General features: G+C 38.0%; 5 protein-coding genes and 1 long non-coding RNA gene across 9 annotated transcripts; 5 read left to right on the top strand and 1 right to left on the bottom strand.

The window, feature by feature from the left end:
• The first annotated feature begins 24,609 nt into the window (after positions 1-24,609).
• LOC141655279 (uncharacterized) lies at positions 24,610-25,650 on the top strand. The gene has a single exon (XM_074462366.1). It carries the CDS (start codon positions 24,610-24,612, stop codon positions 25,648-25,650), a length of 1,041 nt encoding a protein of 346 aa, XP_074318467.1.
• Positions 25,651-26,018: 368 nt separating this feature from the next.
• LOC141655278 (ATP-dependent DNA helicase PIF1-like) lies at positions 26,019-27,476 on the top strand. Its single transcript, XM_074462365.1, has 2 exons — positions 26,019-26,196; positions 26,569-27,476. The coding sequence occupies exons 1-2, from the start codon at positions 26,019-26,021 to the stop codon at positions 27,474-27,476; spliced, it is 1,086 nt and encodes a 361-aa protein (XP_074318466.1).
• A 4,865-nt stretch (positions 27,477-32,341) lies between these two features.
• On the top strand, positions 32,342-36,554 carry LOC141657332 (uncharacterized). Of its 2 annotated transcripts, XM_074464517.1 has the most exons (8): positions 32,342-32,483; positions 32,581-32,696; positions 33,616-33,735; positions 33,821-33,996; positions 34,077-34,178; positions 34,268-34,640; positions 34,734-35,288; positions 36,359-36,554. In XM_074464517.1, exons 3-7 carry the CDS (start codon positions 33,648-33,650, stop codon positions 35,270-35,272), a joined length of 1,278 nt encoding a protein of 425 aa, XP_074320618.1. In that variant the 5' UTR covers positions 32,342-32,483; positions 32,581-32,696; positions 33,616-33,647; the 3' UTR covers positions 35,273-35,288; positions 36,359-36,554. The 2 variants fall into 2 exon arrangements, with proteins under 2 accessions (XP_074320618.1, XP_074320617.1); XM_074464516.1 differs by having other exon boundaries at positions 34,268-35,288.
• A 1,457-nt stretch (positions 36,555-38,011) lies between these two features.
• On the bottom strand, positions 38,012-44,953 carry LOC141657331 (uncharacterized). 3 transcript variants are annotated; one of them, XM_074464513.1, is made up of 16 exons: positions 44,744-44,953; positions 43,861-43,965; positions 43,617-43,721; positions 43,467-43,535; positions 43,229-43,318; positions 43,048-43,131; positions 42,415-42,579; positions 41,978-42,165; positions 41,703-41,775; positions 40,651-40,704; positions 40,289-40,546; positions 39,599-39,805; positions 39,411-39,514; positions 38,893-39,037; positions 38,681-38,815; positions 38,012-38,586 (listed from the first exon to the last, which is right to left on the bottom strand). In XM_074464513.1, exons 2-16 carry the CDS (start codon positions 43,945-43,947, stop codon positions 38,410-38,412), a joined length of 1,941 nt encoding a protein of 646 aa, XP_074320614.1. In that variant the 5' UTR covers positions 43,948-43,965; positions 44,744-44,953; the 3' UTR covers positions 38,012-38,409. The 3 variants fall into 3 exon arrangements, with proteins under 3 accessions (XP_074320614.1, XP_074320615.1, XP_074320616.1); XM_074464514.1 differs by having other exon boundaries at positions 43,861-43,968; positions 44,744-44,936; XM_074464515.1 differs by lacking the exon at positions 44,744-44,953 and adding an exon at positions 44,322-44,390.
• Positions 44,954-46,177: 1,224 nt separating this feature from the next.
• Positions 46,178-50,239, top strand: LOC141655277 (uncharacterized). The gene is made up of 3 exons (XM_074462364.1): positions 46,178-46,468; positions 46,633-48,315; positions 48,578-50,239. Exons 1-3 carry the CDS (start codon positions 46,178-46,180, stop codon positions 50,237-50,239), a joined length of 3,636 nt encoding a protein of 1,211 aa, XP_074318465.1.
• Positions 50,240-50,882: 643 nt separating this feature from the next.
• On the top strand, positions 50,883-51,500 carry LOC141656084 (uncharacterized). The gene is made up of 2 exons (XR_012548330.1): positions 50,883-51,137; positions 51,293-51,500. It is a non-coding gene; the product is annotated as an uncharacterized LOC141656084 (long non-coding RNA).
• Positions 51,501-72,089: the final 20,589 nt, after the last annotated feature.

The following is a 72,089-nucleotide window of genomic DNA, read 5'->3' as shown; positions in this document are numbered from 1 at the left end:
CCTCGAGACTCTGAAATTAATGGCATCTGGAGAGATGATGCTGAGGATGTCTATATCATCCCAGGGAAAGAGAAACGGGCGAAATAGATCGGTCACCTCACCCGGTCCGGATGCCCCTATCAGAACCCGAACAATCCAACGGTCGTTCCAACAACGAATGACCAAGTCGTCCCGTAAGTAGACACTCAACCAAAGGCTCCTGAGAATTCAATTCTCAAATAGCTTCAGAAGGCAAAAGCCGAGATCTCAATCTGGCAACTGATCGTAACGTCCTTTGAGCATTGACAGGCTTTGCTACAGGCCTTGGGAAAATTAACCGTGCCCTCCACCTCTTCCCCTGAAGAAATAGTGGCACATATAACGAGGGACGCCCCTGATTTGAACAACCCAGTCGTCTTTTCTGACGAAGATATCCCTCCCTTCGAAGCCAATCATAACATTACCCTGTACATTACCGTACAATGTCTCAAGAAGAATGTGCCCATGGTCCTCGTAGATGACGGATCCGCGGTGAATGTCATCCCTCTCAAGACTGCTCACAAGCTGGGTATTAAGGAAGATGATTTGGTCCCGACAAACCAAGGAGTACGCGCCTATGACGGCACTCGTCACAAGGTCGCAGGGCTTATCACTTTGACTGTCTTAACCGGATCACTGGAAAGGCAAACCAGTTTTCAAGTGGTCGACATCGACGCCTCTTTCAATATGTTCCTGGGACGTCCCTGGATTCACGCCGTCAAAGCAGTTACCTCAACTCTTCACCAGAAAATCAGGGTCCCCTTCAACGGGAAAACAATCACAATTCCTGCTTCCCCGATCAAAGCTGTCATGAGAAAGGGAATATCCTCCCAAGCCATTGAGGAGGATGACAACTAAATGTGGGGTTTCCAAGCCGTGAATACCATAACTGATGAATCAACACCTTTTGATTGTGACCCATTTGCTAACCTCACACTCAACCGTATCATGATGCGCCAGGGTTACTTCCCGGGCTTACCCCTCAATATGCTGAAGGACCCATTGCCTCCCTTGAAATAGGCTAAGGTCCCCAACATCTCTTTGGTCTGGGATATGAACCTACCAATGAAGATATCCAGGAGATGAACCTCCTAATTCGAAAACGCAAGAAGCACGGAGTTATCCTCCGTCCCTACCATCTGACTCTCAATGGATACTTTGTCCCCGAGGGAGAGTCCGAGCTCTACCATGGCTTTCCGGAGCCGATCTATGACTCTGTGGCCAAGGCTAGGTACCCGGGTGTGGAAGTCTTCCAGGACTGCTACTTCATCCCCGACAACATCGAAGCTGCATCAACTGAGTCTAAGTCGTCGTCATGCCTCGATGGACAAGCTGTCACACTCCTCTTTGGGGAAGATAACATCAAGCACCTCGACTACGAGGACATCATCAACATCGCCCTGAAGAACAATCAATTCGACCCAACCGCCTTGATCTCCGACACTGACCCGGAGAAAGCTACACAAGGCTGGAGGAAGACCGTCAAGTGGACCGATCGCCAAGGCCGCATTCTCAAAATCACAACTCGAGAAGGCCCTATGTTCAAGGAGAGAAGTGAAGAAGAATCTGAATCTGAGTCTGAGTCGGAGTCAGAGTCTGTCATAGCTCCTAACACTCCTGATGTCCCAGTCAAGGTCCCCTTCCCACTATTTTATCACAAAGTCATGGCTGATTCAGAGGCTGAGTCTGCTAGGGTCACCCCCACTCCCATGAAAGGTGACAATCTGGAGCCTGTTCCAGGGGCCACCTCCTCTGCTGTGTCGCCTCTTACTGACCATGAGATGGCTGTCCTCTCCGAGCTTTTCGCTCGTGTCAACTTAATGAACGCTAAGTTTGCTTATGACTCGTCTCAATTTAACTGCAATGCAATTCTGAATGACTACGACGAATTTGACTTGAGTGACTACCCACCTCACCTAGCCAAAGAAATTTACAAACGGGAAACCAGAACCCCCATCATTGAGGAGACCGAACCTATTAACGTAGGAACCGACAACACACCTCAAGAACTTAGGATAGGGACAACCCTGGACCTCTCGGAAAGACAACAGTTCATTGATCTCCTACACGAATACAAGGACGTGTTCGCCTGGTCCTACAGAGATATGCCTGGGATTGACAGAGAAATTGCAGAGCACGGGATACCCATTAAGCCCGGAGCTAAACCTGTGAAACAGAAGCTACGCCGGATGCGTCCTGAATAGGCCCTGAAAATCAAGGAAGAAGTAGACAAACAGTTCAAGGCTGGGTTCATCAAAGTGTCTGAATACTCTGATTGGGTGACCAACATTGTGCCCGTACCAAACAAAGACGGAAGAATTCGAGTTTGCGTCGACTTCAGGGATCTGAACAAGGCGAGTCCAAAGGACGACTTCCCTTTGCCACATGTTGACATTCTGGTGGACAATACTGCCGAACATGCTCTCCTATCATTCATGGACGGGTATGTTGGGTACAACCAGATTAAAATGGTTGAGGAAGACATGCACAAAACTGCGTTCACTACACAGTGGGGTACATATTGCTACACGGTCATGCCCTTCGGTCTTATCAATGCCGAGGCTACTTATCAAAGAACCGCTACTACTCTCCTACATGATATGATGCATAACGAGGTAGAGGTGTTTGTCGATGACATGATTGTCAAATACAGAGAACGGGACGGCCACATCAACGCCCTCCGGAAATTCTTCGCTCGTCTGCGGAAATATAACATGAGACTAAATCCTCAGAAGTGTGCATTCGAGGTCACCTCCGGAAAACTCTTGGGACATGTCGTCAGCAAAAGAGTCATTGAGATTGATCCAACCAAAATGAAAGCCCTCCAACAAATGCCTCGGCCTAGGAACGAGAAGGAGATTCGAGGATTTCTCGGTCAGGTCCAATACATCAGCCGCTTCATTGCCAAGCTCACTATGATTTGTGAACCAATATTCAAGAAACTGCGTGCATCCGATCACACCGATTGGGACGACGACTGTCAAAAGGCCTTCGACAGGATAAAGGAAATCCTATCCAAGCCTCCTGTCCTCATGCCACCTCAACCAGGGATTCCTCTATCCCTATACCTGACTGTCACAAACACAGCCATAGGAGCAATGTTAGCACAAACAGTCGGCACCGAAGAACGAGCCATCTACTACAGCAGCAAAAAGTTCATTGAGTACGAGACGAGGTATACCCAACTGGAGAAGACATGCCTTGCCCTAGTTTGGTCAACAAAGAAGCTGCGGCATTACATGCTCAGCTACACTGTCCACATCTACTCCAAGATGGACCCGGTCAAATACATCTTCGAAAAACTCGTACTAAACGGAAGGCTGTCTAGGTGGACGCTTATGCTGTCCAAATTTGATCTCAAGTTTGTACCCCTCAAGGTTATCAAGGGAAGAGCAGTTGCCGATTTCCTGGCAGAGAATCCTGTCAACGAGGACCCAACGACCGACACATGGTCACTTCCTGACGAAGACATCCTTTGTGCCAATTCTGACGCATGGGACCTATACTTCAATGGTGCGTCTAATCTGAGAGGCTTCGGGGTAGGAATCCTTCTAATATCACCAGAGGGAGAACATGTTTCGATCTCGGTCAAGCTAGACTTTGCCGTCACCAACAATGCCGCTGAATATGAAGTATGCCTCATCGGCTTACAAGCAGCCATCACACTTGGCATCAAGAGATTGAGGGTCCACGGTGATTCCTCGATCATCATCAATCAGGTGTCCGGATCATGGAAAATCCGAAGCGACAGCTTAACTCCCTACCGAGCAAAGATCAATCAAGAGGCCGAGCTCTTCGTCCAAGTCAACTACTTCCACTTGCCGCGAGAGGAAAATCAATTTGCTAATGCCCTGGCAAAACTTGTCGCGCTCGTCATCATACCTGACGATATGACATCGATGCCCCTATGTGTCGAGAGAATGAGCGAGCCTGCCCACATTTGTGCCATCATCGACGATGAGGAAACCTATGATGAACCTTGGTACCAAGCCATCCTCAATTACAAAACCAAAAATGAATACCCTCCCAACTCTAATCAAAGAGGACAAAGAGCCATCCGCTTACTTACATCACAATTCGTGATAAACCAAAATCAACTATACAAAAGAACACCCCAAGGAAGTCTCCTCCTTTGCATTGACCATCGCAAAGCCAAAAAAGTCATGGGAGAGGTCCACGACGGAGAATGTGGCCCTCACATGAGCGCAATGATGCTTACCCGGAAAATCACACGGGTAGGTTACTACTGGACCACCATGGAAGTCGATTGCCGTAACTACGTCAAACATTGCCACAACTGCCAAATCTTCGCCAACATACAACACATATCACCATTCCTTTTATACACCATGACGTCACCCTGGCCTTTCTCAACCTGGGGCATCGACATCATCGGGAAAGGCAACCCGGTAGGCACCAAGGGACATTGTTTCGTCCTCGTCGCCATCGACTACTTCACCAAATGGGTGGAAGCACAGTCATATGCAGTCTTGATGGCCAAATAAGTGGCCAAGTTTATTCAAAACAACATCATCTGTCGATAGGGGTACCCCATGAAATCATCAGCGATCAAGGCTCATTTCCGGGCGGAAACTCAAGCTTTGCTGGACAAATACAAGATCAAACGACATCGATCATCCCCCTACCGTCCCCAAACCAACGGAGCGGTGGAGGCAGCGAACAAAACTCTTGTCACCATTATCAAGAAAATGCAAGACAATTACCGCGATTGGCCGAGCAAACTCCCATTCGCACTCTGGGGATACCGAACCTCCATTCGAACACTGAAAGGCGCCACACCCTTCTACCTAGCATACGGTATGGAGGCGGTTCAACCGGTAGAGTTAGAGGTCCCTTCTCTACGCATCCTACTGGAGAGTCAAGTCCCCGAGGCGGAATGGACCCGTCAAAGGTACGAACAACTCACTCTTCTAGGCGAACGGTGACTCAACGCCTTGCACAACGTCCAGAAATACCAACGACGTATACAACGGGCATTCAACAAGAAGGTTAAACCCAGGAACGTCAAGGAGGGCGACTTGGTCCTCAAGTCGGTCCGAGCACCATTGCCCATCGATCCGAGGGGAAAATTCAAACCCAACTGGGCCGGCCCATACCTGGTCAAGAAAATACTTTCGGGGGGCGCAGTGAGACTGAGTGACCTAGATGGGGAGGATTTTACAAACCCGACCAACCTAGACCAACTCAAGAAATACTACCCTTGAACCATAGCAACCAACAACCTAGCCTAGTTTTACAACTAGCAACCGCATCAACCCCTTTTCAAGTCAAGTTCCTCAACCTGTTCTAATTTGAAATTGCATGTTTCATCGAGTCTAAGCTGTGGCATCTTGCCCGTTTCAAAGGTCCTTTGATCTATCAAAGGCAACATCCATTTGCACTAAAACAAAAACCCCTGAACTACGAGCATGGTTTGATTTCACCTCTTTAGGTGGATACGTAGGCAGTCCCTCTTACACCTGAGGGATACAACCACAAAACCCAATCAAATCCACAAAACATTTCGAACTACAATCATGGTTTGATTTTGTTGGAATATATGTCCTCCGACAATAATGCGATCACAATTGTCGATCATGATGATCACATATTTAAATCTCATTTTAAGAATACATGTGGGATGTAATATTTTACAGTCAACTGGTCCACACATATCGGTAATGATTGGCTGACTAGAGTTTGACATTACTTTGTCGTGCGGACGGTGGTGATCGAGTTGATCCCCTTAGGTCATACCTATAGGGAAATACTCTTAATTGATTATTTAATTAATCGTATACCGATACGAGTTAATTAAATTGCTTAAAATTGACGGATGATTTTGTGAGTATAATTAACGTATCTTATTGTAATATGATTAAATGAGACACGGTCTAAGTAATCGAATTGTTTTATTACTTAGATGAAATTATTGTTTACAGAAACAATTGAAACGGAATGAATAAATTATTATAAATACAGAATGTTGTAGTTTATAATTTGGAGACACTTTTGGTACGAGTAATTACGAATTACTAGTCGATTTTGTAAATGACATATTTTATGAGTATGTTGATTTTTAATATGATAAAAATACATTGCATTGTAACATGTCATGTAACATGTGACACATGACAAAATTGACAAATGACAAAGATAATGTGGACTACCATTTTACATGGTAACCGAAAATAAGAAGGGCATTAAGGGTTTGTGTTGTTTAATTTATTTTATTCAAAAACACAATGATAACCCTAGAGTTGCATGCCTAGCCTCGTGTGAAGAGCAAAAATGAAATGCATTGGGCATGCTACCCAAGGCATTTTCGGCCATCCCACAAGAAAAGAGAAGAGAGTTTTTCTCTTCCATCACATTATTCATTTTTCTTTTCACCTAATATTTTTCCTAGTGTAAGAAAGAGATACTCTCTACAATATGTGATTTTTCTAGAGAAATAAACTCACAAATACACTACCTCTTGAACCGAAATTTCAAGAGCCAAATTAATATTTTGTGTCAATTTTTAAGTAGACTAATCTTAATACTAGATCATATTATATTAGTCTTTAAGATGTATTCCTTGGGTATATGCTTTTGGGAGGGATTCTATACTTGAATCTTGTTCATCCATAAGGAAAGCTCAAGAACTAAGTAAGGTGACCCTACTAGTGCCCAAATATCCGAAACATGCAATGTAAGGAACCGATTTCTTCTCTTAACTATTGATGTTTGCATGCATAAGATCTAGAATTTATTTTATGACTAAATAAATTTGAAACATATAAGAATATGTTAAGTAATGAGATATAGATTTCAAACAAGCGGTATCAAGAGCCTTGGTTGTTTGCATGCAAATCGGTTATAGTTTTTCCGAGTTATACGATTAACATATAAAACTTGTAAATTTGTGTTATTATGATATATCACGAAAATAATTTATGCATGTTAAAGTTTATGATCCTAAAATGTATTTAGGATATTTTGGTTAATTTATGGATTTTATTGTTCATTTTATATAATATTGGCATTAAAATGTGATTTTTATGATAAAAATGTCATTTTTGGACGAAAATTAGCTAAACTTCGAATTTTCCAGTGGTTTTTGGATATGTTTTCAAATATATTATTTTTAGTTGATCTGGAAATTTTCATAATTTTTGGAGTTATTATGCTCGAAAAATGGATTTTTCATGATAAAAATCGAATTTAAATGAAAATAGGTTAATATGAGAAATATTTCGAATCTGGTTATATAAATTTAGTATGTTGTCACATGCAATTTTACAAGATGTGTGTAAAATAATAGGCTATAATGAAGTCTTCATGCATGATTTATGGATTTTTGATGAAAAATAGCATAAATAGTGACTTAATTAGTGAATAATTGCTAAAACATACTTCATGACTAAAGAAAAACGTCACATATTGCATTTTATTATCTTTTTCAGATCTAAAATTGAAAAGTTGATGAATATATTTTTTCTCATGTTTTTATGATTATAATTGATAAATACGATAAACCGCAACATTGTTTTTCCCGATAAATTTCGAAATTTTTAACCTAAGTTTTTGAACATTATGAGTGTCATGGTATTTTTCCAGAATGTTCATGAGTTTAAATTTCAAATTTTGAATTTATTTGAAATTTTTGTGATTTATTTGGAGTTTATAGCATTTTATTATAATTTTGAGTCCATTAATGAACAATTTTAAGTAATATAAGTTAATTATAGTCAAATAGTTAGTGGAGACTAATTTTGAGTCCTAAGTTGGTTAGTGTAATTAACTTGTGCATAAATATGAATTTATGTAATTATTGTGATTTTAAAAGGTTGAATCACGCGTAAAAAAAAACCGATTAATATACGATATTGGCTCCTTAAAGGCGATTTAGCATAAAATTGGGCATGTTCATACATATTATAATGCTGCATTTTATTTATGATTGTCATAATTTTATTTTATGTAATTTTTGAATTATGTAATTTTACTTAGTATGGCCTTAGTTTTTTAATTGGTATTACCCGAAATGTATGGGAATATCGATTCGGTTGTAATTTATTGTGATCTCGTATCACCGTTTTGTAATTTAATAGATTTATTTTATTTTAATTACAAATGTATAATAGGAAATTATGTAATTTGTTATGTAATTTTATTTTACCGGAGTTCCATAAAGACGGATTTCTTCAAGAAGGCGATACATAAAGGCGGTGTTACCTCGAGATGCGTGCCATAACCGAAGATCAAGGGACCAATGGAGTTGGTTTCCGAATATGTAATAGTTAATTATATTTTCTATTTTAGGAAGGCCATACTAGGATTTATTTTTATGCTTTGCATTTTATTTATATGTCACATGCATCGCTAAATCGCCATAACTAAAACATGCATCATCTTCAATCGAGTTTATCGACCGTGTCAATCAAAATTATCGTAGTTCACCACTTTAGTTCACTTAAAACGTGATAGATAATAAATTGACATGACCTCTCGCTAAAACAATCAATTGAGACATAGCCTTACCAAAGAGTAGAAACCATGAAAACCTATTTCGTGAGGGAGTGCACTCGACCACACCGGGGTACAAACCTTGTTACGTAGGGGAAGTGGGTGATAAATGTCTATCCACCGAATTCATGTTGATGAGGGTTTTATCGGCCACACCGTGCCCAAGTTAATGTGGGTTTGGATCATGGACACATTTATTCGAAATTTGGATTGAACTCAACAAAAGTTTTTCGATAAGGGTTTTATCGGCCACACCGTGCCCTTGTTGAATGTGTTTTGGGCTAAAGATAAATGTTAATGTAATATTATCGACCAAGAGTTCTAAAAGTAGAATCGATTAAAGAGTTAATCCACCGAGTTATATTGATAAGGGTTTTATTGGCCACACCGTGCCCAAGTTAATATGAATTTGGGTCTTGGAATCATTTATAATAGTTGGGTAGAGGTCACTATATAAATGCTCATATCTTGTTAATCTTTTTACAAGTATTAATAAAACGATAAATGTTAAGTTTTCCACTATTCCGTTATCATATTGTTCTATTTCTTTACCACAATTCATATACGATATCATTTCGATTTTTGGTTCAAATCTCCATTAAAACATCGTAACTAAAGACAAATATGAATTTGCTTCTAAAACCTCAAATGAACCATTGCTAAGGATCTCTTGTAAAGAGTATAGATTAAAGTTATTCATTATCAAACAGGTTTTTGATTCTTGACTAACATATCTACTTACAATGAATTGTTTCTCATATGCTTAATTAAATTAAGTACCTTGAAGCGATAAATTGTTTTGGTGATTAGATTTGTCAGAATTCGTAATTGACCAAAATAACGCAACCACTTCAATGAAAGTTTTAAGACTAAAACAATTGAATTGAAGAGCAGTCTTCATAGGATTCAACTTTGCTTCTCTAAGTAAAGATTATTTGAAATGAGTGGGAGCATTCTCTTAAACCGTTAAGAAAAGGACGAGGTTCAAGAAGTAAAATTAGAATGGAATTGATACAAGGTAATGTTAAAAGTAACGTTATTGAGAATGACGATGCTAAACCTATCAATCCCGACCGATAAAGTTTCCACTGTCTTAAATGTTGGACACTAGAAAGGAAACTACCCCAAATTATTGAAGAATCAACAAGTTAGTTGTGGGACATCTAATGGGACCTTCTTCTTTAAATGTTTATTTGACTAAACATAAATTTTGCTAGTACTACTTCGTCAATATTAGAAACCGGTGGTGGTTTTCATCATTATGTTTGATACATAGGATGATTAGAATATGACGACTAGAAACAATGAAGTCGAGAGATAGAGTCATTGTGTACTAAATCTAGTTTTCGGGTTTGGAGTTGTACTTAATTGTGACTATTAAGTACATATACTCTAAATAAGAATACAAACTTGTTAAGATACAAAAGAGGTTTCACTTTTGTGACCCTATACACCACGATTTGATGTATGGCTAGCCCATTATCAAGGTGATTATATTCTAAACCAAACTAGAATGATATATCATGAAGATGATGCAAGACTCAAATTGGTAACCCAAGATTAAACCTTAAATTCTGGAATGATTAACGCAAAGAGTTATCGAGTACTCTTGAAACCATTAGATCGTATGGTATATGCGTATCTTGTATTCAAAGCAAGATGTCTCGTGCCTTTTGGTTAAAAAGGAGATCGAGGTTGTAAATCATTGATTCAAAAGAGGTTGATCATTTTCTTTTACCAAAGATTTAGGTTGACACTAATGTGTTAACTTAATAATGTAAATAGAGAAATCTTTGAAGAAATTCAAAGAGTTCAAGGGATCACGATTTAATCATGATGGGATTATCAAAGTAAAGACTTTGATATAAGCCAAAGGAAATGTGATATAGTATCACAAGTTAATCTCTCTTAACACACATTATGGGATAATGTGTGGTTGGATAAGAAATCAAACGCTATTCGATATGGTTTGGACTTAAATCAAGTTACTTTGAGTTACTTGATCCTTTTGGGGATTTTATCATTTTGTCTAAATTATTTTTCCACTAAATCTAAAGCAAATCATATGAGATATGAAATGGTAAGGTACCATGTTTATAAGTTTTCACAAGAAACAAATGCTCATTTTTCCCTTGCAATTATCACGAGTACGACGGGTTTGCGGCTCGTGAAGCTGTCTTTCTAAAATACAAGTTTATTTCTAGAAGACAGAGTGGGAGAAAATTATTCAAGAGCCACAAAGAATGTTATGTCGCAAGAAACTGGTCTTTCTTGGCTACGTGAGACGTTTTGTGTAAGACATTGTTTCTTCAAAACCTAGGAGGTTAAAGCCATCTCTTGTTAAAGATGATGAATTCATGTTACTTTTAAGAAAGTAAAGAGCTTACAACTTACAAAGAAATTGTTTGATTCAAGTTGATTACTTCTGGAAAGTAATCAACAAATGACTTACATAAGAGTGTTTAAGTCACAACTCAATACAAGGCTTAGAGCCATGAAAATCCGAAATGAAAGGCTTGATTAGTGTCAAAGGGTTTTGCACTAATAAAGACAGTTTTCAAGGCTTGATTGGTTGCAAAGGGTTTTGCACCAATTGAAATGCTCAAGTCTATTTGGATCTTCTTAGGGATTGTGTTTCATTATTATGAAATACATAGCGAGTGAATCTAAAACCCACTTCTTCAATTAGAAGGAATGTATTCAATACATGTCTCGAGTTTAGTAGATTCTTGCAATCCTAAGATAATGTGAAACTTAAGAGAGAATCTTAAGTAGGACATCAATGAGTTGGAATCAATGTTTTAATCATGTTATAAAACTTTTCTCGATAAGTCGAGAAGTTGTGTTTATACATGGAGTTTAGTGGGAGTTACGGAAATTTTAATAGTCTTATATGTGGATGACATTTTGATCATTGCGAATGATTTAAGACTTTGGAGAAATATAATACATCTTTAATATCCGGATTTATGAAGATAAATCCACATGATATTAGCGTCAATAAGAAGTCTTATGTTAATAAGATTCATGACTAGTTCAATTAAATTGAACATATTTGATTGATTTCATTTGCTTCCGCTGCCAGATCAATTAAATAGGAAATGATGTATAACACTTCACATACTTTGAGTATGATGAATTGTTTTCAAAATCGAATTTAAGTAATCTTTACCAAGTAAGCCATAAAGATTACCCTTAAGTGCTTGCAGAAGCATTAAGGAAGTAAAACAAAGTGTTTATGATGCAATTTTGTGTAAGGATGTTACACAAGTGACAATTGACAATTGAGATTGTGCATGGTTTCCGACAAAACCATAATCAAAACACATTAGGATGGTTAAGATATAGATTTTCTAGAATCGTTCTAGGCAATAAAGAACAATGAGAGATATTTATAACGGAAATTGAGTACACTTGCAATCATGAGATGTGCAAGAAGGATGAGTCCCGCACACTGTGGAAACAGTGGGAGCTATTCTAAGGCTAGAGGGCCTATGTCTTGATTGGATCTCGACACGTACTCAGAAAGTTTTGTAATGCAAATATATACATTACAAAGGAAAACGAGTACGTAGTAAGGTTGAGTAAGGTACAAGAAGTTGATAAAACCTACTAACCAAAGCCTTCTCATAGGCTTAACATGATGAGTCATGTCATTTCAATTAAATTGAGATGAATAACTACATAAAAGATCAAATTAGATTATGGAATATGAAATAGTAATCAAGCATTGACTATTCATATGTGATAATCGCATTTGTCGTTTGAGTTTTACTCTAAAACTCTTCTTTTATACTTTGTTATATCCAAACGGGTTGTAGAGACAACATTGAACCCCGTTAAAGTGAACACGGATTAGCATTGTATTCGCCCATAGTTACTTACATGAGGTGACGTCTCGAAGTGACTAGAGTGTGATGCGATTGATGACAAGTTCAAGTGCCATAGAGTCATGTGAGATGACTAGTCGATCACATAGGCAGATTGTTAGGAACACCTTGTCGGGCCTTATGACCGCTTATAGAGTTCTGGCAAATTTATATAGCCTGGTCGTGGCGAGAGCTGCTATAGTATTCTAATGAGTCGAATCTTTTGACTAAAGACTGTTCGCCTAAGATGGCACAGTTTCAGATTAACTTTGATTTGTGTTACTACGACCTTCGTAAATGGGGTCAAATGGGCATATTTTGGGTTATGATGGCTGTGGCTAGTCGAAGGGAATAAGTGCGATAGGAATTGTCCACCCCTTTGTCAGGGTTAAAACAATATCTCAGGGCCATTCGAGGAGCAATGAACTGGAAATGCGTGGCCACGCTCGGAAGGTATCTATGATAGATAAATCCGGTCAATCAGTTATTCTCCAGATCGAGGAAACCACTCTCGATATGATCACTTGCAAGTACGACCCGAAAGACACCTTGCATTGAGTGGGAGATAGTAATAGGACAAGAGAATTGGTGACGCACACTTGTCGAGGACAAGTGGGAGATTGTTGGAATATATGTCCTCCGACAATAATGCGATCACAATTGTCGATCATGATGATCACATATTTAAATCTCATTTTAAGAATACATGTGGGATGTAATATTTTACAGATCAATCGGTCCACACATATCGGTAATGATTGGCCGACTAGAGTTTGACATTCTCGTCGTGCGACGGTGGTGATCGGTTGATCCCCTTAGGTCATACCTATAGGGAAATACTCTTAATTGATTATTTAATTAATCGTATACCGATACGAGTTAATTAAATTGCTTAAAATTGACGGATGATTTTGTGAGTATAATTAACGTATCTTATTGTAATATGATTAAATGAGACACGGTCTAAGTAATCGAATTGTTTTATTACTTAGATGAAATTATTGTTTACAGAAACAATTGAAACGGAATGAATAAATTATTATAAATACAGAATGTTGTAGTTTATAATTTGGAGACACTTTTGGTACGAGTAATTACGAATTACTAGTCGATTTTGTAAATGACATATTTTATGAGTATGTTGATTTTTAATATGATAAAAATACATTGCATTATAACATGTCATGTAACATGTGACACATGACAAAATTGACAAATGACAAAGATAATGTGGACTACCATTTTACATGGTAACCGAAAATAAGAAGGGCATTAAGGGTTTGTGTTGTTTAATTTATTTTATTCAAAAACACAATGATAACCCTAGAGTTGCATGCCTAGCCTCTTGTGAAGAGCAAAAATGAAATGCATTGGGCATGCTACCCAAGGCATTTTTTCGGCCATCCCACAAGAAAAGAGAAAAGAGTTTTTCTCTTCCATCACATTATTCATTTTTCTTTTCACCTAATATTTTTCCTAGTGTAAGAAAGAGATACTCTCTACAATATGTGATTTTTCTAGAGAAATAAACTCACAAATACACTACCTCTTGAACCGAAATTTCAAGAGCCAAATTAATATTTTGTGTCAATTTTTAAGTAGACTAATCTTAATACTAGATCATATTATATTAGTCTTTAAGATGTATTCCTTGGGTATATGCTTTTGGGAGGGATTCTATACTTGAATCTTGTTCATCCATAAGGAAAGCTCAAGAACTAAGTAAGGTAGGTGACCTTACTAGTGCCCAAATATCCGAAACATGCAATGTAAGGAACCGATTTCTTCTCTTAACTATTGATGTTTGCATGCATAATATCTAGAATTTATTTTATGACTAAATAAATTTGAAACATATAAGAATATGTTAAGTAATGAGATATAGATTTCTAACAGATTTCACCTCTTCAGGTGAATACGTAGGCAGTCCTTTCTTACACAAGAAGGATACAACCATTCCCCTAATAAAAAAACAACCATCCCCATAATCAAAAAAAATTTTGCCCACATACAAAAAACATCCCCATCAAAAAAGAAAGGGAAAACCATTCCCTTTCCCACAAAAGTACGAAAATAAGCCTTTCTCCCTTCCCGCAAAATCCCACTTTCCCAAGTGCAAATGTTTAGGACAATTCAAATCGAATTGCCTTCACCAAATGGATGGAAGAAACAAGCGTTCATAATTTTCGACACGGGCAATCCTCTTATTTAATTAATAATGGGAGGGATTACAATTACAACAAATAAAGCTCGACTACTCTACAACTTGTCAAAGCTAAGGTGTCAACTAAAACACCTCACATAATAGAACTAGCACAAAACACAGAATAACTAGCTAGTACAACATATTAAAAAACTCACAACAATAATACAACATAATAATAAAGTGGGTAATGGAGGTCTTCACTCTTCCATCCTACCCTTGCCTTTTCCCTCGGGGTACATCTTCCCCTTGTTCTTCTTGTTGGCCCGCCTAGCATGGATTTCCTCCTCGGAACGGATCCTCAACGGATCTAAGACGACGACGGCCTCCGGTCAAGCACAAGACCCCATGTTCGACCCAAAAAGAGCCAATGCACGGCCCACCATATTCTTGGGGCCGGAACTCCTCCTCTTCGGTGGTCTCATCACATCGGGGGTAGCTCCATCAACATACTCCTCAAAGAAGGCACGGTTGGCCTTGTCAACCTCTTACAACCTCGTCCTTACGGAATTTGGACCTCTCTTCCAAAGACGGAGCTCGTGACCATTTGACATAAGCGGGAGTCACCCATGTCGTGGCAACGGGGTTTGGCACCTCCCAAGGCGGCCAAATGGCCCACCATCTTTCGAAGACCTCCACAAGCTCGGAGTTCCGGAAAACATTCTCTTGGACAAGAGTATCTTGAGCGGGTACCTTTTGTTGACACCCCATTTGCCTCATGAGCCTTTCGGGATATATGAAGAAAACAACCTTCAAACCCACCACCATCAAAGAACGAGGACTAGCACCCGAAGCGGGCAACCCCGTGAAGGACCTCAAGTGCCACCACGGCACCACCCAACGGATGTGAGGACCACCCTCCTCCGCCAATCTCGCGGCCCAATAAGCCTCGGTAGAAGCAAAACTATCCGGGTACAACTTCTTCCTCATGGTAAGGTGACGGAAGGAATAAGAAGAAGGATTGGCCGGAGGCTCTACATTCCTTAGCCTCTCCAATAGCCACACTTGAAGGATCCTTGGAGACCCGAATGAAGGAGCTTCTCCACAAGAGCCTTCCTTGTCCAAAGCTTGGATGATCTCCCCAAGCACCAACCACGACGGATCTCTACCATGATCCATTTGCTCAATCACATGTATAAGGGTCATGCTACCATAACATTTTGGCCCCTCCATCTTCAAAACATCAACAAAGAGGTACACATGGACAAGGCAAAATGCAAGAGCCCTTCTCCTAGCCACCTCTGAGACATTGATATCTAATCGGTTTGAAAAGATGTTGATAAGAGCCAACATATCCACACCATGTGGAGCAAGAAGAAAGTTGACTTGACTTGTCGACAAACCTAACATGGAACGGAATTTCTCCTTGTAGCACAACCGAGTCAGAGGAAGCACCGGAACATAACCCGGCCACCCACCAATGGCTCCAACTTCTTCGGCAAGAGGGCAAATTTCGCCTTTCGGGAAAACGAAAACATGGTGTTTCGAATCCCAAAACCGAGAACATGCTTCAAGAAATGAAGGTTGCACCTTGACTTGACGGAGCACCAACAATTGACCAACTCCCATGCAAACGAGTTGATAATTTTCGGGAGGCGACAAATCCCGGCACCATTGTCACAATGCATTCTCAAAAGCATCCATGAAATATTTTTGTGGAAGAAGAAGAAGAAGTTTTGTCGAGATGTTTTTTTGTGTTTGGGATGATGAAACAACGAAGCACAAACATCACTATTTATACAAACTGATCAGCGCGTTTTTCAGAAAAAGGGGAGAGTCGGCTTCTATCGCCAGGCTGCTCGCGCCTCTTTGGGCCTTCCCCAGGATTCCCACTGTTGACTTGTCTCTTTCAACTTGTGTTTTCTCCTGACACCTCAAACCTCCCGCCAGGACGCTCGCGCCTCTTCGGGATGATCCAGAACGTTTTTGTGTTTCCTCACACTCACATTTCCTTGTTTTCACGTTTTACGAAATCCGACACGGTTTCCATGACGCAGCTATAAACATACGGATTTTTCAATCTTTTTTTAAGGGGGGAAGGGCTAGTCGCCCCGATCCGCGACGGATCGTTTCCATGTCGGTCGAAATTCCGAACTTTTTTCGCTTTTTCGCAATAAAATCGAAAATTGATAACACGACGTCAATTTCCCTCAAATTTCAAGCGCTCACAAATTCGAGTCTTGACCTCAAAAATCAAAAATCAAATATACTCGCAAACATCCTTTTTCTAAAAATTCTTCCTTGACGGTTTGAGTTTAAATTTTTTGAGTCACAAATCAATTTCAATAATTTCGACGCAATTTAATTCACGACACGAGTTGATTGCTCAAATTTTCAAATCAATTCCTTTTGAATTCCGAACGTGACGACTTGTCGCGGAATTTTCAAATATCAATTTTAACTTCAAATCATCTTGGTTAATTTTGTTTTCAATCAAATGCTTTTACGTGTTTACATTTATGCATATGTGCTACCTGTTGCCTGTTTTTCTATACTAACGATGCAGGAACTGATGCAAAGCAAAAGGAGAATCAACAGTCGACAGCGCTCCTCCGAAACACAACACAAAAAAGCCAAAAGTCACAAAATGAACCACAACCCAAAAACACATTATACAAAACGCCTCACGCAAAATGTAAATATGTACAGACAAGAGTCCAAGACACGGACAAACTACAACAACTACTCAGCATCTCCCGTCGGACCAGTCCTGGTCTCACAGGGAGTCGCCGCCAACGCAGACACCACCACCTGCTCAGGCTCCCTCTCCGGAGAACTCTCCTGCTCTATTACGACGCGAAGCTTCTCCGCCGCAGCCAGCTGAGCCTTGAGAGAGGCAATCTCCGCGTCTCGGCTCCGCAGCTCGTCCTCACGACGCCTCAAATCCTGATCTTGACGGATGATCCCCAACTCCTGGGCCTCGATCGTCGACCTAGCTGCCTCCAACTCAGCATGGATCCGAGCAAGCTCCGCCGGATCCGCGGTACCCTGCAAAACACAACACGGATCATCAATATCTAAAAACGTGAAATGCAACACAAAATACACAAAAAAATAGCACAAAAAGTACTTGAGAAAGCCGAGCCACCCTCGTAGCCAGGTCACCAGCAAGCGCCCTCCAGCGGTTAGCCATCCGCCACAAATCCTGATGACTAACAGTCGTCACCTGCAAATAAAAAATGTCCTTCAATAGAATGTAAGGCAAAGTGTAACCGAGGAAAGTGTTTGAATTAAGAACTCACCCTCAGAACGATCAACCTCCACTCCATGTCAGCCTTGGTCACCTCGGCTACCGCAGGCTCCGGTAAGCGCAGCTAAAGCTCCTCGCCTCCCGGCCCCTGAAAGGTGGTCTCCGTCGGGAAAGCTGGGGGGTGAGTCCTCATCAGCAAGTTGACTCCCTACCATTTGAATCCATATCAAAGATGACAAATCCTCTTATCAAAAGGGGGCAATTAAAACAAGAAAAACAGAGGAAAACATACCTCGATCGGGTACCAGGCAACCCTCGACAACCGGAAGGTGTCGTAGTCGGCGTCCCGTAACAGCAGCTCCTCACCCCCCTGGCCGTGAAGATGCTCCTCAACCTCACCAGGGGTCGACTCCTGGGAAACCACCCTAGGCGGGTCGACCGGCACGACGAAAGTCTCGGTGAAGCACTGGTGAGTCAAATGCTCGCCCAAGTACCAAACCGGCTCAATCGCCGTCTCCAAGTACAAATGCAGGGAGCTACGAGGCCGCAAACGCTCCCTGATGGCAGCCGGTACACCCGTGTAGTGCTCCTGAAGCCGCCCAACAAACTGTATTCAAAACAAAGCTACTCAGCCAACTGGGGGCTTCATAAGCTACCTAGTCATCCTACCTCTATCTATTTCTATAAAGGAGAGGGGGAAGAGAACAAGAGCTTACGTCAGCAATCCAAAGCTTGTTCACGCGACGCCTGCAGTCCTTGTAAGTCGACTTAATCGACTTCTTCCGAGCCACCGTCCAACCCTTCACAGCAGGGTAGGTCGAGGGAACACCGCCTGTAGTCCCCGGACGCAGAGGAGTGAAGTAAGCATACAACCAATCCTGTAATCAAACACAACAAACACAAATCAGCCAATTTTTCAAAAATTGCCAAAATCAAAATCAAACTAAAAAAAACCACAAAAATGCTCGTACCTCAAAGATGAGGTCGGGACCAACTAAAGCAGGGGCACTACCGTCTCTCACTGACTCCGGACGCACCGCCGCGTGCAACGGTAAAACTCGCGAGCTGGGCCAGAACCCTGATCAAACGGACCCAAAGTGTCGAGGTCAGTAAGGAGAGGAAGCACTTTGGTCGACAAGCGCTCACCCTTGTCACCAAAGTACATGGCACCCAAGAAGTACCACAACCACAGCCGCGCCTCCTTCGTATCAGCCTCAACCTCTGCCTCCGGACTCTCCAACGGCGCCGGAGTAACACCTGCCACCCTCCCAGTGAAGTGGTCCTTCACGTACGAACTCGCAATCAAGTATGGGGTGACGTCGGAATGCTCCGGCAAAGCAGTACCGATCAGGTCGGTAACCGCAGGAGAGGACACTCTCTCCGGCGTCTCGGTAAACTCAACAGGCAACTCGCTACAGGGAAGGCCAGACACCATGGCAAAGTCCTCTAAGTCACGCCGACCTCCCCGAACTCCATGTGAAACGACGACGTCGTGTTCCAATACCGATCCAACATGGCGCGAATTAAACACAAGTTCGACCTAATCGAAGACCTGTGAATATCCCGCCAAGCGACCACGAACGGCCCAAAAGCCGACCTCTCTATCAACGCCCTCGTCCCGGCTCGGAGAACGTCATAAAAGCCCAGGCAGGTAGTGAAGCCCGAGAAAGTCCTCATGGTGCCGATCTCCTGAAATCAAAAACAAACAACGTCAGAATCCCTATTCAGGCCTGACATTTCAAAAGTGACAGAATTTCAATCGAGGGACACGACTCACCAAACCCTCGTGAGCACGGTAGGAGATGTGTCTGTCCGTCGGAAGCAACAAGCGGTCGCCGTCGAAACCCTCGCCCAGCAAAGGCCGCTCTCAAATGCAACCCCCGCGGAGCCGTAGCCCGTCTGGCTCTCCAACTCGCGACGTCGTCATCATACTCGACTGTCTCCGCCCTCCGTGTCTTATGGCCACGAGACTCAACATGACGGATATGACCCATCTTAACGAACCTGGTGACGTTCTGTAACGTCCGTCTGGTCGACCGGAGACAGCGCTCCCTCGTAGAAACCCTCCTCCCGGAGGTACCAGCCTCGGACCCAGTCTGAGCTCTCCCAATGACAGTAGCCCCAACAACGGGCACCTCACGCTCCTCAACGGCCCATGTGGCCCCAACAGTCTTCTCAGGAGGTCCCTCCTCCTCAGTAACGTCCTCTACTACCACGGCGGGCGCACTAGCCGGAGTACTAACTGGTCCCGCCCCGAACAACTCCTCAAGAGTCGCAGCAAGGGACCCAGCCTGTCCCGAACACTCTCCTGCAAACAAAAAAACGTCAGCCGAAGTTTCGGCATTATGACGGCGTAAAATGGAAAAACCCAAAACAACACAACCTGCAAAGCAAAAAAGGGCAATCCCGCCCAAAATCCAACCAAACAAAACCTTTCAAAAACAGAAAACACACAACAAAAAAAACGACTCGCCCCTCTTTTCAAGCAAAAGACGAGTCAAAACCACCACAAAAAAGCGTCATTTCAAGACCCCTACAAGGTCCGCCAACAAAACAAAATACATTCCCAATCCAACGGGAAATTTTTCCACGGCTCGAAAAGGCAATTCATGCGCTAATTTGAGCACAAGCCGGTCAAAATTCAAAAACGGAAGCAAAAAGGCAAGCGTGATTTTATCGCGCCCCAAGGTGACCTAAACTACCAATAAGGTCCATTTTGAGGCAAACTGACTCAATTCAAGCTCAAACAGACGCTTATTTTGTCAGACATAAGACCGTCACAAAAGGCAAAAAATCCAATTTTGCCCACAATACCCAACAAAGGTCCATAATGGCGAATAAGGTCTTTCCCGACTACAATACAACCTAGCGGGACCCACTATCCAAGCAAATAAACTTGGCATTGTAAAGCGAGACAGTTTCTCACCTCACTCACATTTTTCGAGCATAGGGAGCTGGAACGGGGACCAAAATGCAAACTAAAAGCACCCCTATGCCTAAACAGATTTCTAACCTAATGCAATCATCAATTTCACTCGAAATGGGCTCAATCAAAAACGCCCAAATCGATTTTCTAGGGTAAAATTTTGCCATAATCCAATTAAGCTAAAGATCAACAAATTTAAATGGATTCATGAGGGAATATATACCTTGAGATGACATTGTTGATGATAGCACCAATCCAAGCGAGCTAGAAGGTCCAGCAATGGCGATTTTAGCTTGTTTTGTCGAAATTTGGAGAAGACGAAGTAATGAATGACGAGCAGCCAAGCCTCGCGTCTTTTACAGAAAAATAGGGAAGCCCCCTTGGTTCACCAGGTGGCTCGCGCCTAAATCAGGCCTCCCCTGACTCTTTCAGCGAATTTTGGGCTTTAGCCCAATTTCCACATAACAAACTCCAAATTTTCACTGACGATATAAAAAATCGTCATTTTCTCAAAGACAAAAACAAATAGTAAAAATTTAAATTCGCTATTTTCGAAAATTTCAAACAAACGGCGATCAAAACCGCCAATTTCAAAAATAATGGTGAAATCGTGGAATTTATACGTTTCGGGTTCAGGGTCAAGTTTATCATTTCATTAATGACATCTTGCCGACTGAAGAACCGCCGCGATATTTTCAGCTGTATTTTTACGATACAGATAGAGAGTTATGGCACAGACTTCAAATTTTTGAAGACATTGATCAGAATGTGCTTCGTATTCTGATGCGCATTATGGAAAAAAAAACCATACACTCAATTCTTCAAATCCCTAAGAGACGTGGGTATAGACGAGGAAAGTCGTATTTTACTAAAATCAGATCCTATTCAGAATCAAAGAATGCTCAACGCTCTGACGACGTCGCAGGTAGCAGCAATTTGGGTTGACGATGAAAAACTTATCACAGCCTCCTCGGCATGATGTACTCATATATGCTAACTCTAGAACAAGTCATCGAATATTACATTATTACGGTTCCTATAACCCTTTTGTAGATACCCAGTATCTGCTGAGACTTCAACAAACACCCGATGATTATCGGACTATAACATGTTTTGGAATCGCGGCGTTTGATCGACAGTTTGTGTACAACTTCACGTCGGAAAACTTAAAACGATTTCGAAAATAAAACATTTAAAAACATTTCAAAAATACCTTGAGTGTTTAATGCACGACGACGGGGTCGCAATGACACTAACTAGAGTCAAAACCGACACCGGACCAAAAACCGATTCAAAAATTCAAATCCCGACTCCAACAACGAGTCAAACCGAGTCAACCACCAAAAACAAAACATTTCAAACCTTGTACCTTAAGTTTTCCCGGATTCATGAATTGTCAAGTACCAAACATGTGACTGCAAAACCTAAGATGGAACAAATCATGACTGCGTTTGTGTGAAAGCGACAACTCACCTCGAAGACCCGCGACGTGGCTCGTGCCTCTTTGAGCAGCCCAGGTGGCCACGTCGCTCAAAACTCACACAACCACTCATTTTCCTATAAATACCTCTCAAATGCCCCCATTTGAGAGTTACGCGAGTGTCCGCTCCCTCTTTTCTCCCTTAAAATTCTCGACTCGACTTCTTAAGTCACAATCCGACGCGTGTTTACGACCTACCGATCGTAAATACAAGCCTTACACATTTTTTGGTACCGTCATCGTGCATTAAATCACTTGACCGACCACTACACCGTCACTAATCTTAAAACACTCTTTTTACTTACCAAAACGGTTTTAAACCGAGTTTTTTCCGATCAAACGAGTTGTTACACTTACGTCGGTCACTCGCCATAACCAAACATGTAAGTATGAGGGTGTAAAAATCCTTCTTTTATCATGTTTTCATTTATTTCATGACTATAACATGCTAAAAAGTGCATAACATGAACCAAAACATAGAATAAACGAACCAAAAATGATTTTTGGCCTGAGACAGAAGCCCCTTAGGTTGCAGGCTTACCCGCGCCTAAATGGGGTGTCCAGGTCAGAGATCAACCGTGTTTGTTCTCGTCATTTCCCTTTAATTCATTTTCATATTTATAATTGGTTTTTACCATTTCAAATATTTTCAAACCCTTTTTATTCTATTTCATTTGTTTTAACCATAAAACATTTTTCACCCTTGGTTCCTCATACCATGACGGTTAAATCCGTGTTTCGGTGACAATATTTGGTTAATGACATTTAAAAGGCATTTAAACCCTTTTATTTCATTTTTGGGAGGTATTTTAAAACCTTTCATCATTTCTTTACATCTTTCAAAATAAACATATTAGTCACCAACACAAAGTCATCCTTGGTTCTACATACCATGCCGGATTTTAACCCGGGTACGATGACGAGTATCGACTAATTACATTTAAATGAACTTAAAACAATTAGTTCATAATTATTTTCAAAACTATTCATGTCAAGTTTGTCAAATCGAACCCGACACCGAATATTATCAAAATAATGATGATTATTCGAGTCTAGTTCTTCAAATCAATAAATGCGGTCTAAACGACCCTTTCAAATCAAACCGGGTTCAAACACCCATTTTTCAACACGTTTTATAACGTTTTTCAAATGGTCAGAACACGACATATAACCGTAGGCTGACCCGCGCCTCAAGCAGTCCTTTTCTTTCTCATTTTCAGAACCAAGGGAGGCCCCTTTACACCGTCGGCTGGCTCGCGCCTCATATAGTCGTCTGGTACAGGGCCTGTTCCCTTTCCAGCATTAGTCCGGGACGATCCCGACTCCGATTAGCCCGGATATAGGACGGATCAGATGACTATTCAAAATCACATTTGCAAAACGCTTTACCAAGACAAATGGATCACGTTATGCACCCTAAACCTAATACGGTAAATGGATGTTTAATTTCTGTCTTGCATGCAAATCAATCATTAATCCAACTCGACATCTTATACTTGATACTTGGATTAAATCAACCGACTTAGAAAGCTCTCACGTGTTAGGTTTAAATTATTGGATGCGCATTCATGCATTTAAACCGTTTTATCAACTTTTGCATTCAAGCAACCAAGATCGATCAGTAGAGGCCGCTACCGCGGGCGGGATTGGGTGTCTGATTAAAGGGCTTCCCAATACGTACCTTCACCTCTTACTCAGAAACTTTGGATAGTGGACGACCTTATCCAGGGCGTACGAGAGTCATTCTAGAGATAGGATGCTAAAGAGGGACGATTTCCTTATCTTTAGTACCTATGTTAAACGCTGCTTTGTGCTTCGATTTGACCGAGGTATAAAGTGGATTTCGAACGGGTTCCAAGCATCCCACAAATGCTTGATGGCGACTCTGAACATCTCTAATCGTTTCGAGACCCTTACCGAGACGAAACCGACCGATCTAAAACGATCCGGTCGAAAACATTTTTACGCCGCCGAGCGTGGCTTTCAAAAGACCGCTGCCATTGTCCACAGATCGAGTTGGGCATACGCAGGTGGGCCCACGTCGACACCTTTACAGTATCCTCTTTTGTTTCCTTTTGGTGAAACTGGATGGCATAGACGTATTTATCAAGTAAGTAGCCACCCTAGACGTCGGCATGAACCCCATACTTTTCCGATAAATGAAGTTCTTGTACAAACAACAGACGATTTACTTGAAAGCGAGGAACAAGGTTCGTGCTTTCGTATTTATTAAACTTTTTTTTAAAATAAGTAAGTAGCTTTAGCTGCTTTTTACGTACAGTTGCAGGTACTTCTGCGTCTGAGAAAAAAATATCTTGTTGAGAGTACTACTGCTACCGATTGCAGATTCGCCCAAATGATTCTTCGATTTTATTGCGAAGTGGTCGTCTTCTCCAACAATATACAGTCGATATGTATATCAAGATTGAGATAACAAGACTTGATTACATAAGGAATAATCAGAATATAATTCGTGTGGACCTATATCAAGGAATAATTGATAGTTACAACTCAGGAATGACTCGCGGTGCAAATATTGGCAGACTTTTTATACTACCTGCTAGCTTTATTGGGTGTGACCGTGATTTCAGACGCCGCTATCTTAGTTCTATGACGGTTGTACAGCGCTATGGAAAACCAGATATATTTCTAACAATTACGTGCAACCCTCGATGGCCAGAAATTGAAAGAGAATTATTGCCTTTTGAGGAAGCGCAAAATAGACCTGATCTTGTTTCTCGCGTTTTTCGAGCAAAACTTTTAGAGTTAAAGAAGGACATTTGTATTCCTCAAATATTTGGTACTGCTGCTGGTTACGTTTACGTCGTTGAATTCCAAAAGCGAGGGCTCCCACATGCACATTTTCTAATAATTCTGTATTCTGATAGCAAAATAAGAATGCCCGACCAGTATGATGATTTTGTTTGTGCGGAATTGTCTGATGCTGCTGAAAACCCTCATCTTTTCTCTGCAGTTGTTCGTCATATGATGCATGGTCCATGCGGTAGAGATAACCCTACTAATCCTTGCATACGAGACGGTAATTGTAAGAACCATTACCCTCGTGAGTTTGCGGATACAACAACAAATGGTCGTGATTCTTATCCTATTTATCGTCACAGGCGTACGGGTATTCAGGTGACTGTACGTAGATCAAGGCTTAATAATCGATGGGTTGTTTCGTACAATACATTCTTATTGGGCAAATATGACTGTCACCTAAACGTTGAGATATGTTCTACAATTAAAGCAGTTAAGTATATGTACAAGTATGTATACAAGGGGCATGACCGTATTTACTTTGCTGTTACTGATCCTAGCAGCAGTGGACATGAATCATTTGATGAGATTACCTCCTACCAATCAGCTAGGTGGATTTCCCCACCAGAGGCAGCTTGGAGAATTTTTGGATTCCATTTGAACGAGATACATCCTAACGTTGTTCCGTTATAAGTACACTTACCAAACATGCAAACAGTTAGTTTCCAACCATAGGAAAACCTTGGAAACGTTTTGGATGACGAAGCTCGCAAGAGAACAATGTTAACGGCTTTTTTCAAGCAAAACGAAACTGATGCTTTCTCTCAGACGTTATACAGTCAACTTCCCGAATATTATGTGTGGCATAATAAAAGAAATGACAAATTTTGGACTCCTAGGAAAAAGGATTTCCTTTAGACCGTATTGTATATGAAAACCCCTCAGAAGGAGAACGGTATTATTTACGCCTTCTGCTCTCAAACATTAAAGGTCTCAAGTCTTTTGACGACTTAAAATCAATAAACGGCGTAATATTTGGTTCTTTTAGAGAGTCTGCTTACATGCATGGATTGCTTGAAACAGACAACTCAATTGAACAATGCTTAGCTGAAGTAGTGCAATATCAAATGCCAGCAGCGCTTCGCAGATTATTTGCAACTTTACTCATTTACTGTCAGCCAAATAATCCAAGATTTCTGTGGGATAAATTCTACGCTTCATTGTCCGAAGACTACGCATGTGCGTTTCCTGCACAACGTCATAAAGTCTTACATATGACTCTTGCAAATATTTGTTGCATATTTGAATTAATGGGCAAGAGTTTTAGTACTGTTGACCTTGGAAATCTGAAATTGGATACCGCTTATTTGAGTCTTTCAAAAACAAAATAAATTGAGGAAGAGCTTAATATTCCAATAAGTTCAGAAGACATAAATGCTGTAAACATGTTAAATGAGGAGCAACGTCGTGCCTACGATACAATTTACAGAAGGGTTATAGAGCATAGGTCAGGTTCTTTTTTCCTAGATGGCCCGGGAGGTACATGAAAAACTTTTTTCTACAGCACACTACTTGCAAATCTGAGAGCTAGGGGACTTATTTGTCTTGCAGTTGCAAGTTCAGGTATAGCGGCATCTAATCTTGCAGGCGGAAGAACTTCAAATTCTCGGTTCAAGATCCCTCTTGACATAGAAAATAACCCAAGTTCTCAAATCTCGAAGCAAAGTTCTTTAGCAGAACTAATTCGAGCATGTAGTTTAATCATTTGGGATGAAGCTCCCATGGCAAAAAGAAATTCAATTCAGTACTTTGAAAACACTTTGCGTGACGTCTACTCAAGTACAGAATTGTTCGGCGGAAAAATAATCATTTTTTTAGGAGACTTTCGACAGGTACTGCCTGTTATACCAAAAAGTACATTACAAGAGGCAATCAATTCGAGTTTTGTTATGTCTCCGTTGTGGCCTCAACTCGAAAGAATTCATTTAACGGTTAATATGAGGGCTACGCGTGATCCTGCTTTTTGCAACTCCGTTCTAAGTGTTGGTGATGGCTCTCATCCTTATGAAAATGGGAAAGATGTAAAATTACCAAGGCCGATTGTCATATCTGCAATAGAAGAATCGATACTAATTGAACAGCTCATTGATTCAATTTATCCAGATATACAGCAAATTAGTACGAATCCGTCTGTAACAACCGAAAGAGCAATACTTACTCCAAAAAATGATGACACACAAATGATAAATTCTATATTAGTTTCTCGACAAGAAGGTGACGCGTTTATCTACAGGAGCTTTGACGAAGCTGCAGACATCGCGACAGAACAATATCCAGAGGAATTTTTTAATACACTACAGCCTAACAGTCTCCCGCCGCATCAGCTGGTCCTCAAAATAAATAGTCCTATTATTTTGCTGAGAAACTTAGATTCTACCTCCGGTCTTTGTAACGGTACAAGACTAATTTTCAAGGCATTTGACAGAAATGTTATTGACGCCGAAATTGAAGTGGAATAGCACGAAGGAAAAAGAGTTTTCATACCAAGAAGTCCACTTCAACCATCTCCTGCCGACAGATTTCAGTTTAACTTCAGGGGGAAACAATTTCCGATTCGATTAAGTTTTGCAATGACTGCTAACAAAGCCCAGGGACAAACACTCAGTAGAGTTAGAATATACTTGTCAAGACCGGTATTTTCGCATGGTCAGTTGTATGTAGCATTGTCAAGAGCAAGAAAAAGCTCTAACATAACGGTTGCTATACTTCCACATTGTATGTTATCTGACAGTTGGAGACGTACTAAGAATATTGTATGTTACGAAGTATTAAATAAGGCAAAATACAGGTAAGTGTGTATGTAAGAAAAAAAATTTATTCGTACCTCAACGTTATTCTAGAAAATTATTTCAAATAATCGTGTTACTGTTTTAGTTTTATTTTGAATACATGTTATCTATTTCATTTTTCTATTCTTGAGTGCTTCAATTTAAATTTCTATTTTGAACAAAACGCTTCTAATAACAACCTACAGAATACACCCTTATAATATAATTTCTATTGTCGCTTACTTTTTGTTTTACGTTGCTTTCCTTGAATAACTACATAATTTTTCTTCTAAAACACATAAAATTAACTGCGGTACGTTAACCTTGTTTTCTAGAACCAAATTTACAGTACTATTACAGACAATAAATGAACATTATATATTATTTGTACTAAAAATTATGTTCTTAAGATTTCATACAGTTATTTACGACATATTTGAGAGCTATTGTAGATAAAAGGTTCACCTTTAATACTAACGTTTAGAGTTCCAACAAATGATTTCCTTTTTTTAAAAAAAAAAAATTGTTAGTAGCCATCTCTCACGTTTTTTGCTATGAATTTGCAGACTATAATGGCTCCTCCAACAATACCGCTTGCCTCAGTGACGGATCCCAGTAGGAACTTTACTGTTGTTGTTATTCTTGAATCCATAAAAGCGTAAAAAAAAAAACCGTGGGGATACAAAACTTCAAAATTTACTTTTCTCTGATAAAGTGGTACTGCAATATATAACTTTTATAATTATCTACATGTTTTTATTTACTATTTTAATTTTGTTATTTTATTTGTGTAACAGGGAACAGAAATGACTGCAACAATCTTTCAAGAGGATATTCCTTCTTTTATCAATCTTTTACATGAGAACCATCAATATGAAATTGAAAATCCATATGTGAGGTTAATTCCTCCAAACTACAGATTCGTAAATCATATTTACCAGATGATATTTAAAAAAGGTTTACATATGATTGACCTTGGTTCGACTGAGAGTACTAACACATATTGGGTTCCAGTAAATTCGGTTCTAGAGAATCTTGAACGCAAGGATAGAATTGGTATGTACCTTTGCCATTAAATTCACCTACAATTTTAAAAAATGTATAGAAAATTAGATTAAAAAAAAATGACCATTTCATCTATACAGATTTAGTTGGTATCGCAATTTTTGTTCGATCCTTAAGAACAACTACAAATAGAAGTACAAGAGATGAAAATGAAGCAAGAGATAATAATCATCGATCGTCAGTAAGTGGTTTAGGACGTGCATTCTTCTCTAAAACAATATTTTTCTTGACAATTGTATATATTTTTAAGTAAACTATATATGCAGAATGAGGCTTGTCGTTGTTGCTTGGCATGCACTTGCTCTAGAGCCTACTGAAAAATTGCTAGAGCAATAGACTCCCTACCTGTTATTCAGATAACCCGTGTAAAAGCGTCCGATTATAGAGGTATGTATACATATTATAAATTAATTATATTTTTATAGAAGCTTCTAATAACCATTTGCATCAACAGGAGGATGCTGGGGTACAACTCGTTTTTCGACTCTAAGATTAGATAGTAACGCCATAGCCGCAGAAGATCTACGCATTTGGTACGTTTCAATTTTCTTTTCTTTTTTAATTTTAATTACTGTTTTCGTCCAACAACATCTAACTATTGTCTAAATATAGGTCTCACGAAAATAAAGACATGCCGAAAAATCTTAGTAGTATTTTTCAGAAGAACGTTTTTGGAGAAAGCTCGACTCAACAAACTGAACAACTGCCAATTTCTATTAGCTCTTTGCCAAACCAAGAGTTTGTCATTTGAATACATAATTCAACTGTCACTCTTGTCAACCTATATTTTTCACATATATTGAAAATCATTTTTTGTACACCTTTTCTCAGGCTGACAAACTATACTAATTGAAGGAAAAATACAAGCTATCACAAATCCTGATAATTTTGTATACAATTCGTGCAATAAGTGTAGAAAATTTACGACAAATGAAAGCAGTGCAAGTTTCAAGTGCGTTGTCGGGCAAACAGATCATTACGGCATATCGGAGACCACGTAAGTCATTCACACCGTATATTTTTACTATATTTAGGCGCTGTTTGGTAAACGGCATATTGGCCAATTTTTAGCATATTCAAGGGTTTTAGCATGTTTGACCAATCAATATGCTAATTTTAGTGTTTGGTAAATAGCATATTGAAACAGCATATTTGGGGTCAATATGCTGTTTTACTGCTGGTTACCCCAGCATATTGGTTAGCATATTGTAAAATAGGAAATTTTTCTCCATTTTACAAAGAAAACTAACAATCTACTAATCGTAATCTGTCAGTTACCAAACACTCAAATTAATTCTGCTAACTATAATATGCTAGTCAAACCTTCTGATAAAATCTGTCATTTATAATCTGCTTTTCCAATCTGCTTATGCTGAAATTATTCCGCTGTTTACCAAACAGGGCTTTAATCTATCTTTCTTTATGTAACATATTTAACATAGTTTCGAATAACATTTATAATAGATGTGAGCTAAGAATTGTTTTTACCGATAACACTGGAGATGCCCGCATCTCGCTTTTCGATTCCCTAGCAGAAAAAGTTCTGCAAAGAACCGTTAATCAACTTACAGCTTTAACATCCGAGGTAATGTTTATCATTTTTTTTTTCATATTATATATTTTTAATTATAAATTACTATTTTCTACAAACTAACATTTAAAATTTATTATGTACGAGTTTTAGGAACAGAGATCGATTGTAGATGAAACTCTTACAAGAGTCAAGGACCAGTACTTCGTAATAGAGCTCCTTTCTTACATAAAAAATGATCCAGTTCCGCAGCTACGTTTTAGACCTCAACAGATTAAAGAAAAAAATGTTTAGATGACAAAAAGACAAACCTATGCAATACTCATTTTCTTACTTAGTCCGTAAAACGTTTTTTCTTTGGGTGTTGTTTTAATAAACATTAGATATTTACTTTATACTATGTCTGTAGTAGTTTTATAAAGTCGTTATAGAATAAAGTTCTTAGAATAATAGTTGGAAAACAAATTTACTATTTAAATAAATAACATTGTGAATAATTTCTGCTTCTTTGTCATTATTATGGTATGCATGCATCGTACTAAGTAGTATAGAATTTAAGTTTGAAGTTTACTAAACATATCACAGTCGTGGCATACTTAAATAGCAATACTGCGTTTGTACTTACTTGGCTTTAAAAAAATAAAGAAAACCGATACTTATTGAAAGAAGCACATTGAAGTTATTTTATATGTGGTAAATATATACTGTTAATTTAATTTGTGCAAACTCATACAAATCCATTTGCCAATATAGTTATTTCACATCCATTAAAAGAATACAAATTTTGAGCTTCTTCGACGTCAATTTATTTGGAATATATATGTAGTATTAATTTTGTAACAGCTATCTACAAAAAAAAATTACCGATAAAATGAATGCATATCTTTCGAAAGAGTTACAATAGTGAGACACGTAATTTTATTTAAAATCTATACAACAACACGTTGCGTACAGTCGTACAGATATCAAATAGAGCAGAACATAAGTCCATGCTGCATACACGTACATCTCTCTATAAATACACGAGGTATGATTGTCATTTGACTACAGCTGCTCAGGGTAGCCGTCTTACGATGGGTATTACTTCCTCTCTATACTTTTTGAATTTTATTGTAAACGTAGTTCTTTAAATTAAACATTTTTACATACGTATTAAACTGACTTTGTTATGTAATTTGTTTCAGAGTCCTCAGAAGTACAACGATGTCCGCTTGAAGTAAACTTAAAAATTATTTTAAATGATATACTTACACAACTTGAATTACCGACTGCTGAATTTGGCATTCATGCGAAGATGAACTAAGGGGATACGTTCGAATATGCGTTAGCCGCTCCTCTTCCGATAAATTAAAAATTATCGGCAAATCTGCAAAGCTTGTAGGAGAATCTCATCAAAATTGTGCAAGAAAAGCTATAGAATTTCTAAGAAAGTTATATGGATTCGATGTCCTTGATTTCAACTACTATGGGTTACAACTAATACAGCACAAATACACCAACCTAAAAGCTGAGTACTACACAACCACAGGACATGAACCGTTTCCTGAAATTGAACATATGTCGATTTCGGATGCAGACTGAAGAAGTTAAACAAAGAACTCGGCGTTATCAAAACAATCATGTAAATAGAAAATAAGGGATACAATAATTGTATAATTTATTCCCTGTTTGTTTTTATAATGTTTAATTGTATACATAAATAAAATACAGTTTTTCTTTTTTACATTTTTTTACGTAGAATTTTAATAGTTGTCTATATCATTTAGCGAATTAAACGATCTAAACAATTGTTGTATAATGATTCACAAACTCTAACGCTGAATATGAAAACGTTGGATGCTGCGTGCGGCGGTCCAACTAGTCTCAGAAATGAGAATTTATGGTACTAAAATTGTGGCGGGAGTTGGCAATTTTCTTTAGCGCTTCCTTTTGGAATCAACTATCAAGTCATTCGGATTTCGGATTGGGTAGGTTCATGTCATAAAAACATTCCCCAAGCACAACCCACCCTCTCACTCTCACTCACCGTCGCCGACGCCGACGCTCATTTGACCTCTACCGCGCGTTGCCCTTCTCTTTTCCCCTTTGTTCGAATTCTTAGGGTTAGAGCATATTAATTAATCCTATTATTTGGGAATTTATTTATGCGATTATTGTTCATAAATTGACAGAAACTAACTTAATTCTTTGATTTTGCAGGTTACTTCACTATATTATGTGGATTTCTTTGCATTATTGTTCGTGATTAAGGCTATTTGGGATTTGTACAGCTCAAAAAATGAATGCTTGAAACTTCCCTCCAATTTTGTTTTTTGGTATTCCATCTATATTCTTCAACTTTCGTGTTCTATTACCTTAATTGTGTAACTTTGGTTATTGTCGACACTAAGCTTGGCGGAATCGGATGAAATTATCCAAATTGTATTCCACAGTAGTTTTTATGCTGTAGTTAGAATTTGGTTGTGAATTTCTTGTGTTGTGTACTTGTGTTCATTGTCATGTTGACAAGGGCAAACGCCCCGCAAGGCCGCAACTTCGACCTTGGAAACAGATATTGCAATTAGATCAGCCTGGGTCTTTGACTGGTAGTTTATATCGTGCTACACCATGGACATTCTAAACCCACCCTTTAATTTCTTACCACATATTCTCTGCATGACATTATCGGTAAGGTCACCTTTTGCAGTCGGGTTGTTAAGCATGAACTCTCCTATGCTTGTGGTTTCTCTGAAGGGGAAATACATTGGTTTCTAATGCGGTTGAATTTCAGAAGAAGTTGTATTCAGTTAATTAGAGTCAAAGTCAGTACAGACCATTTGTCGAATTGTCGCTGCCCATTGCGTTGACCAAAATTATTAGTCAATTCCTCGTGTGTGGGTATCCATAAGTATCATTGTGCAACTGTATAAGCTCTATAGTTAATTACTGCCTAGTGGGTGTGTCAAAGTATAGATTTTTGAGCTAAGAGTCACAGACTCGCAGAGTCGCAGTATTATGATGGACATGTTTTAATCACTTTGACAAACTTTAAAACTCGGCTGCCTTATAGCAGTGACAGAACCATGATTTGTAGTTAGGGGTATTGAGAAAAATATTCGAGGGGGAGAATGAGTAATATGGTAAAATATACTCAAAAAAAAAATAGGGAATTTTTAATTTTAACTTAAAAGTCTCAAATTTTCATTTTCGAGGCAAACGAGCTGCTAACTTTTTGGCTCTGCCACTTCCATATAGTTATTTTACATTTAGGGGGCGTTTAGAAACTGATGGAAGAGGAGTCAGTTTCAGTTGCATGGAATTGGGTGATAGAAGCCCTAGCAGGGTCAGACCTTGTGGATGCAGCTCTTTTATATGGTAACCAACTCTTTTTTTTTTTTGTCTCTAATTTTGGTTTCATGTGTTTCATTTAGAGGTGTTAATTTGTTGGACTACCTTGTAGAGTTGTGTCCTCGCATTTTGGGCGATACTGATTCTGGAATAGCAGCTAGGGAAGCTGCTGCTTTGACATGTTTGCAAGCTCTCTATCCTTCCCCTGAACGTGATGTTACCGACTCCCAATTTTGCCTTCATCCTGCCCAATCCTGTCAACATTTTCTTCACCGCATTTTGCTTGAGGTTACCCTTTTTATAATGTTTTATCAACACACACTTCTCATTCTCTTCCTGCTCCTGCTGCTTACTCCACTCTCTTACAGACTGGTAATCTGCAAAAAGATGCATCCAACGACCTGAAATGTAGCGTTCAAACTTTTGTCAACCACAAGAAAGCTAGCTTTCCTAACTCCACTTTGCAACTGGTACAATACAACCAACCTTTTACCTTGTTCAATTGTGGGAAAATCACATTTCGCTCTTCAGTTTCTAATTTCTGTTTATGCATGGTCAGTTGAAGGATATAATCTTACAAGGTAACCATTCTGTTTTCAACGAGATCAGTGGACTTGTATTTGGAGATCAATGTGGAGTAGATGTACCCTCGTCCAAATTTGGTCATCCAATGTACCCCCAGTCAACCAGTGTTAAAATGCCTCACCCTAGTGAAACCTTCCACCAACAAGTTATCACATGCAATCCTGCATCTGAGATTAATGACCAGCTCAAAGATGTCAGAATCTTCAACACAAGTTCAGGGCAGTCCAAAACTAGTATAAATGGCCCCTGTAGTGATAACCATATGGAGGGGGTTGATACTAGTGCATCACCTGACTTGGATAATATTGGCCCCCCAACAAAGAAGCTTAAATTGCAAAATCAGTGTGGTATGCCGCCTAACCAACAAGATTCTGTTTCTTGTAATGTTACTAAATTTCCTGATGATATAGAAGATGAATCTAACATTCCACTGAACAAAGGGAACCAAACAATTGGTGGAGAGTCATCTGAGAAAATTGTTGGCGAAACTTTTAAAGAAAATGATCATCTTCCAGGGGAGTCATCTGATAATGGTGCTGCCATGAGCAAGGCTATCTTCTCAGGCTCTCAGTGTGTCTTTAGCGAAGATTCCGTCAGACTGATCGACACAGAGGCAAACATCTGTATGAAATGTAATGAAGGTGGCCGATTGTTATCTTGCTGTGGTAGTACCTGTCCTTTACATTTTCATGAGACTTGCCTTGGCTGCTTTGTGAGCTTTGATGATTGTGGAGACTTTTACTGTCCTATCTGTGCATACAGTCGCGCTGCCGCTGACTTTGTAAAGGCAAAAGAGAGAGAGTCTCTTGCGAGGAAAGAGCTCGCCTTATTTATTGGAGGGGGATCTAATGACCAGCTAAAGCATAATCACAACAAATCCTCGGATGATGTCTTGGACCAACAAATACATGAAAATCGAGAAAATGTAGCAGCTTTACAGGATGATGCTGATGCTATACAAGTTGCTAAATCTCACTAGACCAGGAACTTAAAAGGTAAACAACGAATTCTTTCAGGCACATCTCCCTACCCTTTTATGAATGTGTATCGAATAACTTTTGTAGCTGCTACACCACAATAGTTTTGATTTAAATCAGAAAGGAGTTTGAATTATGATTGCAAGGAGGTTGTTTAGAACTAGGGAGCAAGGACAAGGTTGACATTGTTTTGATTATGCCAACATATTCAAGTGGACATTGTTTTAATGATTTCTACTACTTATTGAGGGTGGACTTTGTCTTCTTGGCTGTTGGAATAGCTTCGAAGGAAGAAAACACCATAAAATTTCTAAGTTGCATTGAGAAGCTTTTATTGATTCACTCAGTGAATGCGGTGTATTTAGAACAAGTGTAAAAGAGTGTATTTAAAATATATTATGATTCCAGTTAATATTATATTAATCCTCACATTTTTTCTTACTTTATTTTTACATTGCAATATTTTACATCTTTTAGTCAACTAAAATCAAACTAAATCGACCAAAACATGTTTTTCCTTGAACTGTGAGTTAGAGTAGATAGCAGGCTAGTTGTCGTAGCTTATTCTTACTGATCCAACGTCCGTAACCAGGGGCGAGGCCACTAATGCCTTTGGCATCGCAGCCGCTACACCAAAGGCGAAAAATTCGGTTAGAATTTTGTGATTTGCTACACCAAAATTTACCATTTTCACACTAATTATCTATACACTTTACCTTGAGTATATATGTTGATACACCGAAATCAAAATCCTGGACTCGCCACTGTCCGTAACTATCCCAGTGAGCCTACTAACCATTCCCATCAGATATTTAGCGAATTAAACCTAGCATAATACTTGGAGATTTACTAAAATAAACCCTACCCTCCCTCCTTAGTGCTATGAACCCCTTCCTTTTGCCGTAGTTTTTTCTTTCAATCCCAATTTGCTTGTCTTTCAAACTCCATAGCATTTACGTAAACTCGTCCCCTCCTCAACCTATTACTCATCCTTAGAGTAAGTGTAATACTTTTCATTAGTTTCCATAGTTCCATGCTACTTCATACACAAACTTTCACTAAATACTTGTTAATCATTACACTTGAAGGAGGGTTCGAGGAAGGAGCCAAGTTCGTCATCGAGGAAGAACCCCAAGCCGTCTCTTTCAACCTATTAGCAAGGTAACTAGGCTGCCCTACTTGTATTTTAGTCTTTAGAGCATTAGTTGTAAAATATTTTGTGATTTTGTGGGGTGGGTATTCACTCTCATCCCAAGTTGTAGTAAAGATTTATATTGGATGTAGCAGCAAATCAGATTAACCTCGGTTTTTCCGCCACAGAAGCAGGTTTAGTAATGTAATTGAGTTTGAAAATTCGGGTTGTTACAACAAGTGACTCGTACAACACCATCTCTTCCTCTCCATTTAGTCTCAAGTCAGAGAATTGCATCAAGGCTTGCTCTATGTGCTTTCGACATTGAGGTGATGTCGGCCCCCTTACCCAGCATAGTTTATAGCCTTTTAGGCACTAGGTAAAGTTAGTTTTGTTTTTATAAGCATAAAAACTTATGCAGTGACTGATGTATACTTCTAAGATATACCCCCTCGAATGAATTGTTAATCTATTTCATTTTACACGAAGACAAGGAAAGAGAGAAAAATATGTGAAATATAGACCAATTAATAAAGAATGTCGACTTACACGAAGACGAGGAAAGAAGTCTTTTTTACCTATTCATTGCAAGGTGAAATATTCGATTCCTGCACGGGTTTTATGTGGTGCTTGATGCTGAGTCTATATAGCCGTAGGCTCTCCCAGCCAGGCCAGCTGCAACAAAACCGGTTATCTATCCATTGTAAGGTACAGTCTCTATTGGGGCCTTAATGTGCGATTGTGGGGTTTATATAGTCATAGGTTCTCCCAGCCCGGCTAGCTTGAAGAGGTTCTGGGATGAGTTCTCCGATGACCTACATGAATAACATGACTACATCAGGTTCATTCAAGATCTGAAGAAATACCTCCCAGCAATGTCGGGTTGATGAGAAATAAGCCCATAGTTTGATGATTGTACAATTGAGATCGATTTCTGAACTGCTACAGACTTGCATATATTTCACAATTATCCTCTAAAACACTTGTTTTGTTCACTTATATGGTGTGCACTGTACAGTTATGGATATCTTCAGAATACTTGCCACCTTCCTACAGTATATTGCAGTGGGAGCATTACTCGTTTCTCTGCCAATTTGAACAGCAGCACGCCAGCACGTTTTAGCAAAGTCAACGTGGAAAGTCAATTTAGGAGTTGAGAAAGGCACAAATAACTCTTTATAGCCTTTAGTATCAACTATCAAGTATCAACCTATATTACTCAGACTTTTGATTGAGTGATGTAACGTCTGTGTTCAGGAATATTCAAATGAAATTTATATGGCAAACAAATGTAGTTAGCCAGCAAACGGGGTTTCATTTAATTGTACGGCTCCGTTAAATTTCTCGAAAATTACAAGTTCTCGTCTAAAATGAAGTGTCAAAGTGCCATGTAAGTAGTTGGACCATTCAAATGACCTATACGCAACATATGCCCAAAGTAAGTGTCGGAGAAACATACAGAGTAGCTATCAACTAAACCATTAGTACAACTGTATAACTCTTTCACTAAAAAAAGGATTTTAAATTTTGTGCATGCTCATGGTTTTGTTTAGGGGAATTTCAGTTTTTTCAAGGAAAAATAAAGATTAGAAATAAATGCAACAACAGAGCCTTAAACCCAAATATTATAAATAAAAATTCATATAATATTTTTATTCTTCAAGCACATATCCAGAATTTAGGCAGCTAATAGCAATAGCAATAGCAATAGCAATAGCAAATAGCAAATCTGAATAAGACTAGTAGTAGCAGGATGACGAAGCGACCTCGGTTGAATCAAGCAGAAGCAGGAGTCCGGAGATGGAGATTTCTCAAGATATTATCACCATGGACTATAAGAAAAACATACTCCGCAGTATACTCTCCGTAATAGCTAGCCACAACGAGACCACGTTTCATTGTCTTATGATTAGGCGGCTTCTTACTTTGTAAGTAGCTTCCGTAACTTTCTTAACTCCACACTTTTAATGATCTTGAAATTACCATAAGCCTAAGTAGAATTCATTTTCATTGAGTCCCATACTCGGAAGCACTCAGATATTCACCATGCTCTTCAAAATATTCAACTAGCCGCTTCAAGAATTGGTCACTACTCACAGTTTCCGTGTCACAAACCAGGCAGCATTGTCTCCTTGCTCGAGTAACTGCCACATTCATTCTTCTGTGATCACTCAGAAAGCCCACCTGGACAAGTACAGGGGAAACATTTATCAAATTAATTACCGAATACAGAGTACTGAAGTAAAGCGACTCGGCCTTTTACAAGAATCATATATACCTCTTTCTTTGCGTTTGACCTAACCATTGATATTATAATAGCCTCCTTTTCCCGACCTTGAAAGCCGTCAACTGTTGATATCTCCATATCCTTTAGCTTGTCAACATGGCTCCTCAACATCTTCAGCGCAACAACCTATGGAAAGAGCAACATTATTTTAAGGGGAACCGATTATTTATTGAGGGTAGGTAGCTACAGGTATCGTATCATACCTGTGCACTGTACGGGGTGATAATTCCAATATCACACGCCCGGACTCCACTTTCTATCAGTCTTCTCGCATGAGCAATAGCCACCTCAGCTTCGCCCTCATTCAGAGTGCTTTCTTCTTCATCCTTTTTTTCTTCCATGTCACAGCTGAAAAGTATAGCATAATGCAAAAACTTTAACACAGCAAGAAAGTTATAAAAAGGTTTATAGGAGTTTCAGGAACATAGACAAAGTTGTCGAACACATTCCTCGACAAGTATAAAGGTAATATGCATGCAGACTAGTTAAATCTAGCTGAGTTATTAAGGGTGCTTAATATTTTCATAAATTCTGAGATCTAGAAGATGGTTCATATGCAGAGACAATATCACCGCTGGCTTAAAATTAAATATGCATATTTACGTATAAATCTTCTGAACTTCTATAATGTAAACACCAAATTAGAGTAACATGACATGATGTCACAACTTGCGCAATGAAGAGTAGCAACACAATAAAAGAGCACACATTCAACATGTACCCTGCGGTGTCAATGAGCAGAATCGTTGCTTCAGTTGCAGGTGTCTCCTTCACACCCTCCAGATGATAAAGCATATGGGCAGCAACACTCGAATGTGCTTCGATCTGAAATAAACATCACCTCAATAAAAGACATCGACCAATTTTTCCTATAGCATTGCTTCAGGATTAAAGGTTACGAATTGCCACCTTACTGTTGTAAAGCTCTTTGGACGACCAATCCATGATAAGTTCATGCATGCGGTACTGAACAGTAAGCATGGACATGATGTCACCCCCATACAAGTCTGCAAGACGCTCAAACAAAGTTCTTCCTAAGCCTTTTTTTTCAGCTTCAACACTCTGGATTGTCGGGGGAAGCTGAAGATGATCTCCCGCAAGAATACATCTCGATCCCTGAAATAATACAACATCACTATAAAAACCTAAAAGGCTCCAGCCTGTCACAAAGTAGGGAGTCAGATGTATGATGGCACTTCTGCATTTGTAGTGCTCAGTGTTTCAAATGCTCAGTGTCTCAAATGCAATAGTACTCAAAACCTAAGAGCAATAGCAGTCAGTGACTCAAATGCTTCCGCCTATCGCACCGGCAAGGGGAGGTCATATGTAAGCAGACTTATGCTTGTGTTGCCAGAGATTAATTTTAGATTACTCATAATGAAAATAACATCGAGATTTGTGTGAACCAACTGCTCAGATACTAAATTCAGACAAATTAGTAAGTCATTTTGCTCTATCCCATCATATTCTAAGGCCATAAAATATTAGTTTATTCAACTAGAAACACTTCACAATATAGGCAGTGCATTTTTGTACCAGCAGCAAGAGACGAAGAGTATACAAAATCCTTACTGCATGACTACCACCATGCAAACTTACCTTCAGAAGAGCTATCCAGCATGCAATTTCAAGTGCCTGTGCAGCTTCATCAATAATTACAAGGTCAAAAGTAATATGGTCCAACTTTCTAGTCAGCGCTCCAGTTAAGGTTGTCAATATCACTTCTGCATTTTTGGTTACATCAGCCACAGCTAGCTGTTGTCGCTTACGCTCTTCCTTAGAAAGAATACGAAGCTCCTTCGTGATCTCCCTCTTGGTACTTTTATCTTTAGCCTTCAGCAGCTTCCCAGTTAGTGCCTAAATTTCACATCTGATTTTTAAATAGAAAGGATATAACAATTCCTCACAAGTTAAGATCTTTGAAATCAAGTAGAAAGTACAGTAAATAATCAACATTTTACCTTTATTTCCTTACGAATGTCATTGGCCAGAGCATTGTTGTCACCCCTTAGAACCTAATTATATTGGATGAAACTTTGATCATCAGTATGCTCTAGTATTTAGAAGGATACGAGGTTGCATAAAATGCATCAAGTATACTTAAAAGTGAATGTTGCAAAAGAAACTTGGAGTGCAATAAACATCAACCACGAGTCTGAAGTGAATTGCCAAATAACTGTAGATAGGCAAATTGTAATCTTATTTTCAAGAAAGAAAAACACTTTATCATTAATTTAGTTTAGTTTTAGGTGAGGATGGTCCAATAGAATTTCGGAGGAAGTGATGCAAGTGCAAGTCAAACTTCCACAAGATCACTAAGCTCGATGAGTTTTATACACACACACACACACACACACACATATTCACTAATTCAGAATTCTGAGACATGAAGAAAAGCCCTGAACACACAGAATGCATGACCATGAAAAATACGCACTATATATTTGTTAGAGAATGTATATGACACTGACACTGACACTGACACTGTTCTTGGAATTTCACACTCCCTCCATCCCATTTTCATTGTCCAACTTTTTATTTTGGGATGTTTTAAGGAAAGGTAAAATAGCCATTTTTTACCACTTGACTTCAAGCAATTATTTGATGAGTTAGTTGTGATGGAGGGAGTAGTTGTCAATTAACCAAGGCAATATTGGAGGCTCTCAATACTAAAGTTAGAAAGGGGACAATTAATTTGCGAAATTAAGTGGGATAGAAGGAGAACAAATTAGCCTCACTTTAATTATTCATCATGAACATCAGAAAAATTGTACATTATTATTCTATCTTGTCATGCTTGCCTGCTTGAGTAAATCAAACATGCACAGTTCTTATGACAAAGCAACAAATGAGGTCTTGATACAGTTTGCCATCAATAAGACCTTGATACGACTCGGTTATTATATTTAAGGAAGCATCTACAAGAAGCTGCATATTAATAATTGTATATAATAATCAAAACAAGACAAAAAAAAGGCTTATGAAGCTTGAGACATTCTTATTTATAAAGTACCTGTGAATCCAGGGCACTTTCTAAAACTTGAGGCAGTAAACGTGCAGGATGGCCAACTCTTACAAGCTTCACTCTAAAGAGAAGGAATGGAAACAAGTTTGAGTAAAATAATTTTGCGAAATGCAGATTTCAAATGGATGATATAGACATCAAGTAATCCATTCATTTCATCCAGCCAACCACCATGTCTCAGCTACTTAGCATAACCTTCCCTTCATTTCAGTCTTCCGAGCATCAATTATGCTTAGGAAAGTTTGTGCTCAATTGAAGTTTACCTGTGACTAACAAGGCGCTCGACAATATTATCAACAGCAATGTTTGATGCGGCACAAGCAAGTATTTTTGACCCACGCTTTACTTCCTGTAAGATGATTTCTACAACAGTCGTGGTCTTTCCAGTTCCAGGAGGTCCATGCAGCAAAAAAACGTTGTTGGATGACAGTGCCTTAGAAATGGCAGCTTTCTACATTCAATACATAAAAAAGACATAGGCACAGCTCAGTCAAAAATGCGTTGCTTAAAAAAACGGAAATTTAGGTAAGGGCAGATGCATAAATGTGCAGGGACTTTTACAGAAATAAATAATAAATAAACAATTTATACTGGGTTACACATGCACTAAAGTTATCAATATGATCAAAAAGTACCCCAGAAGTTTTTTCCTGGCTAGACCGCTGTACTTTAATCTGAGAAAAAAAGAAGCATGAATTACCTGGGAGTGATCCAAATTTATATTAAACGGAGAGAAAGTAACATCTTTCTTCGACCTTGAGGGCTCCCTCTCTCCAAAAAGTACAGGAACTAGGTCGGCAGCAGGACCTTTCAGCACACCTTTACTCATCTGCGTCAGCGTCTCTTTCATTCTACGGTATGTGACCTAGCAAAATGATGGATTACGCCACACCATAACTTGGACGATACAATGAACGCTATGAGGTAAACTCTTCTATTTAACTAGCCTAATTTTTCTATGGGCCTGCTCGACGTTTTGTAAAGGTTCTGGAGATCACCGCTACTACATTTCACCGCGACTTAAGGAAACATTGGCTGAATGGCTGCATTTAGCGAGAATTAAGCTGCGAAAGCCAATACCATAAACAAGAGATTTAATACTATGGGTACTTATTCAAATATTAGCGGTTGGCTGTTAAGCTCAAACTCTTCACCCGTATATTATAGCAATTCTAAAAATACCACTAAGCCACACTAATAGAATGATGTTTAAATTACCTAAGTCAACGAACAAAATTTCAAATTCCAGACCATGCCTACAACAAATGCAGAAATAGAGGCTACTTGCTCCCAGTCCCATGCCTACAATAACTGCAAAATTTGAGAGGCCTACCTCATTCGCTACTTTTTCAAGTCGCAGAGAGTTATTTAGACCCTCCTCTGGGATGTCATCAAATGCCACGGTGATAGAAGAATCCTGATGATGATCATGAGCAAGTTCAAGTCCATTACAAATAAGGTGGTTCTTGGGCATATAATGCTACAAATCTACAATTGAATATCAAACGTGTTACCTTGAGACGATAAACCACACCTTGGCCCAGGGAAGGAGACCCAACATCAGCCTTGCTCAGTTTCAGAACTACCACGTCATGAGGTCCAAACTGCACCACAAGATAAAAGAAGAAAATATCTTCAGTGTAATGCTATAGCGACATAAGATGCACATGCTAGAAATGCGAAAATTCTTAATAGACAAACACATTTCATTAGGAGAAATTATCTTTTTTTGATATAATAAAAAAAACTAACTTTGTGAGGAGGGAGAACATCTCCTTTGGTGGATTGGAATTCCAGAAGATTCTTTCCCATCAGCCCTGACTGTACAAAAATAATCAAAACATGCAATACAAAGTGTAACCCCTGACACTGATTGATGATAATTGATATATCGAAAATTACTTGCATATCAACACACTTCAAGTTAAGAATGGTGGAACCCCTTCTTTGAGCAGTATCTATGCTCCTGGAAGATCCAGAAGAGATAGAAGAAGATATCTCAGCTTCCTGAAACCACCCAAAAAAAAGTAAAAACCACATAAGCGAAGGACTTTCTCAGTATCGATTAAAAACCATGAGAAAAAAAAAGGGGGACTTTCTCAATCGCGATTGAAAAGGGTAAAAAAAACAAAGGAAATGAGAGGACCTTCTCAATGTCGATTAAGGGAGCCATGGTGGATATGAATTGTTGCAGAGAAATGGGAGGAATGTTTCTTTTCTTTCCTCCGTCCATGGTTTCGGCTTGTGTTTCCTGCTATCACCAGATTGCATAGAAGAAACTTAGTTACATTGAAACTTAGTACTCCACTACTCCGTCATTGAGACGTTGTAAAATAATTTCATATGGAAGTTCAATTCAGATAAGGAAGCTTTGTATACTAAAGTTTCATTTTAAATCATGGATTTGAGATTGGAAATTGAAAATATAAGTTCTTTGATTGGGAAAACATCAAATTTGTAAATCTAGTTTTTGAAATCCAAATCCATCCTTTAGGAAAACAAATAATTTCGAATTCCAATTTTGTATCAACTGAAGAATCAGAGTCAAAAGAAAAAATGCAAAAACATTTGGTCATCAAGCAGCACAATGCGCTTCACCAACATTACTCCAATGCCTCAAGAGCTCCAGCAAGTTGCGGGGCAAAGGGAGGACGGACGCAGGCGGTCTTACCCCGTGCTAACAGCACAGAAAGGCGAAAAACGAGCTCGCCAATAGAGGTAAGGGATTGCTTGTACACGATTAGAACAGTATAGGTAAACCCTAACTCAATTAAAATCTTAACAAAATTACGAGCACCAAACCATGATTTTTGTTAAAACTATAAAATGAATTTCATCCTAATTTCTACTGTACATAGTTAAGAAACACAAGTTAATATCAGCAGTTAAGGTTTTACATGAACAATTAAGTACAACAGACAGTTAATCAATTCTACGAGTATTTCAACTACAAGGGATTATCAGCTTCGAACTGAACAATTGTCTGGGTAAATTACGATAAATTAAAGGGAGAATGATGAGCGAATTACCTGTAATTAAGGGTTGAATTAGGTAGGATTTTGTTTAGTCCTACTTCAATTCACAATCCTTGATTTCAACGTTCTAAAGCCCAATGTATACGTCGGGCACAAGCACAACTCCAATTCACAATTTAACTAGTGCAGATTCCGCATGAAAGCGCGGTTTTTTAGATAGTATTTTTATAGAGAACTTATCAATTAAATTGAGTGTAAACAGAACTTGATTCTTTAAAAAAAAAAATTTCTCCTAGAGTTTCCTAGGGTTTCGTCTATCCCTTCTTAGCTTTTCTCCTTCTTGCTCGAGGCTAATCTCGTGATTCTAATCACGAGATTGTGGTTACTTTGTTGTCTTTGTTTGTTGTTTGTTTTTCTATGCAGGGCCAGAGAGAAAGTTCGATGCGAGGTATAATCCGAGATGGGAAGAGGCCGGTTGAGGAGGACGGAGAGGGGGACGATAGGGTTTTTGAATGGGAAGAAGGGGTCGATGACGGGGTTGATAAGAATAAACTGATGCTCGTGGGCAAAATCTGGGCGAACAAATCTGTTAATGCGAAGGCTGCGATCGATTCAATGATTCGGTTGTGGAACCCTACGAAGCCAATGATTGGGAATGTTATTGATGTGAAGGAGAAACTTTTTGTGTTTCGATTCGGGTCTGAACGTGATAAAGCTAGGGTTTTGGAGGGGCAACCGTGGCATTTCGACAAATTTCTATGGTGCTTCAACGAACCAAATTGCGAAGGTAAACTCACTGACGTTCCCCTGTTCTTATTCCCAATATGGACTAGAATTTATGATTTACCTATCACTGGGCGCTCGTTGGAGACGAATGTTCGCATAATTGGGGAATCGTTGGGGTCATATATTGCGATGGATGTAGGGCCAAACAGTGACCTTGATCGAGCTATTCGAATTCGTGTATTGCATGATGTTAGGATGCCCCTTAAAACGACGGTGTCAATTAAAATGAAAGGAGGGCGAGTTGTCAAGTTCGATGTTAAGTATGAACGGTTACCACTGTACTGCTACGGGTGCGGAAAGATAGGACATGGGGAGAAGGTCTGCGATGACGGGCCATACGAAGACGGGGAATTGTGCTTTGGAGAATGGCTTAGGGCATCTCCCATGAAAGTTATTAAAACACCAACTGAGGGTCTAGGGCGTGCTCGACGTGACCTGAACACGATCTTTGACACGAAGAAAGGTCGAGCTGATGATGTAGATATTGCGAAGATGATTGATAAGTTACAAGCGATTGCTCTTGACTTGAAAACGAAGAAATCAGTGTCACCTCTGGGCACGGGAACGGATACGCGAACAGAGGTAGCCATGGGGGGAATAGGAGTTGAGCAGGTGGAGAGGGAAGGGGAAAAGGATGGGAATGTCTATGAGGGTGCTAGCGGGAGGAAAGGGCAGTGAGACAGGGAGGAGGAAAGGGGCCTGATGACGGTTAGGACAGAGGAAAGGGGGGTGATAGGCTGTGAGGAGAGGGGTGGGGATGTGGTGAATGAGCTGGGGGAGCAAGTTGTGGCACCGGGCTTGGCTCCTGGGGTGTTGACGGTGGCAAAGGGTCCACTGACATGGACGAGGCTGGCAAGGGAGGTGATTGAGAGGAGTCGTGATGGGTCGAGCTGTGAGGTTGGAAAAAGGAGCCGTGGCAATGATGATGGGAAGGAGGGCAGCAAGAAACTTAAACATACGACAGACGGGGACGTCTTAATATCTGAGGCGGAGGTTGAGGACGCTCAACCCCGCTGGGCCCAATGAATCTCCTAAGTCTCAATTGTCGGGGATTGGGCAACCCCGACACTGTAAATAATTTACGTGCTTTGGTGCGTAAGGAAGCCCCGGCCATGCTCTTTTTATGTGAAACCAAATTGTGTGGTCGTGAAATGCAGAAAGTGCGAGAGAAGCTGGAGGGATATTTCGGTGTTGAGGTTGATTGCATGGGGAGAGCTGGCGGTCTAGCTTTTATGTGGAAGAAGGAGCTTGATTGTACTCTTATGACGGCATCGGTTCATCACATCGACCTGATGGTGAAAGAGGGAGGAAGGGAATGGCGTGTTACGGGTTTCTACGGGTGGCCGGTGGTCTCGGATAGGCATTTATCTTGGGAGTTACTACGACTCCTTAGTGGGCAATCAGATTTGCCGTGGCTTTGTATGGGAGACTTTAATGAGGTCCTTTTTTCGACTGAGATGAAAGGGAGAAGTAGACCGCAGTGGCAAATGAACAATTTCCGAACAGCTGTAGATTATTGTGGCCTGACAGACATTGGGTGGGAGGGGTACCAGTTCACTTGGGATAATGGGCAAGCTGGAGAAGCTAACAGACAGAGTATGATTGATAGAGCTATGTGCACTAGCTCGTGGTTGGACATGTTCCCGTTTGCTAAACTCATCCATTTAACTCGGGAATGGTCGGATCACGCGCCGATCAAGCTGCTCCTGGATAGGCGGGTCACGAAGATGGAAATGAAACGTGGCTTTAAATTTGAACAAATGTGGATTGGTGAGGAGGGGTGCGAGGAGGCGATCAGACGAGGGGTTAGTAAGGGGCGTGGCGAATTGGGAATGGCGCTTGATGAGTGTGCTAGGGAGTTACAGGCATGGAAGAAATCGAGTATTCGAAAGATTGGATACATGGTGGAGCGAAAATGTAAACAGCTGGAGCGGCTAACTGATGGGAGTAGGACCGAGGAAAACGTTAGAAAACGGAAGAAACTGGTTTCTGAAATTGCTAATCTCCGACGACAAGAAGAGCAATATTGGAGGCAACGTTCTAGGGCTTTGTGGCTTCAGGATGGTGACCGTAATACCAAGTTTTTCCATACTAGAGCGGGAGAGCGAAAAAGAAAGAACTACATTGGTATGCTAATTGATGATAATGGGGTTGAGAGGATGGGTCAGGAGGCGATTGCGGGGGTCGCTTCAAACTATTTTCAGGACCTCTTTGCTTCGTCACAGCCACGGGACTTCGATGATGTGCTTATGGGTTTGGAGGGGAGAGTCTTGAACAGAATGAACGAGCACTTACGGCTCGAGTACCGAGAAGAGGAAATTGTGGAGGCCTTGAACCAGATGCATCCGCTTAAAGCGCCTGGGCCAGACGGTATGAATGCTCTTTTCTTCCAATATTTTTGGCATATTATAGGGCCGGAGGTTATAGTGACGGTCTTGGGCATTTTACGAGGGGAGCTGGACCCGAATGAGTTTAATAAAACTAATATTGTGTTGATACCGAAGAAGAAAGCGCCGGATAAAATCAGAGATTTCAGACCGATAAGCCTTTGTAATGTGGTGTATAAACTGGTTTCTAAGGTCCTTGCAAATAGGCTGAAGTTGTTCCTCGGAGAGATTGTGTCTGAAAACCAGAGTGCCTTTACTCCGGGCCGTTTGATTACTGATAATGTACTTATTGCTTTCGAAATGTTTCATCACATGAAGTGCTCGAGCAACACGGAGGGTGGTATGGCTATTAAGTTGGATATGGCTAAAGCATATGATAGGGTGGAGTGGGTTTTTCTGAAGCGAGTCCTAGAGGTGATGGGTTTTGATAGGGGTTGGGTCTCGCGTGTTATGGTTTGTGTTTCGTCTGTTTCATTTTCAATCCTTATTAATGGTGCCCCGACGGACTGTTTTCGACCCCAAAGAGGCTTTCGCCAGGGAGACCCTTTATCTCCGTATTTATTTATACTTTGTGCTGAGGCGCTATCCAACCTTATTCGAAGAGCTGTGGAACGGGGGGGCTCTTAATGGGTTACGTGTTTCGAACAATGCGCCAGCCATCTCTCATTTATTTTTAGCGGATGACAGCATCTTTTTTGTGAGAGCAAACGAGCAGGAAGCAGATGTGGTGAATAATATTTTGCGACGGTATGAAGCAGCTTCAGGTCAATTAGTAAGCTTGGACAAAACCACAGTTTCGTTTAGCAAGGGGGTCCGGAGGGGTGTGCGGGAGCGTGTAGCTGCGAGATTTGGGGTGAGGGAGGTGGATGTCCAGGAGAGATACTTGGGCTTACCGACGGTTGTGGGGCACTCTAAAAAAGTTCTCATGGACATTCTACGGGATAAGCTGAGTAAGAGGTTACAAGGTTGGCGGGGGAAATTATTGTCTAGGGCTGGTAGGGAGGTTCTTATAAAGGCTGTGGCCAATTCACTTCCTACCTATGTGATGAGTGTTTTCAAAATCCCGGCGAACTTTTATAATGTTCTCAAATCGATGGTGGCGCGGTTTTGGTGGGGACATGAGGAGGTCAAGAGAGGTATATCCTGGGTTTCGTGGAAGCGTTTATGTCGACCCAAGAGCGATGGTGGGATTGGCTTCCGAGATTTTGAGCTTTTTAATAATGCACTTCTCGGTAAACAGGCTTGGCGCCTTGTGACGGCACCTGAGTGTTTATGGGCTCGGGTCATGAAGGCTCGTTACTTCAGAACGAGTGATTTCATGTCTGCGGAGGTGGGATATAGACCGAGCTACACGTGGAGAAGCATCCTTGGTGCCCGTGCGGTGTTGGAGCGAGGCTTGAGACGGAGGATAGGTGATGGTCGAAGTACTAGGGTGTGGGGGCAGGCGTGGGTTGAAGGGAATGAGAGGGGTATGGTGATTTCGCCGTGTGGTCCAGGGAACGAGGTTATGACCGTGGCTGACCTTCTAAAGCCGCAAGGGAGGGGATGGAATAAGGAGCTGGTGGAGCGTATGTTCTTGCCTTTTGGAGCGACCCGTATCCTAAACATTCGAACTAGCCCGAACCTACCGAATGATGACTGGTACTGGAGTCTTCACAGAGATGGGGAGTATACTGTCAAATCGGCATATGCTTGCCTGGTGGGGGATTTAGATGACACGGGGGGTCCGTCGAACTGGGAGAAGGAAAGATGGTTATGGAATCGGCTTTGGAAAACTCGTGTTTGGCCTCACATCAAGCTTTTCTTCTGGCAGCTGTGTAGCGGAGCTTTGGCAACCTTGGACAACATTGCAGCTCGAGTAAGAGGTGAGTCTTCTTCTTGTTATTTCTGTACTTCTTCTTCCGAATCATCCTTACATTTATTTAGAGATTGCAATGTAGCAAAATGGGTGTGGAGCTCTCTCAATTTGGAGGGGGCCGAGGAGGGGAAAATGGTTGAGGGGGTGGATGCGGTTCGTGACTGGGTGGAGGGAATTTGGCGAGCTGGAGATGCGCGGGATATGGAGAAGTATATGGTAGGATGTTGGGCAATATGGGAACGTAGGAACAAGGTTGCTTTTGACGGGGCTATGATAGAACCGGATGGAATTGTGAGCCGTGTCAGGGACATTCTGTCGGAGTTGGAAACCGGGGGGGAGGGGAGACAAGGCTGTCAGAGGAATAGGAAAGGGAGGACGGAAGAGAGAGGGAATGACGGGTGGAAGGCAGCAATGAATGGTTTTGTCAAGATTAATGTGGATGCGGGAATTAAGGAAGGAGAAGGGGTTAGCTCGGGAGTGGTTTGTCGAGATGATAGAGGGGGGTGTTATGGGGCATGACGGTAGCACGGAACGCGGAGTGGGATCCTCGTTTTGCTGAAGCGGCTGCAGTCTATGATGGTTTGCTGGAAGCACAGCTACGTGGTCATCGAGATGTCGTGGTGGAGAGTGACTGCATTCAGGTGATTGAGGCGCTGCAAGCACATCGTAATGGGAGGAGTTTGTTTTTATTACTCATTGAAGATATTTTATTGCTTTCCAATAGTTTTAATTCTGTAATTTGGTCGCATACGGGTCGTATTAACAACTCGGTAGCTCATGCATTAGCTCATATTTTTCCTAGGGTAGTTGGTAAAACGGTATGGTCGATTGTGTTACCTCCTGTTGCGAACTCTGCGGCGGCGTATGATTTATCTTTAATATAGTAATACCCTTCGGGGTGTTTTCCTCAAAAAAAAAAAATTAAATTGAGTGTAAAAATAAATTTTAATAATCAATGTATATATATAAAAGAGGCTTTTTTCAGGCAATTCTAGAGACTCCAACTTTTTCATAACATTGGAAAAAAAAATTAAAGTATGAACTTGATAAGATAGAAATTTAAAAAGAAAAAACATTAAAATATATAGTTGATAAGATACAAAATTTGTGTATGTAGCAAACTCTAACCTAATTACTACAGAGTAGAATTTAACATCATTTAGTAATGTATTTATATATGTATTCATCCTCTTTATAAGATAACCCAAAAAAATTCTTTCCTCCTTCCTTTTTCATATGCCGTGATTTTTTTTTAATTCACATGTTCAATAGCCATGTTTTTAATAATTGTACGATTTAGTTTATTAAATATCTCTACTTTATTATTTTGATTGCAGGTACCTAACTCTTTCGTATTTACTCTTATAAACAAAGGCTCCAATACGGGTATTAGAGAGAGACAAAACTATTTTACGATGTAAGACCATCAAACTTTTGTTTTTGTATTATATTATTGTCAACTCTGTATTTCATATTTATACTTTCAAGGATTTGTTTTCCATGTAAATTAACGTTATAATATGGTTTGTAAATATAAATATTGTTTTTGTTTTTGTTTATTTTTGTATGCAGGAACTTCTGGACAATTTTTATTCAAGGTGATTACAATATGATGTGAAAATATTGTTGTTGGTTTTTTAGATGGTATATAATAGGACTTCTAATGCATTACAAATTCTACCAATGAATCAATGATTACAAAAGAGATATGACATGCGTAATTCTTATCATCTGTTTTAGATCTATGAATATTAACAAGATATAACATATGGTTTATTAACTTCCGATATCCCGTTTAAATGCACTTGAATTTGATATTTATTCATACCAACACTTGAAACCTTCCTCAATCAGACGATTGATTAGTGTGTAGGATTTTCAACTCAGATTAGTGTGTCAGCAACCTTGACGATTACTGTTGATTTGAGGAGTGTCCTGCTGGTCTTGAAGCTTTCACATGGAATTGCAGTAGAACTTGATTGAATGGAACTGTAGATAAGCATTACGTTGTACGGAGTATAATTTTACAATAGGTCTTGGTATAGACGGGTGGGGCGAACAGACGCAGGAAAGCACTCTAATAAAATGGGTAGGGGACAAGGTGGGGTAAGACCCTCCATGTGCTTCCCACTGATGGAAATGGATATTTTATGAGGAAAAGTGGTATCCGTCTATACGTATAGACGGATAGTGTCCGTCTATAATGAGAATTTGTGATAATTTTAAGAGAATAGAGAACACGCAGTTACAGATACAAGAAAGAAATTTTTATGTTCTTAGGTAGTGCAGATTCGCATTATATACGTAGCATCTAATGTTAGAATTTTTCTATGCTTCTCATTATAACAAAAGGTACCCGAGGAGTTTATAAGAAACCGAGTCTTGGTTCGATGAATATATCACAGAAAATAAATAGACCCTACTTTACTTGACAAGAACCTGACAAACTGTTTTAAGATACGACTACATAAAAAGTGAACATAAGGAAGTTTTCAATTTTTTTAAAATACTAAAAAAAATATTGAAATGTTTAGTTAATCGTGAAATCTTATTTTATTATGATTCGTAAATATAATATAATTTGGTTGTTGGTAGACAACTTTTCTTTTTCTCTTGCACTGATATTTTTACATAAAGACATGAAGTACTAAAATTCTATATCCTAATTCAATGAAACCTATCAAAACACAATGACATATATAGATTCCTCTTTTATATGAATGAAAATATGAGATAATAAGAGTCCCACTATAATACGAAATTTATTCTTTGTTACATAGATCTTTATAAAATGAAAGCATACAAAAAACGTGTTGAAAGTCAATTAAATGGAAAAAGACTTTACTACAAAAAAACTGGTCAAATACCGTCCGCTATAAATGGTCGGAAATAGAAATAATCGGTCGTTAAAAAGGATTACCTACCGATTTATAAGCTTTAGTGACCGAAAATTTCGGCCGGTGAATATGGTCGGTAAATAGAAATTGCCGTCGAAAGTAGTCGGTAAATTACCTACCAAAAGCGTGGTCGGTAATTAGAAATACAGTCGGTGGATAATAAGGTTAACTGGTCAATTTAAAAAGGAAATTCAGTCGGTAAATAGATACTCGGTCGCTAATTAGTGACCGAAAATCGGTTGGTAAATTGTCAATCGGTCGCTAATTAGTGACCACAAATCGGTGGGTAAATTGTCAATCAGTCACTAATTAGTGGCCCACAAATCGATGGGTAATTACTTTGGCCGATCGGTAAATTTTTTTAATCGGTAGGTGATGATTTGGCATCAATATTTTACAAGAACTCTGCGGTTGTAACTATAATGCGATCGGTAATTACAATTTTGGTCGTTATTTTGTGGTTCACATTTGCAATATATTTTCGCCTATTCTCATTCCCTTTTCCTATAATTGTTCCTGCAAAGTTTACTTCACACAAATAAACATTTTCTATAACTTCAAATACACACACTTTTGGTCCAACAAACAAATGCCTTGCCATTCAACAAAGACCAAATTAAATTGTCTCAAATACATAATAACACATTCAAAATTAAGCTAAGTCTTCTACACAACAACTAATACCAAGTCTAAACAACAACATTATGTCTCAAGTACATACATTACCTACCTTAAGTTAAACAAAGACTAAAGTTAATTGACTCGAAAACCTACACCAACTCCCCCAATCCCACTTCCGCCGGAATTATCATCGTTAGGATTATGGGGTGTGTCAAAAACATTATTATTGAATTGGTATTGGGCTTGAGATTGAAACAATTGAGTCAAGGCTTCAATTTTGAGGCTCATATCTTTTTTGTTTTTCATGATCTTTTCTTCTCTTATACGAGCATCTTCTTCTCTTTGACATGCTTCCTCCCGAAACTTCCTAATTAGTATTTGCCAATTACCATGTAATCATGTATATACACTATAAGTCATTTATCTTTACAATTTTAAGTTTTTTCTTGCATCCGCCATTTTGGAAATTCCTAATACGATGAATTTCTTATGCTTTCTTGACTCAATTAAATAGAAAAAGACTTTAGTATTTACCTATTACCATGTATAGACTATAAGTCATTCATTTATACAATTTTAAGTTTTTTCTTAAATCCGCCATTTTGAAAATTCCTAATACGATGAATTTCCTATGCTTTCTTGACAACCAGTCAATTAATTTAGCTTAATAATAAGATAGATATTATTTTAAAACCGTGCAACGCACGGGAATGAAATCTAGTGTGTAATAATAAGAGGTAGAAGAGGTAAAATTTGACATTTTTACCATGAATGAAATTGATGGTTGAACTAAAATTTTTTAATGAAAAAGATATTTATTATAATTAAGATTGTCAACTTAACATAAATAACACATGATTTTTTTTTATCCATATAAAATATTTCAGTGAAGTGTATAAATATTATTGTAATTTTTGTTAAAACATATGAATAGCAAATATAAAGGAAAAATGTAAAAAGTATACTCTAATAATTTAATAATATGAGTAAAATTTATGTATAATCTATAAAATGGGCTAGTTAAAAAAGCATAGGTAGTGGAAGACCAATTAGTAGTCTATTACTCTCTCCGTCCCGATCAATTGTTGTCCTTTGTTTTTGGCACAAAGATCAAGGAAAAAGGAGATGACCAATAACTAAATGATAAGTGGAACAAATTGGATGAGTATGATCAAATTACTCATCATGTTTATTCTTAAAATAGAAAGGACGACAAATGACTGAGACATCCAAAAATGGAAAAGGACAACAAATGACCGGTACAGAGGAAGTATTTATTTATAGTTTAGGATTTAAAAAAGAACCCAATAAATGTGAGTAAATATTGTTTAGGCGGAAAAAAATAAGAGAATCTTTTATTCTCTTAATAGAAAGGGGGATTTGTAAAATTTGCAGATTTGTGTTGAATATTGAAGGGTTTCACATGTTTAGATAATGAAAAATATTATTTTCTTATAGGAATTATACTTATTGATAATTGATATGATATGATATTAATATTGATATGATAATGATATAATAAATGTAATTGAGTACCAAATCTTACGTTATTTTATTAATTTTATTGGAGTCAAATTTATTTATTATGGCCCAATAAATTATTATAGCCCAATAATTAGATGTGGCCCATATTCGAGTTTGTAACATTGGCGGGAAAACTACTAAGAGTTTTTATTCTCTTAGTATTAAGGGAGATTAAGGGAGATGTGAGCATTTACTTTTGATTAGGGGTTTAATATTTTTTAGTCTTAGTTTTTTTTTTTCCGGGTAAATGGTGATTGACCTCATAACTTACATAATATGTGAAATCAAACCCCTTTATCAAAATCTCACGAAAAATTCAATTTATCATATCACAAAAGTAAAAATGGTTATGTTTTTATAAAAAATACAAAATAAAAAATTACAAAAATTATCAAAATAAAAAATAGCATAAATTAAATACAAAAATTTAAAAATATTTTAGGAAAATCAAAAATTTATTATTTTTATATAAAATACAGATTTTTTAACTTTTTTTTACAAATTTTGTAAAAAAAATTATTGCAAAATATTTTGTTAGGTAGTTGTGCTAAAATCAGAAGTCGAAATAAAATATTCTCATGACAAAAAAGGTAAACAAATATAATTAAAGAGTAAAAAAAATTCAAATTTTTCTACTTTTCAACATTTCAAAAAAGTTTACACATAAAATTGTTAATTGTTTTTTTTTTTCAAAAAACCATACCAAATTATATACATATGTAAAAAAATGGTTTTAATACGTAACTAGTTTTGCAGCCCGTGAAAATCACGGGATTGTTAATAATTTATTGTTTTAATCGGCTTAAAGATTATTGAATATGAATGTTTTTCTTAACCAATAAATATTTAAGCGTTAGTTTAATTTTGCTTTATTGATTAAATGAATTAGAGTTTTTACACCTCTAATTATAGATGGGGTTTTAGGGCCGCCGCATGACAACTTCATAGTGAAAATAGTTGCATATTTGACCAAAACAAGTTGCTCAAGGTAACATTTTTAAATTTTTTAAATTATTGTGTAGGTGTTGCAGGTTCGTTCTGAATTTTCAGTACCTAACAATGGATATACTTTTATATTATAACAATTTTAGGGGTTGTTTGGTTGACACTTGAAAAATACAGGAATTGAAAAATCCCATGAATTGCAAAAACATGGGTTGTTTGGTTGCCATATTTTTTGGAAAATGGAGGAATTATAAGTTCCCAGGAACTTTCAATGCCTACATGATGTAGGAATTGACTTACCTACTCCCCCCCTTGGTCATTGGAAGTTCCCATGGAATTTAATTCTTACATGAGCAACCAAACACTTTTGCCAAATTCACCTGAATTCGATGCATGAACTTAGTTTCCATGAAATTGTAGTTCCTAGGAAAATTAAGTGCCTTGATCAACCAAACGACTCCTTATATTCCTTCAATTTCAATGGATTATATATTTTTTAAAATTCTTCGTCATATTTTAAAAATATGTAGAATGCCCTATAACACCAAATAAGTAAAAAATCAAATATTTGTGCCACAAATTATTTTCGCGTACGATTAGATTTATGGAAAACAGTAAGAGAGTAAAGTAAAAGAGTATAACTTTAGAATTTTGAACAGTTATTGGTAAAAATGAGCAAACTTAGTTATGCATCTTATGAATGACACACGTAAAAAAATATTTAGCTCTATACAATATGTTACGTAAGCAATTCCACTTTGTTCAACCAAAGATATAAATAAATAAACATTCTTATACATTGTAAATTATCAGTTACAACTCAAAAATATCTTCTTAATAAACTATATTGACAAAAATGTCTAAGCTTATTGACTTACTCGCATAATCTTTAACACACTTTGAGTTATTTGATTTGTGACTAATTGACGTCTTAACCAAAAATTAAGGAAAAAAAGGTGTTACATGCAACATTATTGCAGCAAAGATAATCTGGCTAGAATTCGCAAACTTTTGACAACAAATCTTCCAAGAATTGGCGGATGTAATGTCTTATGTCGCTTCATTGAGATTTATGCTACCATAAGTAATTCTACATACTACATAGTATAAAAGGAGTACCTGCCAAAAAACAAAAAGTCAATCAAACTATAATTATAAATTGTAAAGTGAAACAATTAATTTAATTCTCTAGACTGATCTACAATTAAATACGAATATAAAATATATTGTAGCTACATAAAGTTATTATAAAGTCAAATTCAAAATATTATTCAATTAGGATTTTATGTGAACCAAAACAATCTTGAATTGAGTGTGGAAGCTTAAAGATGAAAAATCTACAAAATAAAATCTCAAACGTGTTTAAGGTAGAGAAGTCAAAACTTTGTGGTAATGCAATAAATGATAATTGTAGACAAAATATGGAATGTGTATAGGTAGTATAAATGAGGAGGGGAAACAAAAAAAAAATCAATTAAGAAAGGAGTTAGATGTTAAATTAGTAGAGTGAATTAATTATTAATTATTAATAGCTATAATAATGAGAGGAAACTAAAAAGTTTATTGAAATGCACATTCTTTTGTACAATATAGATTTAATTTTATTTTCTTTAATTATATGCATGTGACACATTACAATTTAAGATGACTTTTAATAGGAGACGTGACTTAGTAAAATACTTAATTTTACCTTTTTATAATATTGTATAGGTTTTCCGTGAAAATCACGTGACTTTTCTAGCTCGTCGTTAATAATTATTTACTCACGTAAGATTTTTTTACTATTTTTTATATTGCCTTAACTTACATCATTCTTTATTGTTTATTTGTTATTACATCATGTTTATATTATTCTTATTTGTCATCTATAGCCGAATGATATTGTATTTACTCGACATCTAAATGATATTTTTTCTAGTTTACAACTTTATTAAAATGATGATATCATGAAAATACTAAGTAACATCAACCATAGTTATATTTTCTATGTTTGAAAATAATAATTATACTGAGAAATTAAACTATTTTCACTCATTTTCGCTTAAACGTTGTAACATTTAATCAAATAAAAACAATTTAAATGAGATGGATGTAATAGGTCGAGATAAAAAAAAAACATCGATATTACTGCAACATTCTCACTTCAAAAATTCAAAAATTAAAGATATGTTACTATTTGGTAGTCAAAGTACGAGCAAAATATATATGTAATATGTAATATGTTACTATTTAATATCAATCCAACAATTAAAGATATGTTACTATTTAATCAATACATATGTAATATGTTGTTAATATCAATCCAACAAATTCACTACAGATTACTAATTAATGAATACAATAAAAAAAATTCCAAAACATTACATTGATACTAAAAATGTATTAGACTAAAAAGTACAGTTAAGGGTACAATTTGATCAAGCTAGAGTTTCATTCACCAAAGTTGGACATTCTTTCGCCATAATGGATGGTGATATTCGATCATCGATCATCAATAATCTCAAATGTCATCATTTCAACATTTGACAACACCAAAAACGAACAATACAATACAAATGCTTGTTAATTCTTCTCTTTTTCTCTTATCTCATCATTTCTCGTTCATTTCATTCCAATTTACCACAAAAGAAAGATAAAAAAAGTTTTAAAAAATTAATCAAATGAAAACAAATAGGTAAGCTAGATTCTTATCAACTGATCTTATTTTATAGGTAAAATTTGTTGATGGTTTCATAACCATAGAATGTAAAAAGTTTGGTATTAAAGAGGGAAAAGTTGCAATTATGAAATAGTGTAATGTTTGGAAGATGAAAGTTTACATAAGATGAATGATTATAATATATTGATTACTACTTTGTCTTTTTGTATTTTGTTTTTAGTTCATTTTTTCATTAATTTTTGATCTAGCATATAATTGTAGCTACTCAATCTAGCATTTTTATGTTATTGTATAACTTGTATTACGCCACGTGTCTTTCTATTAGCTACTTAATGTAGACTTTTTATATTATTGTATAGATATTTTAATTGTCATAAATCATATAGTAGCATAGTTATGAACTTTAATAAATGCTAGTCTTACTATATCATCTATATCAATTTGTCAAAAATTCTAAATGTTATATTTTTGCATACATGAGTTAAATAATAGCCTACTACAAATCTCATTACAATATCTTATGTGTTATAAGACATATGCATTAGATAATATGACATGTACGCATAAATATTAGATAATAATTTACATTTAGCCATTATATATGTCAATAGAATTTTTTTGTCCAACTTGTTAATAAGATTGAGATCTTCGCAACTCCAATTTCATTCTATGAGAGCTATTTTTCAAAGGAAAAATGATGAATAAAAAAGAAACACATACCCAAATAAAACATACATTTGAAAGTTTCTGAAATACTAAATTTCATTTATGAACCTAAAAACAATTAGTCATTCACATTCATGTAGTCAATTTTGTAGTTAGTTTATAACATAGTATTGAGTGGAATGGAGGGAATATTTGTTTAACCAATTCTAGTATTTATCTTCTTCAAATAATCTTTTTTCACCAATGAACTATCCCTAAAAAAAAAAATCCACTGAGTGATTAATAAAAAACAAAATGGTGGAATTTGATTTTATGTAATATTAACCTTATCGTTATTAATTTAAGTTTTACCTTAGATAATGTAAGAAATAGGGTACTAAATAATAAAGATGTAAGTATATTTACCTATGAATAGCACAACTCCACAAATCTTGATAACCCCTAAATGAGAACAAAACAACATAATATGTGAAGGTTATATAAGATGTGAAGATTATTTCATAGCCAATGGAACTTAAAAATAAATAAATAAATTATTAATTTAAAACCTTAGTACACTTACCTTGATTTTGATACAATGATAAGAAAGATTATGACACATATATATAATTTTTTGGCGATGGGGGTAAAAAAATATTTGCTTGAATTCGGCTCACAAATGTTGTCTTCCATCAAACATTTATAGCCAAATGAGGATGCGTTTTATGACTTTTTTTTATTATTATTACCAAATTTAATATATACATAAATATGTATAAATGTTTTATGACTTTTGAGCATTCATTTTCATTATTAGCAAATTTAATATAGACATAAATATAGAGTAATGAGAAGGGAAATATAAAAGGTTTACTTTATTTATTTTTTTCTTTATTTTTTTACAAAATCCACATTGCATGTGAATAGTTTGGGGAATTATCTTACGAACTAAAAAATGGTAGATATTTGTGGACAAGGGGGCGCTTGGGACAAGCGTTTGCATTTGTGGAGTCGCCACCAATTTTTATGGGAAATTGGAACCGTTCGAATACCTCGTGTCATGTCAAGACACAAAGTAGTGACATGAACACTAAGAACTCGTTACCCTTAGCATTCATGTCTAGAATGACTCTCGCGGATGCCAACGAACACGGATGTTCACAGAGATCTGGAGTAAGGGGTGGGGGTACGTATTAGGAAGTCCTTTTACTGAACACTTAATCCCGCCCGCCTCGATAGTGGCCTCTACTAATGATTAGGGAAATCGTTCGTATTCGATATGTTGTCGATTATATGCATGCAATGCAACATCCAATGTTTTGATCCTAACATGTGAAAATTAACTAAGTCGGTGGACAAATAATTAGCACTTATTAATGTCAAATTAGAGTTTAGAATTGGTTACATGTGAAAAAATAAACATCCATAATAAATACAAGAAATAAATAGCGATAATTAAAATTACAATGACTTACAATGATTTAATTGATTTACGTCAAAAATATACTTAAGACGGACGATTTGAGGAAAATAAAGGAAAATAAATAAGGTTAAAAAAATAAAGGTAGCAAAATATGGTAGATTAAGAGTGATATTACGGCTAATAGTCAATTAATTACGTAATTAAAGGATTAAGTCAAAGCAAGAACGAAAATTCAGAGACAGAACTCATCCCGGAACAGGCGCAGCATTGCTGCGTCCCTTGGAAGAGGCGCAGCTATCATTGCGTCTGTTCTTGGGTTGGGTTCTGGCTGTGAAGTCAGAATTGCGGGTAGTTAATATTCGTTGGTATATTTAATGATTGATTATCGATATTTGACTCAAGTGAAGGTATTTTAACATATTAATTACATATAAAGCCGTCATAAAAGCGATAAACACGAATTAAAATGGATCAAAACTAGTCAAGGATGAATTAAAACGAGCTAAAACTAATTAAGTTTATATACGAAGGCGGAAACGATTTTGAAAGGACGTAATAAACTGGAAATAAGCAATGAAAACATGTACAAAGGTCGAATTCCAGAAACTTGATATGAACGAATTGAGCTTCTGAAATCCGGGTTTGATTTAATGACGTAAACCCGCAAATATTGATTATAAGGGATTTAGGCCGTAAATAAAACATGATTATTAAAAGGAATGTATTAAAATTTATTTATGTACAACGAAAAGAAAGAAAATAAGAAAGGTAAAACAAAAGGTACGAAACAACAGAAAAACTGAGGAAGAAGAAGAAGATAAATAAAGCAGCGGCAACCTCGGAAGAGGCGCAATAGAGATCTTGCGACTCTTTCAAGAGGCGCATGTTATTCTTTGCGTTTCTTCTCGACGTCTGGTTACTGCTAATCCGTAAAAACGGTTTAATAATAGGGTTTTAGAAGTCGGTTTTAGACATACTTTTGACGTAAATCTTACAATAATTGAATACAAAAGAAAAAATACAATAAAAGATGGGATTTACACTCTCTGACTTACATGTTTGACGAAACGAGATTAACTAAGTTAACGTTTAGTGATTGCTCGACTCTAATGTATGTAGAAAGTGCCCTCGTTAGAGGATTTAGATTAAATTGATTGATGTGTAGTGGTCAAATTGGTCAGTCATGCAACGTGACTGGAACTTAGAATGACCTGAGCTTACGTGGTCGATTGATCAAGCACGTAGGCGTCGAAAGCTTAGAGCACGGTCTTAGAATGCAAAGGGAGAAGAGAAGGGCGGACACCCGCGTGAAAAATATGTGGAACGAAGGTCCCTATTTATACTAAAAAATATGAAGAGTTTTGGAATGACTCAAACTTTGGAAAGAAATCACGAAAAAAATCTGAAAACAAGCAGAAACGAGCTGGGGAAGAGGCGCAGCAGCTGCTGTGATCCTTCCAAGAGGCGCCTCAACTGCTGCGTCATTTCTCCAGTGGTTTCCTCCTGCGGAAGAAAGATTTCCGCGTTTCTTTTATGGAATTGCGGTGGATCTCTACTTCTTTATTCCTTAAAATAAGATTTATGGGATATATTTTACCAAAATATATAAAATTAATTTATGGAATAAATATCCGGAATATTCTAGGACATTCCGACTCGGCATTTTAAACGGTTTCTTAGAAAATGAAGCGGTTTTTGACCCGGACTCCAAATGAACTCTAATTACTGTTAAAACGACCGTATCGGAGCGTAGATGACGACTAAGGGGTAGACACAAGTATTTGAGCTATCACTTGACGATAAACTTACGGACTGTTATAAATCGTTCCGCATACCAAACATGCGGCCCAATCATCACTGGGTGGTTGGCGAAAGGTGTAGAAATGAGGTATCTACAGAGCCCCCACTTTGACTGAGGCTTGGACAAGGTGAAAGTCAAAGTATAGCCATCAGGTCAATCGAAGATTACAACCTGAAGACTATGGCGACGCGAGGCGGCTCAAGGGGTCTAAGCCAAGGACCTGTCGTCGGGAACATTTTAGAGTCTGCTATCGGGGAGGGTCGTTTAAAATCCATTAGACTATGTAAGGAGGCTCGCCAGCCATAAGAAGAGATCATACCTGAGACACCCCTGGGTGAAACGAGACTGAGGCGCTTCGACAAAATTCTTTGGCCTGAAGATAACTTCATGTTTGAAGGTATTAGGGGTCACGGTGATTCTGAAGGTTAATGAAAAAACTATCTAAAGGAATAAAGGATTATCTGAAACAAATAATATTGAGAACAACAGGACGTCGGTAGAAACTGCTCGGGGGAATTTGCTTGCGTCGGTCTCAAGCTAACTCTCATCGGGGAATATGCTGATGATTCTGTCTGGATTGAATCATTTCTGGGAATCTGCTTGCTTCTGCTTCCAAACAAACTCCATCTCTCAAGAAGTGCAATCGGCTGTCATGAACTCTCGCTGGATAAAAGGTATTGATAAAAGTGTGTCTCGAAACACCGTCAAAGGGGCTTGACTGATAATGGAGCGTCCTAAGCACCGCTGGAAATCCGCTCGTTGTTGCAAGCGAAATCCTGATAAAGATCCTTGCTGGGAGATAAAAACATCGTGACGGTTTGCAGTCTGTCTTGGTTAAATACGGGTCCGGACAAAAGTAAATGTCCAAAAGAACCAAATATATGATATAAGGTGTCGGAGAAGAGGCGCACCAAATATGGGTCCACAAATAACAAACTTATAACGAACTTTTGAAAATTGAGCTGGAGGGAAGCTGGGGAACAGGCGCAGCAAGAGCTGCTGCTCTTGGAAGAGGCGCAACAGGTGCTGCATCTTTTCCCGGGTTTGTCTCTGTCTGAGTAAAAACTCGATAAACCGTGTTTTATTCACAATTAACAAAACATAAATCCTCTCTAAACTCTCTCAAATTCCAACTAATTTCCGTCAAAATTTGATCAACTCGTGCCGTTAATCATGACTAATAGAGGTATGCATCATATTCTTGCTTTTAATTCTTGTTTTTGATTGAATTAGAGCCGAAAAAATAGGGTTTTCCCTCCCCTTTATGTCGAAAATTTGGGGTTTTGCCCTTAATGGATTTGTTTGATAAAATTGACATTAGAAATGGATAACTGGTAATGTTAGTAACATAACCATGTATTCTTTTTGAATTTTCGTCAAGTATTGAGCATTTGAGCGAAGTTGAGACGGTTTCTCAGCTGTTTCGAAAATTGCTTCGAAAATGCCTTTAGGATTGTCCATTTTTGATGAAATTTGGTTTTCTAGAACCCTTTTGCAATGTGTGAACTTCCTACCATGTCGAATTTTTGATTTATGAGGACTTTTTCAGGACACTTTTCTTGGGCATAAGAGCTATTATAGCGAAATGCTGCCGAAATTTCGACTCAAACCCGCAACTATGCTTGAACTTAGAATTGACTTGACCCAATATTCCACATGAGTGGTCGGGTTTTGAAACAAATGGCCAACGATGGCGAGAAAAGGCCACTTTTAGGGCTTGAAAATACGTGAAATGACCTCATCGAGGCTCGTCGCGGCTTGACGCAACCTAATTTACTTTAATTTTGCAGGTGACGTTCCTTCTACGTCGGGGAGGGCTCCCATAGACTTGGACGTAGACTTCGACCCTTCTCTCGCTCTTGTAGGGGGAGAGAGAGAGGAGGTGGTTGAAGAGGAGGCTGAGGAGGTCCCGAGACGGGCCAACATGGGACGTGGTGGACATCTCATTTGGGCGGCAGGGAGCCACCTGTCCTACAGGACGGAGAAGAGTCTAGTAAATTTCGAACTTGTCATTTCTTATTTACCTTCCTATTTTCTTGTCATTTCATTTCTCATTTGTCTTGCGCTAAAGATAGCATTGCTTCGAATTTATACAGGAGGTCGGGAACATGAGGTCCTTTTCTGGTTACTCGACGATGATGAACGCCTTCGGGAGACTGTCGGAGGAGAATGCCATCGTCGGGTTCGGTGCCTTTGGAGCTTTGGTGGGAGCATGGAGGGCGATCAGGGAAAGGAAGATTCGGGCTAACCTTTGCCTGATTCGAGCTTTCCTTGATCGGTACTGGGACACGACCTCGACTTTCCATATGCCTTTTGGACAGGTCGGGGTCACCCTGGAGGACTACTGCATGATCTCGGGTCTGCCGTGTGGAGAGGAGGCTTTGGTGTGGCCATCGACGGCCATGAGAGTGGACTCAGCCGAGGTGAGGAGGCTAATTGGCTGGAACCTGGCAGAGGGTGCTGCCAGCGTTCCTGGGTTGGTGCCGAGTTCTTTCGTTATGGACTACTTTGTGGGTAGGACCCCGACAACGGTGGTGATGGATGGGAGGAAGGTGGCTCCTCCTACTTGTACTGCGGAGCAGAGGGCTCGCTTGTGGCTGTGGTGGTTCTTGTCTTCGATTTACCTTGGAGATAAGGGGGATAGGCTGTCGACGAAGCTTCTTCTTTTTCTGTCTGACTTGAGTAGCCTAGGTCGTTGGGACTGGGTTACTCTTGGCTTTGCGGTCCTCAATCGCTACATGAAGGCCATGGTACGTCATGAGCTAATGGAGAAGGGGACTTCTCCTGCTACTGTCGGTCCTGGACTCTTATTGGAGGTATGAACCTGTACTTATGTATTTATGAAAGATCATTACTTCTTCATTTATTTCCATTTCTATCGAATTATTAAAGATCATTATTGATTATTTTTGTTTTGCAGGCGTGGGTGTACTCCTACTTTCCCGGCTTCGCGCCCAAGAGGACGGAGCCTGAGCCGAGGGCGTACCTGAAGGAAATGTAGATTCATATACATACTAACATACTCATATATGTCAAAATTAATTTGTCATAAAATTAAATACGGATTTTATGCATGCAAACAAATAAACAAAAGGAGAAGAAATCATATTCTTACAATGGATGATTCGGTTTTATGGGCACAAAAGAGATCTCCTTCTCTTTTGTTCTTGAGCTTTCCAAATGGAAGAACAAGGATTCAAGTGTAGAATCCCTCCCAAAAGCATATACCCAAGGAATACATCTTAAAGACTAATATAATATGATCTAGTATTAAAATTAGTCTTACTTAAAATATGACACAAAAATGTTTTTGTACTCTCACATATTTCGGTTGAGAGAGGAGGAATTTTGTGATTTTATTTCTCTAGAAATCTCATAAGATTGTAGAGAGCATATAGATTTTTTTACTCTAGAAAATTATTGCATTGTGTGAATGAATAAATTGAAAAGAAAAAGCTCCTTTTCTTTTCTTGTATGGTTGGCCGAAATGGCTAGGGTAGGATGCCCAATACTTTTTGTTTTTGCTCTTCTCAAAAGCATAGGTTGGCATGCCTACTAGCTAGCTTTCATCATTGTGTTTATATTTAAACAATTAACACAATTTCCACTAACTCCCTCTTAATATTTCGGCACTTATAAAATGGAGAGTCCATTTTATATTTTGTCATTTGTCAATTTTGTCACATGTTACATGTTACATGACATGTTACAATGCAATGTATTTTTATCATATTAAAAATCAACGTATTAATAAAAATACGTCATATACAAAAATCGACTTAGTAATTCATAATTACTTGTACCAAAATATTTTACCAATTTATAAATCACAATAAATTGTATTTATAATAATTCATTCAATTCAATTGTTTCCTTAAACAATAATTTCATCTGAGCAATGATACAATTCGATTACTCAGACCGTATCTCATTTAATCATATTTACAATAAGTTACGTAAATTATACTCACAAAATCATCCGTCAATTTTAAGCAATTTAATTAACTCGATCGGTATACGATTAATTAAATAATCAATTAAGAGTATTTCCCTATAGGTATGACCTAAGGGGATCAACTGATCACCACCGTCGCACGACAGTAATGTCAAACTCTAGTCAGCCAATCATTACCGATATGTGTGGACCAGTTGACTGTAAAAATTACATCCCACATGTATTCTTAAAATGAGATTTAATAATGATATTTAAATCATGTGATCGCACTATTGTTGAGGACACATTTCCCAACAATCTCCCACTTGTCCTCGACAAGTGTGCGTCACCAATTCTCTTGTCCTATTACTATCTCCCACTCAATGCAAGGTGTCTTTCAGGTCGTACTTGCAAGTGATCATATCAAGAATGGTTTCCTCGATCTGGAGAATAACTGATTGACCGGATTTATCCACTCTGGATACCTTCCGAGCGTGGCCACGCATTTAGCGATTCATTACTCCTCGAGTGGCCCCGAGATATTGTTATAACCCTGACAAGGGGATGGACAATTCCTATCGCACTCATTCCCTTCAACTAGCCACAGCCATCATAACCCAAAATATGCCCATTTGACCCCATTTACGAAGGTCGTAGTAACACAAATCAAAGTTAATCTGAAACTGTGCCATCTTAGGTGAATAGTCTTTAGTCAAAAGAATCGACTCATTTGAATACTATAGCAGCTCTCGCCACGACCAGGCTATATAAATTTGCCAGAACTCTATAAGCGGTCATTAGGCCCGACAAAACGTTCCTAATACCTGCCTATGTGATCGACTAGTCATCTCACATGACTCTATGGCACTTGAACTTGCCATCAATCGCATCACACTCTAGTCACTTCGAGACGTCACCTCATATAAGTGACTATGGGCGAATACAATGTTAATCCGTGTTCACTTTAACGGGGTTCAATTGTCACTACAACCCGTTTGGATGTAACAAAGTATAAAGGAGTTTTTAAAGAAAAACTCGAACGACAAATGCGATTATCACATATGAATAGTCAATGCTTGATTACTATTTCATATTCTATAATCTAATTTGATCTTGTATGTAGTTGCTCATTTCAATTCAATTGAAATGACATGACTCATCATGTTAAGCCTATGAGAAGGCTTTGGTTAGTAGGTTTTATCAACTTCTTGTACCTTACTCAACCCTACTACATACTCGTTTTCCTTTGTAATGTATACATTTGCATTACAAAACTTTCGAGAGCACGTGTCGAGATCCAATCAAGACATAGGCCCTCTAGCCTAAGAATAGCTCCCACTGTTTTCACAGTGTGCGGGACTCATCCTTCTTGCACATCTCATGATTGCAAATGTACTCAATTTCCGTTATAAATATCTCTCATTGTTCTTTATTGCCTAGAACGATTCTAGAAAATCTACTTCTTAATTATCATAGCCACAATGGTATCTTAACCATCCTAATGTGTTTTGATTATGGTTTTGTCGGAAACCATACGCAACCTCAATTGTCAATTGTCACTTGTGTAACACTCTTACACAAAATTGCATCATAAACACTTTGCTTTACATCCTTAATGCTTCTGCAAGCACTTAAGGGTAATCTTTATATACTAGGTAAAGATTACTTAAATTCGATTTTGAAAACAGTTCATCATACTCAAAGTATATGAAGTGTTATACATCATTACTTATTTAATTGATCCGGCAGCGGAAGCAAATGGAATCAATCAAATATGTTCAATTTAATTGAACTAGTCATGAATCTTATCAACATAAGACTTCTTACTGACGCTGATATCATGTGGATTTATCTTCATAAATCCGGATATTCAAGATGTATTATAATACTCCAAAAGTCTTAAATCATTCTCAATGATCAATATGTCATCCACATATCGGACTAATTAAAATTTCCGTAACTCCCACTAAACTTCATGTATAAACAAAACTTCTCGACTTATCGAGAAATGTTTTATCACATGATCAAAATGTTGATTCTAACTCATTGATGTCCTACTTAAGACCCTCTCTTAAGTTTCACATTATCTTAGGATTGCAAGAATCTTCAAAACTCAAGACATGTATTGAATACATTCCTTCTAATTGAAGAAGTGGGTTTTAGATTCACTCGCTATGTATTTCATAATAATGAAACACAATCCCTAAGAAGATCCAAATAGACTTAAGCATTTCAATTGGTGCAAAACCCTTTGCAACCAATCAAACCTTGAAATCTCTCTTTATTAGTGCAAAACCCTTTGCAACTAATCAAGCCTTTTAATTTCGGATTTTCATGGCTCTAAGCCTTATATTGAGTTGTGACTTAAACACTCTTATGTAAGTCATATGTTCATTACTTTCTTGAAGTAATCATCTTGAATCAAACATATTCTTTTGTAAGTTATAAGCTCTTTACTTTCTTAAAAGTAACATGAATTCATCATTTTTAACAAGTGACGAATTTTAACCTCCTAGGTTTTGAAGAAACAATGTCTTACACAAAACGTCTCATGTAGCCAAGAAAGACCAGTTTCTTGCGACAACGTTTTACACAAAACATCTCACGTAGCCAAGAAAGACCAGTTTCTTGCGACATAACATCTTTGTGGCTCTTTGAATAATTTCTCCCACTCTGTCTTCTAGAAATAAACTTGTATTTTAGAAAGACAGCTTCATGAGCCGCAAACCCGTCGTACTCGTGATAATTGAAAGGGAAAAATTGAGCATTTGTTTCTTGTGAGAACTTACAACCATGGTACCCTTACCATTTCATATCTCATATGATTCGATTTAGTGGAAAAAATAATTTAGACAAAAATGATAAAATCCCCAAAAGGATCAAGTAACTCAAAGTAACTTGATTGAAATCCAAACCATATCGAATAGCGTTTGATTTCTTATCCAATCACACATTATTCCATGATGCGTGCTAAGAGAGATTAACTTGTGATACTATATCACATTTCCTTTGGCTTATATCAAAGTCTTCACTTTGATAATCCCATCACGACTAAATCGTGATTCCTTGAACTTTTGAACTTCTTCAAAGATTTCTCAATTTACCTTATTAAGTGAACACACTAGTGTCAACTTGAATCGTTGGTAAAAGAAAATGATCAACCTATTTTGGATCAATGATTTACAATCTCGATCTCCTTTTTCAAACAAAAGGCACGAGACATCTTGCTTTGAATACAAGATACGCATATACCATTAACAATCTAATGGTTTCAAGAGTACTCGTTAACTCTTTGCGTTCATCATTCCAAAATATTAAGGTTTAATCTTGGGTTACCAATTTGAGTCTTTACATCATCTACATGATATATCATTCTAGTTTGGTTTAGAATATAATCACCTTGATGATGGGCTAGCCATACATCAAATCATGGTGTATATGGTCACAAAAGTGAAACCTCTTTTGTATCTTTAACAAATTGTATTCTTATTTAGAGTTTATGTACTTAATAGTCACAATTAAGTACAACTCCAAACACAAAACTAGATTGATTACACAATGACTCTATCTCTCAATATGATTGTTGCTAGTCGTCATATTCTAATCATCCTATGTATCAAGTACAATGATGAAAACCTCCATTGGTTTCTAATATTGACGAAGTGGTACTAGCAAAAATTATGTTTAATCAAATAAACATTTAAAGAAGAAGGTCCCATTAGATGTCCCACAACTAACTTGTTGATTCTTCAATAATTTGGGGTAGTTTCCTTTCTCGTGTCCAACATTTGAGACAATGGAAACTTTATCGGTCGGGATTGATAGGTTTAGTATCGTCATTCTCAACAACTTTACTTTTAACATTACCTTGTATCAATTCCATTATAATCTTTTACTTCTTGAACCTCGTCCTCATCTTAACGGTTTAAGAGAATGCTCCCACTCATTTCAATGAGTCTTTGCTTTGAGAAGCAAAAATTGAATTCATGAAGATTACTCTCCATTTGTTCGTTTTAGTCTTAAAACTTTCATTGAAGTGGTTGCGTTATTTTGGTCAATTACGAATTCTGAAAATCTAATCACCAAAACAATTTATCACTTCAAGGTACTTAATTCAATTAAGCACATGAAAAATAATCCATTGTAAGTAGATGTGTTAGTCAAAAATCAAAAACCTGTTTGATAATGAATAACTTTATTCTATACTCTTTACAAGAGATCCTTAGCAATGGTTCATTTGAGGTTTTTTAGAAGCAAAATTCAAATTTGTCTCTAGTTACGATGTTTTAATGGAGATTTTGGAAAAATCGAAATGATATCGTATATGAATTGTGGTAAAGAAATAGAACAATATAATAACGGAATAGTGGAAAACTTAACATTTATCGTTATATTAATACTTGTAAAAACAAGTATAGCATTTACATAGTGACCTCTACCCAACTATGATAAATGATTCCAAGATCCAAATTCATATTAACTTGGGCACGGTGGGGCCGATACATCCCTTATCAATATAACTCGGTGGATTAACTCTTTAATCGATTCTACTTTTAGAACTCTTGGTCGATAACATTACATTAACAATTATCTATAGCCCAAAACACATCGACAAGGGCACGGTGGGGCCGATACATCCCTTATCAAATACTTTTGTTGAGTTCAATCCAAATTTCGAATAAATGTGTCCATGATCCAAACCCACATTAACTTGGGCACGGTGGGGCCGATACATCCCTCATCAACATGAATTCGGTGGATTAACATTCATCACCCACTTCCCCTACGTAACAAGGTTTGTACCCGGTGGGGCCGAGCGCACTCCCTCGCGAAATAGGTTTTCATGGTTTCTACTATTTGGTAAGGCTATGTCTCAATTGATAGTTTTAGCGAGAGGTCATGTCAATTTATTATCTATCACGTTTTAAGTGAACTAAAGCGGTGAACTACGATAATTTTAATTGACACGGTCGATAAACTCGATAAAAGACAATGCATGTTTAGTTATGGCGATTTAGCGATGCATGCGACATAAAATAAAATGCAAGCATAAAGATAAATAAATCCTAGTATGGCCTTTCCTAAAATAGAAAAAACTATTAATCTATTACACATTCGGAAACCAACTCCATTGGTCCCTTGAACTTCGGTTGTGGCACGCATCTCGAGGTAACACCGTCTTTATGTATCGCCATTCTTGAAGTAATCCGTCTTTGGGAACTCCGGAATGAATAAAATTACATAATAAATTACATAATTTCTATTATACATTTGTAACTAAAATAAAATAAATCTATTAAATTACAAAACGGTGATACGAGATCACAATAAAAATTACAACCGAATCGATATTCCCATACATTTCGGGAAATACCAATTAAAAACTAAGGCCATACTAAGTAAAATTACATAATTCAAAATTACATAAACTAAAATTATGACAATCATAAGAAAAATGCAGCATTATAATATGTATAAACATGCTTCATTTTATGCTAAATCGCCTTTAAATTGCCAATATCGTATATTACTCGGTTTTTACGGATTTGCGTGATTTCAACATTTTATAATCACAAAAATGCATAAACTCATATTTATGCATAAGTTAATTACCCTAACCTCTTAGGACTCAAAATATAGTCTTCACTAATAATTTGACCATAATTAACCCATATTTTATAAAATTGTTCATAAATGGACCAAAAATTACAAAAATAAGCTATTAAACTTCAAATAAATCACAAAATTTCAAATAAATTCAAAATTTGAAATTTAAACTCATGAACATTCTGGAAAATCCATGACACTCATAATGTTCAAAATCTTTAGGTTAAAAATTTCGAAATTTTTTCCGGAAAAACAATGTTGCGGTTTATCGATTTATAATAAAATAATCATAAAAACATGGAAAAATTATTTT

Source organism: Silene latifolia, chromosome 5 (assembly GCF_048544455.1).
Source record: "Silene latifolia isolate original U9 population chromosome 5, ASM4854445v1, whole genome shotgun sequence".
NCBI classification, from domain to species: Eukaryota; Viridiplantae; Streptophyta; class Magnoliopsida; order Caryophyllales; family Caryophyllaceae; genus Silene; species Silene latifolia.
The sequence above is the reverse complement of the archived record's forward strand: the minus strand, read 5'-3'. Positions and strand labels throughout refer to the sequence as shown.

What these genes read in the sequence shown, in the direction of transcription:
- LOC141655279 (XM_074462366.1), top strand. Translation starts at nt 24,610, where the DNA reads ATGTATATCAAGATTGAGATAACAAGACTTGATTACATAAGGAATAAT.
- LOC141655278 (XM_074462365.1), top strand. Translation starts at nt 26,019, where the DNA reads ATGCATGGATTGCTTGAAACAGACAACTCAATTGAACAATGCTTAGCT. An exon ending in ATTGTCCGAAGACTACGCAT is followed by an intron (nt 26,197 to 26,568) that starts GTGCGTTTCCTG and finishes TTTGTCTTGCAG; the next exon opens with TTGCAAGTTCAGGTATAGCG.
- LOC141657332 (XM_074464516.1), top strand. Translation starts at nt 33,648, where the DNA reads ATGGAAGAGGAGTCAGTTTCAGTTGCATGGAATTGGGTGATAGAAGCC. An exon ending in GGATGCAGCTCTTTTATATG is followed by an intron (nt 33,736 to 33,820) that starts GTAACCAACTCT and finishes ACTACCTTGTAG; the next exon opens with AGTTGTGTCCTCGCATTTTG. An exon ending in CTAACTCCACTTTGCAACTG is followed by an intron (nt 34,179 to 34,267) that starts GTACAATACAAC and finishes ATGCATGGTCAG; the next exon opens with TTGAAGGATATAATCTTACA.
- LOC141657331 (XM_074464513.1), bottom strand. Translation starts at nt 43,947, where the DNA reads ATGGACGGAGGAAAGAAAAGAAACATTCCTCCCATTTCTCTGCAACAA. An exon ending in ATGTTCTCCCTCCTCACAAA is followed by an intron (nt 43,319 to 43,466) that starts GTTAGTTTTTTT and finishes CTTGTGGTGCAG; the next exon opens with TTTGGACCTCATGACGTGGT. An exon ending in GAGCGCCTTGTTAGTCACAG is followed by an intron (nt 41,776 to 41,977) that starts GTAAACTTCAAT and finishes CCTTCTCTTTAG; the next exon opens with AGTGAAGCTTGTAAGAGTTG.
- LOC141655277 (XM_074462364.1), top strand. Translation starts at nt 46,178, where the DNA reads ATGACGGTTAGGACAGAGGAAAGGGGGGTGATAGGCTGTGAGGAGAGG. An exon ending in TCTTAATATCTGAGGCGGAG is followed by an intron (nt 46,469 to 46,632) that starts GTTGAGGACGCT and finishes CGTGAAATGCAG; the next exon opens with AAAGTGCGAGAGAAGCTGGA. An exon ending in GTTGGGTCTCGCGTGTTATG is followed by an intron (nt 48,316 to 48,577) that starts GTTTGTGTTTCG and finishes GCAAACGAGCAG; the next exon opens with GAAGCAGATGTGGTGAATAA.